General features: G+C 34.7%; 2 protein-coding genes across 2 annotated transcripts; both read right to left on the bottom strand.

The window, feature by feature from the left end:
* Positions 1–17361: 17361 nt before the first annotated feature.
* On the bottom strand, positions 17362–19302 carry LOC120082946 (polyubiquitin). The gene is made up of 2 exons (XM_039038383.1): positions 19146–19302; positions 17362–18697 (listed from the first exon to the last, which is right to left on the bottom strand). The coding sequence occupies exon 2, from the start codon at positions 18695–18697 to the stop codon at positions 17552–17554; it is 1146 nt and encodes a 381-aa protein (XP_038894311.1). The 5' UTR covers positions 19146–19302; the 3' UTR covers positions 17362–17551.
* A 21899-nt stretch (positions 19303–41201) lies between these two features.
* LOC120082487 (chaperone protein dnaJ 50) lies at positions 41202–46363 on the bottom strand. The gene is made up of 10 exons (XM_039037677.1): positions 45959–46363; positions 45775–45837; positions 45620–45686; positions 45439–45498; positions 44656–44706; positions 44457–44537; positions 44033–44145; positions 43154–43271; positions 42876–43002; positions 41202–41719 (listed from the first exon to the last, which is right to left on the bottom strand). Exons 1-10 carry the CDS (start codon positions 46075–46077, stop codon positions 41616–41618), a joined length of 903 nt encoding a protein of 300 aa, XP_038893605.1. The 5' UTR covers positions 46078–46363; the 3' UTR covers positions 41202–41615.
* Positions 46364–72089: the final 25726 nt, after the last annotated feature.

Below are 72089 nucleotides of genomic sequence, written 5' to 3'. Positions count from 1 at the left end.
TATGCTCGTTATCAAGTAACATGACCTAAATCCTAAGTGAGTTATGAACTTCTACTTATGAAGGTAATTCTTTGATTTGTATGGGTGAGAATGGCCAGATTGTCGACTAAACAAGCCTACTATTTTGGAGATTCGTCTAATAGGGGAGTTGGGAACACAACTATACAAGAAGGAATTCATTCATTTCCCAATGTTGGGGTAAGTAGATGAATTACTTCCTTAAATGCTGATTCTAGGGCTTAAAGAATGTGGCGCCACACCCTCTACTAGCCTGAGAAAGGTTTGATCATAGTTGAATAATGATTTATTGTTTATTAGATGGATCAATGGTACTTAAGGAGTTAGATGTAACTATAAAGGCAAAACGGTAATTTTAGCCTAGTTGTACTTACGAGCAATTTGTGAAGGGTCGTTATACTGTCGATTGGTTATATCAAATGGACATAGAAATATATCTGAAGTGCGAAGAGTGTAGTTGTCAGTCTTTAGTGGAGTGTCCAATAGTTAACGGATGATAAATAATTTAATTAAAGAATTTAATTAATTATTCACGTACTGTTGGAGTTTCAAGATACGGGTTCATGAGGTCCCCTCGGTAGCTCAACGAGATTTAACGAGAATCAGATTTTGGATTAATTTGAATTTTTCAAATTAATTGAGGGAATTAATTATATATGATATAATTAATTAATTTTTAATTATATATGATATAATTACTATAATGTATTTGATACATTATAATATTAATGAGAGGAAGTAAATATTTGAATATGATTCAAATATTAATTATATGAATTGGATTCATATTGTTAAATTTCATGTAAATGTGATTTATATTAAATGTCATTGTGAGAGAAAGGAAACTATAGGTTATATTGTATTTGATACAACATAGAAACTATAGGATATATATGTTATATTTGATATAACATATAGTTTAATATATATTATATAATAAGGTAGTTATCATATAAATATATATTAAATTATTTACTAAAATAAATTTTTTTTTTTTTTTTAAAAAAAAATCTTGTTGGGAAGGAGTTGTAACTCCCTCGCATCTTTTCTCCCCAGTACGTGTTAGTGGTTACTCTCCATCATCTCCTTCTTCTGTTTTTCACAATGAATGGATCAGAATATCACAGAAGAGTTCTCAACCAAAATAGCCAGAGCCCATTCTTCATGGGTTCTCATCTCTGAGAATACATTGGTAGCCATTGTGGTGGTGCCCTTTTGAAGGGGATTTTAATGTGAAGATTGGATTCTTCAAAGGTAAGGGTTCTAGACCCATTTCATTTTTTTTCACTATAAATTGTTAATAGCATACTGTATTATTTTCATTAAATGCATATTTTTGTTCCGTTCTCTATAAAATTTCTATTCTATGAAAATTTTGGAAATTGGAACAATTCACTTCCACTTATGGTCCCTTCAGAGGGTTCCTTCATTTGCATGCATTAATAACATAGTCATGCATCATTTATATTATAAGGGTTATAATATATAGTTTTGATGTATAGACGTATGTTTGTTATTTATAAATTTCATTACTTTATTATATAATGTTATGTATGTTTAGTAATAAAATGGGAATTGCACGAAGCATATCATTACTTTAGGTAATTTAATAATTGTTTTATTTTTTTCATAAGTATGATATCAAATGCAATGCATGGTTTTAATTTTTTTCATTTGATTTTATGATTGTTATAATTAAATGGAATTAGAAATTAAAATCAATAATAAGAAATTGCATGCAAACTTAGGTTAAAATCACTTTTTAAATAGTTTAAAATATGATTCACATAGACCTAAGTTTACAATATTTTTAATATGATTAGAAATTAGTTTAATATTTTTAATCAGTTTTATAGGATTAAGTTGGCTTTAATAAAAGATTAAAATTGTAGCAAATATATCTATAAGAGACCTTTGTTTGAGGCTAGTTTTGTCTAGACTGGGGTATTTAAGCTGACATAAACGAAACACCCCTACCTGGGAACTGACTTGGAAGGTGAATTAGATAGATTTGCTACAAGCATGCAATTATTTATTAGAGTTTGTTAAAGTGTTTAATGAATATTAATCAAAATTATTTAACTATCTAGAGTAATTGTTACTTTCGGACAAACTTAAACAATCACTTAGTAAAATAAATAGTCGTATTTTCTAAGTTAAATTAACCCTACGTAAAACACTCAGTGGAAAGAAAATGGGGTATATGATACTTCATTTTTCTTTTTCACATTTCTCCTTCATAGTTCACACATGATACCTATACTCAGCCTCGAGGCACCTTTGCTTATGTCCCCTTATGGATGGTATTTGTATAGGTCAATATCAACATGAATGGAGAGAGTGTTTATAGTAAGTAAGAGCGGGACGTGTGTTAACACATCCCACGGTCTCTCTCATTATTTTGTAGTAGATTTTCATGATCAGGCCTCGAGGCACCTTTGCTTGTGTCCCCCTACGGATGGCATTTACATGACTCTTTACTCAAACTCTAGAAATGGATAGGGTTGCTTTAGTTTTTACCCCAATTGGTTTTTTCCTACAATTGGCTCATTGGGGCAGAATTCTAAAAATCTAAAATGAGAGGTTACAGTTACAAGAAAATGTTAAGCTAATTAATAATTTATGGACCGAACAATGGTGACTGATATTTACAAGAACAAGGAGTTGTTCTGTATATTGGTTAAGATAGTCTCATTTCAGTGAAGGGGCACCTTATCACCATACGATGACTTTTACCCTACCTCACTGAAACATCATAGCAAAATAGATGTTACATAGGGTGCATTGAATTATTTTGCTAAATTTGATTGATTTTTCAAACTGGGAAATGCATGAATATAAATAAATTGAATATTTCAACAAATTTTCAAAAATGACTTCCGTAACATTAAATATGCTCGCCGCGGACAAATTAACAAGCGATAATTACATCACTTGGAAAAACACTAAAAATATAGTTTTAATCATCGATGATTTAAGATTTGTCCTGGTGGAGGAATGTCCTCCAGTCCCAGCTCCAAATGCCACTCGAAATGTTCGAGAGGTATATAAGCGTTGGGTATGGAAAAATGAAAAGGTCCGAGCGTATATCTTGGCAAGTCTTTTTTTATTTTTTGGCCAAGAAGCGTGAGCTCATGCTCACTGCCTACGAGATCATGGAGTCTCTATGGGAAATGTTCAAACAACCATCCACTCAGCTCATGCATGACACTCTTTAATTCATCTTCAATGCCTATATGCAAGAGGGGGCCTCTGTTCGAGAACAAATTCTGAACATGATGGTCCACTTTAATGTGGCTGAAATGGATGAGTCTCTCATTGATGAGACCAGTCGGGTTAGCTTCATCCTAGAAACTTTACCTGAGAGTTTTCTATAGTTCCGTAGCAATGCTATTATGAACAGGATTGACTAAAACCTGACCATCTTGCTCAACGAGCTATAGACTTTTTAATCCTTGATAAAAAATCAAGGAACATAAGGGGGAGGAAAATGTTGCCTCATCCTCTAAAAAGTTCTACAGAGGTTCGACCTTTGGAATTAAGTCTGTGTCTTCCTCTTCCGACACAAAAAGTAGAAGAAGAAGAAAGGTGGAAAACGAAAGGCTAACCCACTAATTGCTACCCAAAAGGGTAAGAAAGCCAAGGTTGCAAAAGGAATATGTTTCCATTGCAACCAAGATGGACATTGGAAAAAGAATCCCAAATACTTAGCAGAAAAGAAGAAGGCCAAGCAAGGTAGATATGAATTACTTGTATTGGAAACTTGTTTAATGGAGAATGATGATTTAACCTAGATAATAGATTCATGCACCACTAACCATGTTTGTTCTTCATTTTAGGGAATTGATTCCTAGCGCCAGCTGGCACCTGGTGAGATGACGATGCGTGTAAGAACTGGACATGTTGTCTCTACGAGGGCAGTGGGAGGACTTCGGTTTACTTTATAGAAAAATTATGTTTTGTTTGAAAATGTATATGTAGTTCCTGATTTAAAGAGGAACTTAATTTCTGTAAAATGTCTACTTGAACAAACTTATACTTTATCTTTTAATGTAAAAATAGTATTAATATGTGTTCTGCTAATCTAGAGGATAATCTATATATGCTAAGACTATAAGCAACTAAAGCTCTCCTAAATATTGAACTGATTAAAACTGCGATAACTCAAAATAAAAGATATAAGTTTTCTCCTAAAGAAAATGCCCATTTTTTGCACCTAAGATTAGGACACATAAATCTTAATAGGATTGAGAGAATGGTTAAGAATGAACTTCTAAGTGAGTTAGAAGAAAATTCTTTACCTGTATTTGAGTCATGCCTTGAAGGAAAAATGACTAAAAGATCTTTTACTGGAAAATGTCACAGGGCCAAAGAACCATTAGAGCTTGTATATCCAAACCTCTGTGGTCCGGTGAATGTTAAGGCAAGAGAAGGGTTTTAATATTTCATCACTTTTACTGATTTATTCCTTATGTGGGTATGTTTATTTAATGCAACATAAGTCTGAAGTCTTTGAAAAGTTCAAGGAGTACAAGGCTAAAGTTAAAAATGCATTAAATAAAAAAAATTAAAACATTTCGATCTGATCGAGGTGAAGAGTATATGGATCTAAAATTCGAAGACTATTTGATAGAACATGAAATTTTATTCCAACTCTCGGCTCTTGGTACACCTCAGCAAAATGATATATCATAAAGGAGAAATTGAACGTTATTGAACATGGTTTGGTCTATGATGAGTTATGCTTCCTTACCTGACTCGTTTTGGGGTTATGCAGTACAGACTGCAGCTTCAGTTTTAAACTATGTTCCATCCAAAAGTGTTACTGGAACACCTTTGGAGTTATGGAGTGGTCGTAAAGGTAGCTTATGCTATTTCTAAATCTGGGATTGCCCAACACAAGTGCTTGAGGCAAGTCCTAAGAAATTGACACCTCGTTCAAAATGGTGCCTTTTTCTACGATCCTAAAGATAATAAAGTGTTTTTGTCAACAAACGCTACCTTCTTAGAAGAGGACCATGTAAAGGAGCATAAGCCCCGCAGTAAGATAGTGTTAAATGAATTTTCCAATGAAAATGTTGAATCTGCAAAAAGAATTGTTGAAGAGCCCAATACCTCAACAAGAGTTGTTGAAATTGGTTCAACTAGTAAGTCACATCCACCTTGGATGTTGAGGGAGCCTCGACGTAGTGGGAGGGCTGTGAACCCACCTATTTGTTATATGGGTTTAACGAAAACTCTATCTATAATAGCTAAAGGTGATGTTGAATGTCCATTGTCTTACAAGAAGGCAATGGAGGATGTTGACAAAGATGAGCAGATCAAAGCTATGGATCTCAAAATGGAGTCTATGTACTTCATTTCTATTTGGGATCTTGTAATCAACCTGATAGTGTCAAACCTATAGGTTGTAAATGGATCTACAAGAGAAAATGGGGTGTTGACGGGAAGGTGAAAACCTTCAAGGTTAGACTTATGGGTAAGGGTTATACCCAAGTTGAGGGAGTCAATTATGAGGAGACTTTCTCACCGGTTTCCATGTTGATGAAATCTATTTGGATACTCTTGTCCATTTCCTTGTATTATGACTTGAGATTTGGAAAATAGACATCAAGACTGCTTTTCTGAACAGAAATCTAGAGAAGACCATATATATGGAGTAGCCTGTGGGATTCATAACCCAAGGTCAAAAACAAAAGATTTGTAGGCTTATTCGGTTCATTTATGGATTAAAACAAGCTTCTCGATCTTGGAATATAAGATTTGATATTGCAATCAAATCTTATGCCTTTGATCAGAATGTTGATGAACCTTGTGTTTACAAGAGAATAATCAACAGTTCAATAGCTTTTTTTGTATTGTATGTAGACGGCATCCTATTCTTTAGGAATGATGTAGGACTACTGACTAAAATAAAAATTGACTAAACCTAATTCCAAATGAAAGATTTGGAAGAGGTGCAGTTTGTTCTAGGCATTCAAATTTTTAGAGATCAAAAGAACAAATCGCTGGTCCTGTCCCAAGCATCGTACAATGACAAGATGCTTGTGAAAATTTCGATGCAAAACTCCAAGAGAGGCTTGCTCCCTTTCGGGCATGGAATTATTTTGACAAAGGAACAGTGTCCTAAGATACCTCAAAATTTTGAGAAAATGAGACGAATCGTCTATGCATCGGCTATTGGTAGCTTGATGTATGCGATATTATGTACTAGACCTAACATCTGTTATGCAGTGGGGATAGTCATAGATATCAGTCTAATTTGATCACTGGATCGTTGTTATGAACATCCTTAAGTATCTTCAAAAAACGAGGGACTAAATGCTCATGTATGGTTCTAAGGATTTGATCCTTACAGGATATACAGACTTTGATTTCCAAACTAATAACAATTCTAGGAAATCCATATCAAGATCAATGTTCACTCTTAACGGAGGGGTGTTAACTCTCAAAAAGAGCTAATATTTATAACTTAACTTAGTCTTATTATTGGATTTTATGTGTTTATTTTTCTTATATTGTAGATATCATGCATCGAGGAGGTAGAACCAAGAAATCAGAGTCAAAAGGGACTGATTTGAAGCAATTTGGAGATGATTTGAGTAGTCAGGCTTCAAAATAGTGAAAATTATGAAATTGCCACTGTCACAGGCTTGCAACGCTAGCCATATGCTCTAAGGCAGAATGTGCAGCATTGCGACACTGTGATCTTTCCTATAAACACTCCCCTTCATCTTTAGATCAAAATATGTCAAATTTTGGAGGTCGAAGTTAAACTTCATTCTTCTTCTATTCCTTTCAATTTTCAGTATCTTTAAGTTAGTTTTTATTTTATTTTGGATTGTAATCGATGGATTGGAGGTTCGTTCTTGATTTGTCTATGAATTGAGAGATAATCTCTATCTAATTTCTGTAAGGAAAAGTCTTATGTTAATTTCTTGAATGTTTTCTAATTAATTTAATTGTACTCTTGTGAATTCTTTGGATGGATTTGTTTTATTATTAATCTGACAAATTAATTTGTTGAAATTCTTGTTTGCAAAATCGTCATAGCCTATGCAATATTGATTGATTTAGTTGCATGTATTAGGATTGCACGTTTTGGGTCTAGACTTTTTCTGGCTAAACTCATGTATGCCTTAATATAATCTTTTCCAAATAAATCATGCTACAAGATATAGCTTTCCGGCTTGTAGTATGTCTCAACAATTGAACCCTTTCTTAATGCTTTTCAGTTTTAACTTGTATATCGCTGAGAATGAAAAGTTTTAAACTGAATTAGTGTTAATTTAGATTTTGATCAAAATTGGTTAATTGGGCTCTTAGATTTTCTAATAGGTTGAAGGGTTGACAGATTCAGTATAATTAATTAATGCCTAATGAAAAAAATTGCATAGGAACTCTCTCTTGATTTAGAAATTGGATAGACTCCTATCCTAAATTACATTTACCCTTTTATTTCAATTTCACGCATGTTATCCCTTCCACACAAAAACCCCCATTTATCACTCTATTTAGAAACTAAACTCAACGAAACCAATCATGCTTCTTTATGGATCGATTCGGACTTACCACTGTTGTTATGTTTTAGTAGTAATAAGAGCAGTTCGGTATTTAAAAATTTCTTTTGATCAGGTTTGAGGCTTATTAACGACGTAGGTCTCGAGCTCGAACAAGGGGAAATAGTTTGGAGGAGCACCAAGCAATGGTGCATTGTTGAGTCCACTATGGAGGCTGAGTATGTGGCAGCTTGTGAAGTTCTAAGAAAGTTGTGTGGCTTAGGAAATTCTTGACTGATCTAGAAGTGGTTCTAGACAAATCAAAGACTATCACCCTTTATTGCAATAATAGTGGAGTTGTGGCTAATTACCGAGAGCCTAGGAGTCATAAACGCGAGAAACACATACAGCGGAAGTATCATCTCATTCGAGAGATTGTACATCGAAGGGATGTGATCGTCACGGAGATAGCTTCGACACACAACGTTGCTTTTCCATTCACGAAGGCCCTCACGGCTAAGCTGTTTGAGGGTCACCTACAAAGTATGGGTTTACGAGACATGCCACATCTAGTTTAGGACAAGTGGGAGATTTTGTACTGGACATGTTTTATGCCCTAGTTTCTTGTTTTGTGTACTTTTGTATTAGTATGACTTTTATGATGTACACCCCACTAGCTTTAGGAAAAGTGGGAGATTGTAGGGGTTGATGTCCTAAATCTTGCGGATCTTATATTTTGTAATTGTATTGTATAAACCATTTATTTATTTAATAAAATTTGAGCTATTTTATTCGACATTTAGTAGATTAACCCACAAAACCAATAAACTAACATCCAAGATTATCTTCTATAACATAAACATGTATGTAGAGACATACAGGTGGACCATGTTTAAGTGATAACCTGGATGGTCTGTAGTATATGATTAAGGCTGGGTACCTTATCTGGTGACACTACGAATACAGCCCGCTATGTAGATGTTACAATTTTTCTAAAGTTCTACAAATGATCTGATCCTGATCATTCATGTAGAGACATGTGAGCGGAGGTCTTCTATACAAAAGGGTTTGTATAAGACTGGACCATGAAATGAATAGTCTCATTATATAAAACCGTTAATAATAAAGACTTACATTTCACCAAGATGACATAGACGAAATGACCTAAATCTTGAGTGAGTTGTGAACTCCTGCCTATGAAGGCAGTCATTTGATTTGTATGGGTGAGAGTGGCCAGATCGCCGACTCAATATGCCTACCATTTTGGGGATTCATCTTATTAGGGAGCTGGGAACACAGCTACACATGACGGAATTCATTCCTTCTCTAATGTCGAGGTAAGTAGATAAATTGTTTCCTTAAGGGCTGATTCTAGGGCTTAAACAAAATGGCACCACACCCTCTCTTGGCCCGAGAAAGGCTTGATCATAGTTGGACTATGACTTACTGTTCGTTAGAGGGATCAGTGGTACTTAAAGAGTTAGATGTAACTACAGGGGCAAAACGATAATTTTGGTCCACTTGTACTTACGAGTAATTTGTGTACGGTCATCGCACTGTTGACTGGTTATATCCAATGGACACAAAAATATATATGGAGTGCGAAGAGTGCAGCTGTCGGTCTTTAGTGGAATGACCGATAGTTAATGGATGTTGAGTAATTTAATTAAAGAAGTTTAATTAATCATTCAAGTACCATTGAAGCTTCAATCTATAGGTCCATAGGATCCCCTCTGCAGCTCAACTGAGATTATTGAGAATTAATTTCAGAGTAATTTGAATTGTTTAAATTAATTGAGGAATTAATTATATGTGATATAATTAATACAATGTATTTGTTATATTATAATATAAAGTTTATTTTGAGAGGAATTAAATATTTGAATATGATTCAGATACTAATTATATGGATTGGATTCATGTAATTAAATTTAGTATGAATGTGATTTATATTAAATACCACGATCGATAAAGAGAATTCAAACTATAGGTTATATTGAATTTGATACAATATGAAACTATAGGTTATGTGTTATATTTGGTATAACATATAGTTTAATATATACTATATGATAAGGTAGTTATCATATATATATATATATATATATATATATATATATATATATTAAATTATTTATTAAAATATAATTTTAATTAAGTGTGGAAAAATCTGGGAGTTGGTTTTTTTTTTTTTCGTATTCATCATCTTCTTCATGAGAAAACATAGATAGTCTGTATGATTTTTTTATCTCCCAACATAATTCTCCTAGAGAAAATTTTCTCTCTCAAAATTATCTTCCTCTTCTAAAGACCAACAAAGCCCACACCTCCTGTTGATTCTCTCCCCAAAGGAGAATACAAAGGATTACCTTTTGGTCGTGGCCATCTTGGATTTTTTTTTTTTTTTTTTTGTTCAAGGATAATTGGAGAGTTGTGATCAATTGGAAGGGATTTCGTGAAGATTTTGATTTCAGGGGTATTTAATTTCTAACCCTTCTTCCTCCTCTAAAAAGCATGTTGTACAATTCTGTTTGTAATGCATAATTTATTTTCTCTGTATTTTAATTCTGTGATTTTGAAAATTAGGAATGATCCTTGCTTCCATAGTTGACATCACGGGTCCTTCATCTATGATGCATGAATGATGTTGCATTGAGGATAAGGTTATTTCTATTTCTAGAAATACTTTTTATTTTACTTAACGAGTTCCACAACTACTTACCCTCTTAGGCAGTTAGTTATAGCCACTCAACTCTATGAATGATTATAGGCAAGCATTTACATAGTCATATACTAAGCAAACAGGATTAACCCTCAAAGCTTAAACATAGCTCATGGTATTAAGCTTCCCCTTTACCCTATGGAATTTACTTACCAATTGAAAAGGAAAAATAAATGGTAAAGATGGGTGAAATGATAAAAGTAGTCATGATAATATATAGAAGTAGAAGATTTCGATTACAGAATTAATGTCTTAATCACAAAATGCAATACAACAAGGAAAAGCGAAAAGTAAAAAGTGATGTGCAGTTATCAGCAATCTCTTGCTTCAATCTGATCGGGTGCTAAGGCTACTGGTGAGGCTAATGGCAGTGTGATATGGAGAAGGCTCTCTCATGTAGTTGCTCCGGCGAGTTTTTCCTGTGGTAAATCAGAGAGTCTTTTGGAAGTGGGAGAATGCTCCTAGATGCTCTCAAATGTGCTCTTGCTCGTGATCTAAATATTTTTTGCTAAGGATTCATCTCTCTCTCCGTCTAACTGAACTGAACTGAACTGAACTCTTCCATACAGGCATCAAGGATTTATTTATAGAGTCGTGTGCTGACAGCTTTGGGTCTTCCCCTCTGATTAGCCACCATCTTTGACTTGGTTGGTGAGAATTTCAGCACTACTATCATGGTCAACATTCTGAAGTTGTGGTAGAAGATCCGCTGGGATTGTGTTAGAGATCCCAAGGCATGTGGTCAAATGTTCCTTCTTTGGGTAAGAGCTCGACGCATGTGGACAGATCCTACAATCAAATACAAAATATAACACTTCGGTGCAGGTTAACTTATGATATACGGAAAACAAGGATTTCAAATGTACTTCAACGCAAATATAGTTTTAAGCATGAATTCTTAGTATTATCAATGCATATTCAGCCTACCTAACCTCATTATTCTAAGTAAAATGCTACAATAACTTGTATTTCTACAAGTTATCACGCGCATTATAAACATACTTGAGGGCCTTATGTCAAATCTGACAGGATGATTGTCCAAATATCTCTTGGAGGGACTCCATGATCTAATGTGCAGTGATCATGGCCTCATGTTTCTTGGTAAGAACACCTAATAGACTCAGGCTTTGTCATTGGCCTTCATCCAGTGGTCATAATATCCTTTACTGCTTGGGATGCATTACGAGCGAGGTTTCGAGGACATTCCTCCGTTAAGACAAACCATAGATCATCTATAACTAGAATTGTATTCAAGTTAGATTTCCACGTCACATAATTTTCTCTAGTTAGTTTTTCATTTTTAAACAAAGAAATTATTGTGGAAGACATGCTGAAACGAATAATAAACAATTGATTGTATTAGTTATATTTGTCTTATCACATTACACATATAAAAAAATGTATCCAATCAACTCAGCAAAAACAAACAATCAAAGAATCCTAATTAAATTATTTATTTAATTTTTGCAACGATACTTCAGAGGTTTAAAGCAACAGTTGTTGAAGGTTGATCAATTAACCCTCTTCTAAATTGAGACAATCTCAGCTAATTACTAATACCAGAATAACTCTTATTCCTATAGTTCTTAGCTATTTGGTCGGTCGTCGGATTGACCGTTGTTCATGAATCCGCACCTACACAAATAAAAAGTTGTATGCACCGAACTAACCCTTTATATTAATTAGTAGTACAAGTAGTAAGTCCAAGGTTGAACCACAGAGAGTCGAATATGGATTCCTCAAAGATTGGAACTTGTAGGAAGTAATCAAAGGGAGGGAGGGAGGGGGGGGAGTGTGAAAAATTCTGAAATAAATTGCTAGAGAATAAAAAGTGCGCAACATAAACGAATGTAAAAATTTATCAACTGAACAAATACTTAGCTTGGGCAAGTACAGTTAGTTCGTCCCTCATCAATTCTATCACAGACTAATCAAAAGATGCGTGAGAATATTCTAGTTAAAACTCAGCCTACTAAATTAGAATCCTAATCGGTAGTCCATAAAATAAAGTTAATTAACAGAAAAGCGAGAATCCTCAACCAATTAATCAATCAACATGTATTAAGATTCAAGGCAAAGTTAAGTCAATTAATTTATTTCCATCGTCTAACCAATTAATTGAGCAAGATTTATCTAAATTATAAAGTAAATGCTTGCTAATTGAAATCCCAAATTAACACAACAAACTAATTTAATTCATGCTTCTAGGTGACGACTACCTAACGATTACAAATTAGGGTCAATCAAAGCAATCAATTAAACATGTACAGTTAATTGGTCAAATTATCCCATACATGAAAATTGAAGAATATGCTCAAGATAAATTCTCATAAATTCATAATAAAAACTCACAGAATTACAATAGAGTCTCAAGAATTGAATTGGAACCAAATTAAACTAACATACCTTAGCTAAGTTCTTACCCTTTAGCATATTCAACATATCATAATACATTAAATAACTCATAAAATCATTTCCACATCATGCATTAAAACCATACATTATAACACTTATAACATATTAAAAATGCATGATCATGCTTAACTTATGGTAGAATTTATCTAAATAACATCCATAAAGCATTTAAATAGTAAATGAACCGGTAATTTGGCTCCTATGATAAAATAAAGCAATAAACTATAATAATTATGATAAATTTATCCTAAAATAAGCCTCTACTACTCCAGAACCGGGTCAAACCGACTCGAACTGACGCGAACTGCTTCGAATCGGACCACAAACCACGAATTAAGCCAACCCAGTGCCAAATCGGACCAAACCACCTTGAACCGACTGAATCAAACCAAACCACCTGAACCACCGCTGAACCATGCGCAATGCAACCCTAGCGTTGTATTGTCATAGCGTTGCAACACTGCGACTCCAGATTGCATTTCTGGGTAAAAACCTAGTGCCAAACCAGACCAAACCCCTACATTTGATATCAGAGCCATTTTTGGGCAATTCCAAAAAAATACATAAATCAATCAAAATTGCCTGCTGTAAAAAAAACTAAGTTAAGCATGCATAGAAATTAAAAAAACAAAGAGAAAAAAGAATTTACGTTTGTAGAATCAAACATGAATCAACTCTTCAATTGATTTCACTAACAACACCAAGAGGTTACACTCCTATTCTCTGAGATTTGAGAAATTTGGTTTGTGGGAACCAATTGAATTGGGATTGAAAAGGGAGGGAAAATTTGAGAGAGAAAAGACCAAAATCCTTCTATAATCAACTCTTTCATTGCTGATAAAAAAAGCAATGCTTTTGATCATTAGAGAGAAAGGAACATGGGTTCAAGCATATTTCAGATATTAAATCTAATTTAATTAATGATTTCATTTTAATCATATTAAATGAAACATCTCTCATATAACCTAAAATTTTAATTCAATTAATTCAATTTAATCAAATTAAATTAATTAATTTTTCAATTAGTTAATTATCAAATTAAATATCAATTATTTAATTTAGCCCATACTTGAATCATATTCAATTGTATTTCTCTCCTAACTTATAGTTTTAATGTGCATCAAATACACGCCAATTTTTAACCAATAGTTTTATTATGAATCCAATTCATATTTAATTAATATTTGAACTTCTTCAAATATTTAATTCTCTTATAAATTGATTTTGAATCATATCCAAATTAAATTTATATTATAAAGTTCAAATGACATAAACTTTATATTATAATGTATCGTCATGTCCCAAAATGGTAGGCTTATTGAGTCGATGAACTGGCCACACTCACCTATACAAATCAAAGGACAATCCCTCGTGAGTAGGAATTCATAATACACTCAGGATTAAGACTAAGTTGCCTAGGTCATCCTATTGAAATAGAAACCTAGTTAGTTAATGGTGTTACATCTAATGGTCACTATTTCGTAATCCGATTTTACACAAACTCATTGCATGGAATACCTCCACTCGAATGATACCTACACTAATGCGTTGGATCATTGTGTTTGTATCAAATACAAAGTGAGTCATATCTCTAGTGTCACCAGGATAAGGTGTCCAACCTTATCCCTATTCTATAGACCCTTTAGGCTATATGAATAATATACAATTCAAAACTCATCAGACAGCCTAGGAAGGATGTTAGTTTATTAGATTTAGGGTTATTAAAACAAAATAGAATACAACACAATCAATAACATTTATTAAAATAACATTGATAACTCTTTATTGATGACGGTCAATTATTTACATTTACTATCTACAAGTTTTGGGACAAAAAACCCAAAAGTTTGCTCGTTAATTCTTTGGATCTCTAGTCAACTAAGTTGGGTTACCTTTCGGGTTAACTTTTTAAAATTAAAGGCTTTAATCTCATTTCCTTCATGAATTTTCAACCAACTCTCTAGTTAGGCCTTTTACAAGCAGATCCGCAATATTATTTAATAACCTTACAAAGTCAATTGTTATAATTCACTAAAATATAGTTGCCGAATTGTTTTAGGTCTTTGTCATATATGTCGAGACTTATTATTATTCACTAAAGAGGCATATGTAGTATTCACACTTCAAGAATACCATATAAAAATTCTTGTAGCCTCACACTTTAGGAATAGCATACAAAAATTATGTAGCCAACTCAAATATATCTCAACCTCTTTTTAAATTGTTATCCAATAATCTCAAAAGTGGATTATCAATCGAGAATTGTCACTTTTCCCAAATACCCCATAGTGACATAAGATTTTAAGAAGGCTTCAACATTTCTAAGTAATTTTCTATGTTTTCATACATAAAGTGTCATACAAATATATAATTAACATTCAAACGGTGATTCATACTCACAAAACATCTTATCAAGATTTTGGAATCGATCATTTTTTGCTATAAATTTCATTGTTATGACATCTTTATCTTAAATATATTATTTTTCTCTAATGATTATTCTCATAAGCTTTCGTTAAATCCACCACTATAGTCATTATATATTGTGTTGTCTTGTTCGTTCAAAATGTACTTCTTGCATAAATATTTTGCAAGAGTTTCTATGCTTCATATGCATGTAACTTCGCTTTGTTGGTTTCTTTTTTGACATTACAATCACATTTTTTTCCCAAACAACTTGTCATATTTGAAGTTGTGAAAAAGAATGAAATTTCTCGTCATCATTTGAAATCATTACAACTAAATTTCTTACAATTTTCCTCCAATGATTTCCACTTAAATGTAGTACAACAACTTCATATCGTTGATGACTTGACCCGAAATGTGGTACAACAACTTCATATCGTTGATGACTTTACCTGCCGATCATCCAAATATTTGTGAAATAAAATAAATAACTTTACCAAACAACTTCTCACAAAATAAAATTAAATTAAATAAAATAATATAAAAAAAACTTGAGAACATTACGCTACCCCTAATGCATAATATACCAAAATAAGCCCATAATAACAGAAATTACAGTACTCGGTTTAAGTCACCGTTCTCATGCACATCAATGTACAAGTGCAGAACATATGCCAAACAGTGAACTCATGTCAAAATTATATAAATGCCAAAAAAAAAAATAGTAATAATGAAGATCTTGCCAAAATCCCAAGGTGTGAATCTCCCAACATTTTTATGGACCAAGTAAAATACATAGCAAAAATCCACTAAAAATCAGAAGCTCATGAAAACACTTCATGTAAATATCACTTGAATGAAATTAACAATTTTCACACTGCAAAACTTCATGCGGAAATCAATTGCAAATCCGAAATTTAATAAAACGAGAATATTAACAATTTTGATGCACGAAGTTTTACTTTTATTCCACCAAAATTCATTTCTTTACGACAGGACGAAAAAAAAAATCCAAATCCAAATCTAATGTTTATTATAATTGTTATTGAACCATTAATGACGTACAAAACAATATATATAACTAGTAAACAAACAAAAAAACCTGTTGTTAAAACAGTATGCAGAAAACAAAATAAAAAGAGATATAAGATCTACATATAAATTAATGAAATTTTAAAACAGAATACATGAATATGAAATCCTTGACGTGAACTTAACGTAAAACAGAATTCATAAAGTTGTACATCCTTGATTCAACGCAAAAAAACAAGAAAGAAAAATAACCAAAAACTAAAATCAAGAACAAGATAAAACTTTTCTTTTATACTAAATACTTTATGAAGTATCACTCCATAAGATATTAGAAATGGAACAATTTTCACAAATCATGCAAAACATACCAATAGAAACAAAAATCACCAGAGGACAAATTGCATGCTGCAAAACCTTCACTCATGCATCAATTAAAATCAGGAAAATTAATAAAGACAAGTATAATAACCAACTATTAGATTTTTTTATGCACGAAATTTGGACAAAACATAAAATTATTAATTGGAACATATGCAGTTAATGGAAACAAAATTGCACATACAAATTAGTAAAACCATAAGATCTTATTTACCTGATCGAATCTAAATCTAATAATGACTTTTCTTTAATACAATTTTATTCATTCTAGTGAGCAAGTTTCTTGAGTAATTTGTCTTCTAAGAAAGAATAGTACCTTTTTTTGTGGGAAAACACTCCATAAAGATTCAATTTGTGAAAATAAAACTTGAACAAATTAATAAAAGGAGAGAAAAGTGCTTCGAAAAATTTAGAGGCATATTTATCAAATACTCGTAGCAATAACACAACTATGAAAGATCATGGTCACGTAGTTCTCTACCATGTAACCTTTTATGGTAATCGCCAATTATCGTAAATCCTCCCAGAACTTGCATGTCTGAACAGGAACAGAAAAATACCTTCTGCCACACGACTCCTAAACTCAAACAAGTAAAATTCAACCTTAACATAGTCTATTTGTTACAGACTGTACAACCTCCTCTAACAATATTCCTACCCTCTCTTCTGAGATAGCCACTTCTCCTATATGGCTTCGACTGGTTAATTATTAAAGATTTGATTCGAAGAACTTACAAAAGAATCAGGCAACAATGGTTGTGCTCCTTAATAAAATTGGTATTCGATAGATGCATCTATCGAAATTCTGGTTCAAGCACCCCATTTGTGACATCAGGAGAACATAGATTTTTTTCTAATTATATTATCAGTGCTCAGAGTTCTAGTACCATATTCCTGGGAGAAAAGTAACTTCAATTTATTTATCTGAACCCACAAACTATATTATACATATCATATATAACAATGTTCTCCCCATTGCGAACTTGAGAGAACATTTACAAACAACATACTTGAAAAATATAAAGCAGAAAAAGATCCCAAATTCTTCCACAAGGCCACCAAACACATACAGAAGAAAGATTTAGAAACCACCACGGAGACGAAGGACAAGGTGAAGAGTTGATTCCTTCTGAATGTTGTAATCAGCTAGGGTCCTTCCATCCTCCAGCTGCTTTCCGGCAAAGATCAACCTTTGCTGGTCTGGGGGGATGCCTTCTTTGTCCTGAATTTTCGCCTTCACATTGTCGATGGTATCGGAGCTCTCAACCTCCAGGGTGATGGTTTTCCCAGTCAAAGTCTTAACGAAGATCTGCATACCACCACGGAGACGCAAGACAAGGTGCAGAGTAGATTCTTTCTGGATGTTGTAGTCCGCAAGAGTTCGGCCATCCTCCAATTGTTTCCCAGCAAATATGAGTCTCTGTTGGTCTGGGGGAATACCTTCCTTGTCCTGAATCTTGGCCTTCACGTTGTCAATTGTGTCTGAAGACTCAACCTCCAACGTGATGGTCTTTCCGGTGAGAGTTTTGACAAAAATTTGCATCCCACCGCGGAGACGGAGGACAAGATGAAGAGTGGATTCCTTCTGGATGTTGTAATCGGCAAGAGTTCGCCCATCTTCCAATTGCTTTCCAGCAAAGATCAACCTCTGCTGGTCTGGGGGGATTCCTTCCTTATCCTGGATTTTGGCCTTGACGTTATCGATGGTGTCGGAAGACTCCACTTCAAGGGTGATGGTCTTTCCGGTAAGGGTCTTGACGAAGATTTGCATGCCACCACGGAGCCGGAGCACGAGGTGGAGGGTTGATTCCTTCTGGATGTTGTAGTCGGCAAGGGTTCGACCGTCCTCAAGTTGCTTTCCAGCGAAGATGAGACGTTGCTGGTCTGGGGGAATTCCCTCTTTGTCCTGGATCTTGGCTTTTACGTTGTCGATGGTGTCAGAAGACTCCACCTCGAGGGTGATTGTCTTTCCGGTAAGGGTTTTGACGAAGATTTGCATGCCACCGCGAAGCCTTAAGACGAGGTGAAGAGTTGATTCCTTTTGGATGTTGTAGTCGGCAAGAGTTCGGCCATCCTCGAGTTGCTTGCCGGCGAAGATCAATCGTTGCTGATCCGGGGGAATTCCTTCCTTATCCTGGATCTTGGCCTTGACGTTGTCGATAGTGTCGGAAGACTCCACCTCAAGGGTGATGGTCTTGCCTGTGAGAGTTTTGACGAAGATTTGCATCTATACAAAACAAAACAAAATAAAACATAGAGATCAGATTCAATTCTATCTCAACAAACTTGATTAACAGATGAAACAAACCAGAATTACCTAATTCAAAACCTAATTAAACTAGATAGACAGATCAGAGTTACATAGTTGAAAACCTAAATTCTATTTCCATAAATCATAATCACGCAGATGAAAACCTAATTAAAGTTTCCATAACCATAAAATCAGAAACAATCCCAACGTTTCCAGGCAACCACATGAATCATAAATCTTCATTCGATCCAAGAGCAGATCCAACCACAAAACCTCATATACACTACAAAGATGCTCGATTCTATAATTCACACAACTAGGTAGACAAGAAGAATCTCAAACGAAAATCTCTCCTAAAACCCTAAACATTTCGTATCTCAAAACAGAAAAACGTGAACAAAGAAGAAGGAGGCAGAAAAAATACCTTAGAAGAATTCGATTTGGTTTGCTACGGTAGAGAAGAGAGATTCAATTGCGAAGAAAACTAGGGCAGGAGGGCTGAATTTATAGGAAATTGGAAGGGCAATTTCGTCACGTCGGTCGTTGAATTTATCCATTACTTTTCCGCCACGTATTCACGTATTATCTGGCATTTGCCGTTTCCTCAGATTCTTTCTTTGGAGCCAAATTCAGAATCGACATGCCGACGTCATTAATATTTAATAACACCAAAAACCAAAACTAATAACATTTCCGTTTACGCCGTTATAACAGAGTTAGATTCCGTTATAAAGAAAATTCTGGACGTTGCACGTCTTTGCGTTGATTTATTTATGTCTATATTTGTTTGGAAAGAACGTTGATTTATATTATTCTTCCGGTGGTTGCATTTACAGTTGTATAATATAATAATCAATAATATATTAAACAGACTTTTTCCAAAAACAAAATACTTTGGGTTACAAAACCCAATTTATAAATAATTTTATTTTTATTTTTTTACATAATTTTAAAATGTTTTGATTTAGACTCTAAATTTTTTATTTAATATCTATAATTTCAAACTTTTATATTTATGTTTAGTCAAATCTCACCAATTATACAGCTTTTATTTTTTGAAAGGATATAGCTAATATTATTTATATGAGTTATAAGTTTACATCTAAATTTTAAATTAGGGTAAAAAAAATAGAAGAAGATAAGTGGATTTTCTGAATGAATAAAAGACAGTTTAGGAACTACCCATAAGATTTAATCAAACTAAACATATCAAATTAGAAAATTTTGAATCATGGACATCAAATTGGAAATTTAACCCTCCTTAATTTTCATAAATTTTTTTTTAAAATCTTTGTAGAATTATACTAACCTAATTACTCCCCTTTGTAAATCAATCTCTGAATAAGCTAAAAGTCACTCCATCAGGGATTAGATATTAAAAAAAATAAAAATAAAAATAAAAAATAAAAGTCACGTGTATACTCAATCATATCAATGTCATACTCAATACTTGATTAGTTTATATTCGATTATTTTGAATTCAAAACTCATTTGAAGGTCACTCGATACCCAGCTTCATGGTCACTCGATACAACTGCAATCGACACGTGTATATCCAATCATATCAACGTCATACTCGATGCTCGATTACTTTATATTCGATTATTTTGAATTATTCATGTCACTCGATACATGGTGAATTTCAAATCAATTTCTTAAAATGTGAAGTAATTTTTTATTTGATAACATTGATTACATAAATGTTTGATTTACATGTACTATATATTCGGTATAACGTAGAGACGTTCTGATAAATACTCGAAACACAGTCACCCGATACTCAATACTCCTTAAGATATACTCGTTATACTACTCGACAATACTCGATAAACACTGACTTTAGAGAATTAGATTAGTGTTTCTCAACTATTCTCTTACAAGTGAAATGAAAGCTAGTTTAAATACAAAAGAACCTAAGATCCAATGAGCTTTTACATATACAATAAACTAAACTAAATAATATCTAAAAGATAACATAAGCTAAATCTATTAAATTTAATGTTAAATTCTATAATATATACTCTAACATACTACAACTCATTAGCTTGGATCAAGTATTTTATTTGATTTAGAGTTCAGAAAATCCTTAATCATATATTATTAATTATCAATCCAATCTTTATATGAAAAATTATTGGAGAACTACAATTAACATTTTTTCTAAATTAAAATTTTTAAGACTAAAAGTATGACAAGTCTCAATGAAGGCCATATGCCCCTATTATCAATTATGGGTCCAAGTTCAAATAAGCAAGAACTCTTTTTTTTTTTTTTTGTAAAATTGTTATTGGTGGCTAAAAATAGATAGCCAAATTGAAATATTCAAAAAGTTTTATANGGGGAGGAATTGTTATCGGTAGCTAAAAATAGATAGCCAAATTAAAATATTTAAAAAGTTCTATATATCTTGAATTATAGCAACTAAAATAGTAGATGATGAAAGTGAATTTTTTTTCCGAGTTATGGACAGATCAATTTTTCTATGTAAATTTTCACATTATTTTGACATTGTTTATGTGAATTTTTATACCATCTATGTGAGTTTTTACATTATTTGTAAATCTGACATTATTTTTATTAGGGTTTTCCATATGAACTTTGACACTATTTGTAAATCTATACCATCAATATAGTCACCAATTTTTTAGTATTGTCGAGTATCGTGTAACATGCACTGAGTATATAGTAATCAACTATCTATATAATCAATGTTTATCAAGTATTGTCGAGTATCGTGTAACGAGTATATCTTAACGAGTATCAAGTATCGAGTGATTGTATATCGAGTATTTATCAGAACGTCTCTACATTACACCGAGTATAAAGTACATGTAAATCAGCCATCTATATAGTCAATGTTTATCGAGTATTGTCGAGTATCGTGTAACATGCACCGAGTATATAGTACATGTAAATCAACCATCTATATAGTCAATATTATCGAGTATAAAATTACTTCACATTTCAAGAAATCGATTTGAAATTCACCATGTATCGAGTGACATGGATAATTTAAAATAATCGAGTATAAAATAATCGAGCATTGAATATGACGTTGATATGATCGAGTATACACGTGTCGATTGCATCCGTATCGAGTGACCATGAAGTTGGGTATCGAGTGACGTGCATCGAGGAACGTGTGACGAACCATCGAAGATTGAGTAAATTCGTATTGGCAGGCACGAGGGGATGCATCTCAGGGGCGAATCAGTAAAATCACATGCTTATGACGTACAAAAAACTCATGGAAGGAAATGGAGCAAAATAATCAAACACTAATCGGAGTAAGGAAAACGAGGGAGAGTAAGGAAAACGAGAGAGAGTAAGAAAACAGACAAAATAATCAAGCGCTTAAGTGAGATTTGGGCTCCAACTATTTTAGTTGGAGTTCCAAATGTAATAGCCCACCCGCACAACTATAAATAGGGGCCCAAATGCCCCAATCCCCCCCTCCTCCCCTTAGAGACTAAAAACAAACATTTTTAAAAATTTAGGGACCAAAATGGAATATTATTCAAAGTTCAAAGATCAAAATAAGATTTAAGTCAAACTAAAGAAATAAAAGAATGAAAGAGCGATAGGATGCATGTATCCCTTGGAAAAGAAAAAAACGCAAATGGAATGTGGTGCATTGTGCAGGAGATTTAATACTTCTTTTATCTTTGATGAGAGTATGATGCATAAAAATAGATGTCTCTTGGGATGAATCTAAATATTCCTCACTTTTAAAACCTATTTTAGGAAATAAAATGCATTTATAAATTTTTTTTTTTTTTTACATAAAATGTTTTAAAATGGGGAGACTAACCAAAAATCATTATTTAAATGAATTAATATTATCTATTAACAGGTGTTTGGTAATTTTAGGAGAATTGAGTTGGTGGGTAAAAATGTCCAGTTAGTATTTGGCCCATTGATAAAACAAAAATGGTAGATTTAATAACCCACCATTCTATTTCCTCTCAACACCAAATGCGTATGTTTTTTCTAATTCTCATTTAACTCCCTCATTACTCTCTTTTTTCGCTTCTCCGTCACTCACCCATCTCTTCACATTACTCTTATTCTTGTTGAATCATTGTTTACCCTTCTCTGTATATTTTTCTAGGATTATTTTCATGGACTTTTTTCTAAGTTTTACTACATGTGTGGTTATTTGTTGTAGATTTAACTATTTTTCTTCTTCCTCTTTCGTTTTTTTGTTGTATAAATTTTTTCATTAGATTTTTGGGTTCCGATCTCCTGGCCTTGCAGGGTTTTTGATATTTGATTTTTGGGTTTTGATTTCATGAGTATGTTAGACCTGTAGAGTTTTTTTTTTTTTTTTTTTTTATGAATTTTCATGGGATTTGTTGATTCGGTTCAACCCACTATTGTCCTCAAATTTGATTTGCAATTGAGTGTTCCAAATTGTGTGATTAAAATTAAATATTTTACATTATTCAAAAAGAGAAAACAAAATTTTTATCCAAATTTTAAGATTATTCGGTGTTCATGCTTGAGTGCTAAGTACTTATTTAGTTATAATTTATTTGGAATATGTTGGTGTTTAGAAATGGAGAAAACAATGTAATTGAGTGTTCGGGAAATTGAATTCAAAATTTTGTGTTTAGTATATGAATACTTTATAGTTTGTCATGTTTTTAAGAATGAAAAAAATTTGGAAGTTTTTCTTTTGGAGAAAAGCTAATATCTGTATAGTTGAAAATTAAAATCAATAATAGAAAAAAAAAAAAAACAGAATTTCAAGATAAAATCAATTTCATTTAGCAATTCAACTAACTCAACACCCCGAACACAGACAATAATTACCAATTTCACTCAACTATGCACTCCAGACGCAAACAATTTAAGCCATCAAACTATTTTTTTTTTTTTTTTTTAAAACTAAGTCTATATCATCCATATTTCTTACCATGATTTGCATATTTTTTAAGTAGAATGGTTGAATTGTTAATTAAATTTAAAAAAATAACTTTTTTAAAGATACTTTTTTAATTCTCAAAATTTGGCTTGAATATTTAAATCATAGATGAAAGGTAGATAATGAAAAAAAGAAAGTTAGATATAGAGTTAGTGTTCAAAAATTAAAAAAAAATTATAAATAAAATCGATCTCTTATTTTTCAGATGATTTAACTCTTCTACAAAATAATTACCCATTCAATTCTAGGCCAAAAATCCCCATTACGAGGAAGTCGGCAAGAAATGGGTTGGAGTCGGCGAAAATAAAAAGACAAGGAAGATTTTCCGTCCCCATGCATTGATGGTTCGGCTTCCCGGAAAGTCTTTAATTCGCAAGTAGCCGACTTTATGGAAGTTGTCTTATTTATGACGATTCGAATCCTATATCAAAATATCTAGAAATATGTTGTTGCTCTTATAATAGGACCTTCAATATTAATATTGTTGTTTTCAAAATTTATTAGAGAAATATTGTTATTTTGAAACTTATTAGAAAAATATTGTTGTTTTGGGAGTTCGAGGCTAGAAGTCGAGGATTGAGGATTCAACTAATGTAGAGGTCGAACGTTGAAAACTCGACAAAGAAAGAAAAACTTGGAAACAAGGATTGTCGAGGGTTGAAGTTTCGACATACATAAGTCGAAACTTCAACCCTCGACAAGAAACATAAGTGGGTGAAGCAGATTGTAAGAGAGAGCGAGATTGTAAGAGAAAGCGAGATTGTGAGTTTGAAAGCAAGATTGTAGGAGAGAGCAAGATTGCAAGCGAGATTGTAGGATGGGACAATCTCCAACGTCTATGGAATGTATGCGTCTCGCTCTCTCCTACAATCTCGCTCTCAATCTCGCCTCTCTCACAATCTCGCTCTCTCTTGCTCTCAATCTCGCTCTCTCTTACAATTCAAAATTCTGTTATTGTTCTTATTTTTTCATTAATGATTACTAGCTTTTTTTCTCATTGGTCATGTATATATATATATATGTCTATGGAAAGTAAATAAATTTATTGTATATTCAATTTTTTTATTATAAAGTTGTACATTATTCTTTTAATTAAGTTATACATTATTCTTCTAATTAAGTTGTACATTATTCTAATTAAGTTGTACATTATTCTTTTAATTGAGAAACAAATATTTTTTTAATTGAAAAATAAATATTTTTTTTTTCAAATCATGACTTTTAAACCCAGGACCTGTTGATCTCGATGTTTTGTACGACCAGTCCATTCATTGATCATCTGTTGTATGGCGAGATCGTACTACTGGAGAAATATCTTGCAGGCATTGAGAGGCAATTCTCCAGCGCACTATCCCGCTCCACCCTCGAATATTATCGCTACTGCGCACATCTAGATTCTATGGGGTTGCTAGATTAGGATTTATTCAGTTGGACTGGCATCTGATCACAGCCTTGGTCGAAAGATGGAAGCCCGAGACACATACATTCTATATGTCTGTTGGAGAGTGCTCTATCACTCTACAAGACATAGAAGTGTTGTTGGGGTTACCTGTTGACGGTGAGCCGGCCACCAGAGTGATGTACGATGACTGGTTAGAAATTTGTCAACTGTACCTCGGTGCAACCCCACATGCCGACAAGATTAAAGGATCGAGGTTAAGTTTAATATGGTTAGGAACAAAATTTCGTGAGCTCACAGATGATGCAGACGAGGAAACTGTCATAAGATATGTGCGAGCATATATACTACAAATGATGGGTGGAAGTCTGTTTTCAGATAAATCAAGTCATTTTGTTCACTTGATGTTCATGCCACTGTTAGCTAACCTCCATGATGCGGGCCGGTATTCGTGGGGTGGAGCATGCTTGGCATGGTTGTATAGACAACTATGTAAAGCAACAAGACCTGAGGTTCGAGAGATAGCTAGGTTTCTCATACTTTTACAACTATGGGCTTGGGAGCGATTTCCAACAATGGCTCCACAGCTACATCATGTTAATGACGCTCAGTTAGTTGGACGAGTCTACGGTTCTCGGTATGTTGTTTTAATTCAATTTATTTTTTATATCACCGATCTAGTTAATTTAAATTCTAAATTATCAGTTTAAAAATTTAGGTGGAGAGACAAATTTTGTGTGACTAGGACAGCCATACATGTAGTCAACCAGTATAGATGCATGTTTAATCTGCTTCAACCTGAACAGGTACATTACACTAAACCTAATTGATTATTTTATTCACATTTTTATTGTATTTTTCTTTAATATTCTCTAATATAATATTTTGTGTTTCAGGTTATTTGGGAGCCGTACAAAATTATTATGCATACTTTGCCAAAATTTGTTATGAATGGTCAAAACATATGGCGGACGATGAATCCTCTCATATGTTTTCATATTGGTGAATGACATCTTCCTGACAGGGTGATGAGACAATTCGGTTTCAACAGGATGTCTCATCGCCTTGTAATACTGAACCTGTACTGCATGATATTGACCTAAGGACTGAAGATTGATCCAAAAAAGTTGCACATTTGGTAGTGCGATGGCACTATCGTGCAAGGTTTATTGCAGTGGGGGTTTCTCTTGAACAGTTTGACACAGATGTCACTCTAGAATATATTCATTGGTATAATAATATCACAAGGTGCTACGTCACTCGTTCGGGAGCAGCTATGGGTCATATGGTAAATGAATGAATATTATCTAATTATTTTTAATTTAAATTTATTTTAAATATTGTCTAATTGTTTTATAATTCACAGAGATCGAACAACAGTAGACTCCGTGAGGTTGCGAATGATCCGAACCAGGTTCTTACTATATGTAGTGACAACCAAAGCTATATGGAGGAAATTCATTATATGTACGATATACCTATTGTTCCTCCACCAGCTCCTAGACGTAGAGGACATGTTCGGGAAGAGGATGAGTTTGATGAGGTTGCACATAATGTGGAAGAGTTGCCCCCTATGATACAGACGTAGAGTCAAACTGATTATGTTAGTTCGATGATGATGATGCCAGCATTTGGTTCAGGATTTATGATTCAAAGGCTGGTCCTTCGTCTTCATACGTGCATGGACATGGTCGGGGTCGTGGAGAGCATAATGAATATTTATATTATGAAGTGCCTGCAGAGGTACTAGAGCAACATCAAGAAGAATCCGAGCAACCTCAAGTTCGAAGTCGACAACGACAACCAGCTCGAAATCGATGACGTCCGCCTTGTGGGACACATTGATTTTTGTAATTATTTTTATATAAATGAGATATTTAATTTACATTTTTTTATTTTTATGAGTTAGTATTTTTTTTTTTAATTTATTCTTTTTAGAGTTTAAATAAAAGAATAAAATATTTTTAGAAATCGTTTTTATAAAATGAAAAATTAAAAAAAAAAAAAGAAAGGAAGAAAGAAGAAGGTGGAATGTGTAATAATTAAAAAAGAAAAAAAAGAGAAATTTGTATGGTATTCTCGCTCTCTATCAAAATCTCGCTATTTCGCTCTCGCTCTCGCAAACTCTCGCTCTCTCTCATAATCTCGCTCTCGAATTTGATTGGGAAGTTTAGTGGCAAAAAGAAGGAGATTCATTAGCTCGTTATTTAGTCAGACTTGCTAAGACGACAGAATCCGTAAAAATTATTTAACAAGCTTGGAAGGAATTCCAGGGGGACCTTATGAAAATTTAGAAATACGATCTTTTGATAGAGGAATGTCTTCGGAATGATAATTAAACAGACTCAATAATAATGTGAGGAAGGGCAAGGTCGAGGGTTCAAAGTTCGACGTACAAATGAAAGAAAGGTCGAGGGTTCAAAATTCGGCCTATCTAGATCGAATTTTCAACCATCGACTTATTTAAAAAAAAAAAAACAACAATATTTTTACAAATAGTTTGAAAACAATAATATTTTCCTAAATAGTTTCTAAAAGGACAATATTCTTTTAATTTTCCCCTTATAATATATATACATAGAGAGATATCATGAAAATTCTCTTTAGCAAACCGTTAAATGTGCGACAGAAAAATAGTAAAAGTAAACCCCTTTTTTTCTTTTGAGAAAAAAGTAAAAATTTTTAGGAAAAAAATATGAGAATTTTGTTTTCTCGAGATCATCTTAAATTCTTTTTTAAGATATTATATTGTCTTTGAAAGCTGTCCAAGAGTTCCAATTATATTCAAGTCATCAACATATACAGTTAAAATAGCAAATCATGTTTGTGATCTTTATAAAAACACATGGACGTATTGGATTATTTTAATATCCTTCTTTCAATAAATATCCATTCAGGTGATTGTATCACATCCATCTTGATTGTTTCAATCCATATAGTGATTTCTGTAATTTTATTGAATACCATTCATGGAAATTTGATGTATATGTTTCAGATACCTTAAATCCTTCTGGAATTTTCATATAAATATCGTTATCGAGAGATCCATATAAATATGTTGTGATTACATTCGGAAGATGCATATTCAGACTTTTATACATAGTCAAACCAATTAAATTTCTTTGTGTAATTGCATCCACCACTAGGAAATATGTCTCCTCATAATCAATGTCAGGTCTTGTGAAAAACCTTATGCAACTAGTCTTGCTTTATATCTTGTGACCTCATTATTTTTATTTTATTTTTCTTACAAATACCCATTTGTATCCACAAGTTTAAGACTTTTTGGTGTTCGGACTACTGGTCCAAGAACCTGACGTTTTGAAAGTGAGTTTAATTCTGCCTCGATTGCTTCTTTCCGCTGAAGCCAATTTTTTCTATGTCGACATTCTTCAACAGATTTTGCTTTATGATCCTCATTTTCAGATATAATATCAAGAGCAATGTTATACGCAAAAAATATTGTCAATAATTACATTCGTACGATTCCATCTTTTTCCTTACATGACATAGTTTATTGAAATCTCATTATTATCTTTAGATATTTCACCTTCCTCACTAGTCATGTCGAAGATTTCTTCATGGGTATTTACATCCTTAACCAAGTCTTTTCTTCAACAGATTTTTCTTTAGGATCCTCATTTTCAGATATAATATCAAGAGCAATGTTATACACAAAAAATGTTGTCAATAATTACATTCGTACGATTCTCTTTTTCCTTATGACATAATTTATTGAAATCTCATTATTATCTTTAGGTATTTCACCTTCCTCACTAGTCATGTCGAGGATTTCTTCATGGGTATTTACATCCTTAACCAAGTCTTTTCACTATTAATTATTTTTCATTTTGGAGGATTTTTATCTTTGGTACCAACTCGTCTACTACGCTTTTGGCGTGTTCCAAACTCATTAGTAACAACTTATTATTTTGGGATATCAATTTTTTATGTAACATTTGCAGCTGGTATATGTGACCTAGTTACTTCCTGTGCATCTATAAATGCATATGGTAATTGATTTGCTATATTTTATAAGTGAATTATTTTTTGAACTTCAAGTTCACATTGATCTGTACGGGGATCTAAATGAGACAATAACAATGCATTCATGTAATTTCTTTTTCTGACTTCTTAATTCCTCCCCCTAATGTTGGAAAATTTGTCTCATTAAAATGACAATAAAAAAATCGTGCAGTAAATACATCACCCGTCAGGGGTTGAAGATATTGAATAATTGATGGGGAATCATATCCAACATATATTCCTAACCTCCTTTGAGTACCCATCTTAGTGTGTTGTAGTGGTTCAATGAGAACATATACTATACATCCAAAAATTCTCAGATGGGAAATATTTGGCTCATAACCATAAGCTAATTATAATGGTGAGTACTTATGATAAGCTACCGGGGGACGCTGCATGCAAAATAGCATGTCCCCTGATGACATGCAGAAATCTTAGGCCTTTTATTTAGAATTATGAGGGCTGTAAAGTATAATATGCGGCAATTATGTTAGGAATTCATGAGAAAATGAGTTTGCGACATTCAGCATTAAGAATCTCGACTAACCCATTATTATGCATTATTATGCATTCAATTGTCTATTTTTGTAGCTAATGCAGGAAGTGGACGCAAACGCGAAAGTCGGGCTACCGCATAGAAGACCGCATGTGGAGAAACTCTCCATTGCAAACGCGAACGCATATGATCAACGCATAGGTGTTGCGGTAATCAGTCGCATGCGTCTATCGCATAGGAGTTGCGATTGTCAAGCGATTGCGGTCATCGTGTAGAAGTTATGGTATCAAGCGAATGTGGTCACTGCACGATTATGGCTACACGATAACGCATAATAGTGGGATCACCACAAGGTTGGTAGAATGAATGCATCAACGCATCTCTCGGGAAAATCAAAAGATGACGTTGACATTTCACCTATGATAACTGACAGAAATGCCAGTTATTATAAGCCTTTTATTTAGAATCATGAGGGCTAATAAGTAAAAAATGCGGTGATAATACTTAGAATTTGCGAAAAATTGAGTTTTGCGTCAATTAGCACCTAAATCCTCACTGATCCCAATATTATGCGTTACTCCATGCCAAAGTGTATTTTTGTAGCTATCGCAAGAATCAAACGCATGCGTTGGAAATAGGCAATCGAAGACAAATGCATGCGCTGAAACCAGGCGATCGCAAAGACAAACGCATGCGGTAAAGGTTGGATCATATGCGTCCATCGCATGGAAATTGTGGTGATCGTATGCGTCCATTGCATGGAAGTTGCGGTGATCAATTGGAAATTGCGGCCACGGAGTGACAACCATAATAGAGGGACGATCGCAAGATGGGTAAAATGCATTGATGCTTCAGCTGAATCAAGCTCGGACGCATACCTTGGGAGTATTAACAAGATAAGACGATGTGACATTGCCCATACCACGACAAAAGCATTAGTGAGCCATAACGCAATCATGATAGCTGTCGGCATTTAAACTCTATAAATAGCCTTTAGACCTTCATTTCAAGACATCCGAATTTCTGCCTCAAGGCAGAGGTTTGTGATCACAGATGAGAGCTTGAACAAGATTTTCAATGAGAATTCTTTACCTCCACAAACCAGACCGAGTGACGACCGAAGCTTTCGCCAGAGATAGAGCTCGAAAGAGACATTTCCACCATTCATCCATGGCACCACCGACAGCCTTGACGCAGAGTCCTTCATTTCTCTTCTAATCTTTGTATTGTATTACATTTTAGCTTAAGATATTAAGACATTTTGTGATCAATGCTGTAATGACCCAACCCCCTAGGACTTAAGTTAGGCCGTTACTAAACACATGTATGCGTGGAACTTAAAACGACACTCTGTTGTGGTGAAATAAATGCTAATTAAATAAGGTAAATTTAAGAGACTTATGCATTTAATTTCAAATATTAAAAACAACGGTAGGGTACCCATAAATCATAAATGATAATAAATAAATCTGGAAGTGATTCTAAATATTAAGTTTTAAACATCAACATTGAAAGCTAAGAAAAACATGAAAAGAAGTTTAAATCTCATGAGCGGAAGCATAAAGTTGGTCCCAGTGACTCGATCACAAATTTCACTTATCATTCGCCGGCGCATCCCTACTCGTACCTGAAACATAAACATGAGAAAATGTAAGTATAAAATACTCAATAAGTAACCCCACTATTGGGGTCAGGCTAGGCATCTATGTCCTCTAGATGCCTACCTCTAGTGGAACATATAAACTGCTCTAGTCCTCATGGGACACATATATACATGAAAAACTTATTTCTATCCTACTGTAGCTGAGTATATCCACTACCTCTAGTAAGTCCTGTAGGACCCACAACCTCTGGTGAATCCTGAAGGAAACACAATCTCTTACATACGCATGGTTATGCATACATCTCTTTTGTATACACATAAACCCACTTAATGTGTACCTCTTTCGTACACATGGTTACGTATATACCTCTTTCGTATACACATAACCCACTGAAGGTGTACCTCTTTCGTACACCTAGTTAAGTATACACCTTTTTCGTATACACCTAACCTATTAAGTATGTACTTCTTTCGTACATCTGGTTATGTATACACCTCTTTCGTATACACATAATCCACTGAGTATGTACCTTTTTCGTACACCCCAGATCCTCTCTATAAATGTAGGATGCGTACCTCTTTCGTACACATGGTTAGGCATACACCTCTTTTGTATACACATAACCCACTGAGTATGTACCTCTTTCGTACACCCCAGTACCCTCTAGGTATGTATCACTTTCATACACACCAGCCCTAGTACATCCCTTTCATGTACTAGCGCCCTTGGACGTGCATTACTTTCATGCAGTCACATAGTCTAGAAAGAAAAGGAGATTGCATCTAACTTCATATTACATATAACATTCACCTAATCATGAATCCTCTAAAATATCCTCATCGTCAACCTCATGTTAATTAATCTCAACATACGTATTTAATCTAGTTTAAAATGGATCAACTGTAGCACATCACTTTCATGCACAAAATCATGTAAACAATATAGAATTCGGGATTTCGTAATATATCATACAGTCTACACATTTTCATAATAAATTGCAGAACTATATAGATGAGCAAATGTCTAATGCTCATCTAGCTTTAAGGCACTCCAATAGGAGTGCTACTTAACTCATAATTTAAGGGTCATGCTCAATCATCATTTAATATAACTCATAAAATTCCAAATCAAGCTCATACGTAATCATATTCCGATATATTACATATGCTCATATATCCTTCATAAGTAGTCCATCCAACCTCAAAAAAATCAAACTTATTTAAAGAAAAACTGCTGCAGAATCCTCAATGTTAAATTTACAGTGTATCGCTTGGCACAAAAGCGATTCCAATAGTAAGATTACTTACCTTAATCGAAATTCCACAGATAAAATCAGACAACCAAATGATGACCGCGGTTTGAAGTAACGGCCCCAAAGAACTTGATCAACAACCACTCCCAAGATTTCGACTCCAAAATCTCCTGCTAACAGATTTTAAATCCCAATGGACAACGATTTGGAACCTTAAAGATACAAGGGTTAAGTCAAACTTAATTCAGTAATCAAAGCGTGCCCACAAACCAAAAATAAGGACCATAACTCTTACCAACACTCTTGCCGAACGATCTTGAATCCGCTGGACAGTCGCTGCTGTGATTTCCCAAGTTCAAATCTAAAATTAAATAATACGACTAATTTAATCCTTAATCCAACTTAGTGGGCATCCAAAATATTTCAAGAAACCCAACCACCAAAATAGATCTTACCCACAATTAAAAGTCAAGCTGCTGAAAGACGGCGCGACGTGCGGTGGTCAGGGGGCTGAATCGACGACGTAGACGGCTCTCCTGCTGAACGAGCGATGCGACGGGCGATGGAGTAACCGGCTGGGTGCGCGGTGGCGAGGGTCTGGGTAGTGAGGGAGTCTGCGGTGGCGTTCGGGTCTAGGCAGTGAGGGAAATTTTGAGGAAAAGGTTATGTGCATGAGGGAGAAGACAGTTCCTTTTTTTTATTTTATTTTTATTAATAATAATAATAATAATAATAATAATAACTAAGAAAGGAAATAATATAACTATAATTAAATCATTTCCTTATTCCACTTTATACTATTTAATTCTTTTCCTTTTCCAAAGAAAAATAATTCCTGCCATTAATTTTCAAATTGATTTCCAAATTGAATAATTTTCACGCCAACACTTAAATTCTTACACTTATACTTCAAATCCAAAATTTCAAAAATGCCTTCCAACTAAGGACAATTACTGAATTTCCAAATAATAAAGTTACTGAAAATTACATTATTATTAAATAAAAAATTTTCGGGTGTTACAATGCAAACCCTGACTCCTTCATTGCCATTTTCTTCATCATCTTCATCTCTATCATAGTTTATCTTCAGTGTTTATTTATCAAAGACAATCGCATGCTTAATCGTGTAGCCTAGAGATAGGACGCATGAAGTAACCCACCGAGAGGTGTGTGTGTGGCATTGTGCAGATATAGTGAGTTAATCCTCTTTGCTTGGTGACAAGGCTGTAGCAACGCTTGTCTATGGGATGTTGCATTGCTTGTCTATAAGTTAAATAGCCGCGTCTAACTGCCTGAGAAGGTAAGAGATGGAACGCACTAAAGTAAAGTTCGCATTGTTCCTAGAGATAGGCACAATCTTATGCTCGACGCAACCATGCACTATAAAAATATAGTCATGCGGCCGACCACCGAGAGGTGTGCGATGCCTTAGTGCAATGAGCTAGGATTACTCAGGCGATTTAAGATAATAAACATGACTATGCGTTAATGGTTGTTGTGTCTCTACCTATTCTCATCGCAAGTCTTCTATTGCTCAATCTGTTTAGTTAAGAGTAGGAATAGTATGTAAATCCATTAAACTTCTTTCAATTTTTTTTATTCATCGCCTTAAACGCATTGTTTCACAAGCATTATCGAGTGACAAATCCATGTGTTCGACCTTGGATTATCCGAGAAACTTGCGTTTGCGTTATACTTGGCGCGAGCGTAAGAAAACTTGTGATAGGAACGCGTGGTCATTGCATATTAGATTAATGCATCTTCATTCCGACGCATAACTTCAGACGCGTGGGTGCAAACGCATAAGCCATGTCTAATGCATGAATTCATGTGCAACCCATTCGTCCTTAATAAAAATAAACAATTATCCTACCAACAACCTACCACGTTGTTAGCAGCAGAGATTCAGAAAAAGACTAACGTGCCGTAAATGTCAGATTCAGAGTAGTTCATAAATACTGTCAGCGATCCAAGCTCTATAAATAGAAGTCGCTGAGTAGAAATTCAGTTTATCCAGGGTTTTTTGCCTTAGGGCGAATCCCTGTGATCCAGACTAATGCGTGAGAAAGAAGCTTGAGAGTTCTTCATCTCCTTCATCCATTCCGAGTGACGACCGGAGCCTTCGTCGGAGTTAGATCTCGAGAGAGTCAATTCCACCGCCCATTCATGGCACCACCGGCAGCCTTGACATACATCTGCTGGAAGCAAGACCTTGCTTCCAGCCGGTCATTTCATTTTCTCTTCTTTTCTTATATTGTATTGTATTACATTTTGGATTAAGAAATTAATACATTGTGTGTTCAATGCATTTCTGTGTTTCCTTCGATTCTATCTCCATCTTTCTTTACTTAGCATCATTAACTTTCATTGCATCACTTAGTGAGATTGCTAGAGTATCGCATACTTAGTCATGTGGAGTAGAGATATGAAGCATGTAGCAAATCACCGAGAGGTGTGCATTGTGCGAGTGTGTGAGAAAACCTTATTTACTTAGTGTGAAGCTATAGCAACGCCTGTCTATAGGCGGACGCAACGCTTGTCTATGAGTAAAGTCAGTAACAATTAACTGCTCGGGAAAGTAAGTGGTTGGACGCATCAAGCAATGTAAGCTATTGTTCACTAGAGATAGGAATAATCTTGCGTCAGCCAAGTTCATGCGGTTACCTTGTCTTATGAGCGCATCATTCATCATTTAGGCATACTTGGAAGAGTAGTGTAAAATCCAAATCTAAGATTCGAGAGAGCGGATTGGAACACATAAGCAAGAATGGGGAACTTAGGAATAAGCTCCGTTTGCTATCACACAACGTATGCACTCTACGGAGAGGATATTGCATGCGTCCAAGAAGTAGGATATGGTGGCGATATGCGGTCATCTCGACCCTTTTGCATACACATCGCATACGTCTTAGATTTAGGCTTTTAGTGTGTGTAGCATAATCGCATAGCTTGTGTTGGCTGAGGTTGCCCTTGTGGTCACTCTTAAGGGTTGCGATGAAGACATCTTCACCTTTTATCTATTTTCCCATCCATTTATTTCATGTCAACAGTTGTCATGTCTTTACCTTTCATTCATACTTCTCATTGCGTTGTCTGTTAGTTAGGAGTAGGAGTAGTGTTAGCATAGAAACCCCCTCCATCATTCTTTTATTCAACCGCCTCATGCACATTACCGCATACATCTAGCTACAAGTCCCTGAGTTCGACTTCGGATCACCCGAGAAACTTACGTTCGTGTTAATACTTGGCGTGAGCGTAAGAAAACTTGTGACAAGAACGCACGGTCGTCGCATACATTCGTTAATGCATAGTTTATTTCAACGCATGACCACCGACGCATGATAATCAACGCATACACTAAGAACATGCATCGCATATTGCATTCACTTAATTTTAGTTATCAAGTCCTTGACGATTTGGTAATCTAAATTTTTGTCATCATCCCCATACAGATGAAAGAAGCTTAGCTCTCATAAGTAATGGTCTTACAATTAATTGCAAACGTTTTATGAATAATTCTGCTAAACCATTTTGTATATGAACATGAGCTGTAGGATGTTCAACTCTTATTCCAATTGACATATAATAATTATCAAAAGCTTGAGATATAAATTCACCAGCATTATCAAGACGAATAGTCTTAATTGTACTAGTGATGGTCTAATTATCAATTTTTTAGAGTAAGCATCATATGATAACTCATTAGGTTGAAGAATCTTCTGGTTCTTCAATGGATGTCCATTTAAATTCTCAATAATTCTCATCATCATTATAGATCTTGGATGATCCAATCGGTCATGTCAAATTGTAAACATGTTTGGATTCATGAACTTCAGGTTCATTGTTTTTCACATGTTTCAATTACTCGTATATGAGTATAATATATTCCAGAAGATGAAACAAACAACTCTTCCAATATACGTTTTTCATTTGAGACAATGGATATGATATATAGATATTTCATATTATTCTTACTATCAATCTCAATACAATAACCATTGCAACGTATATCTTTAAAACTTAGAAGCTTTCTCTTTGATTGACTAGAGTACAATGCATTGTCAATTATAAATTTTGTTCCTCTCGGCAAAATAATATTTGCTTTTTCAAAACTTTCGATCAAGTTTGCAGAACTTGATATTGTATTTACTTTTGCTTTCAACATTTTCAATTTGGAAAAATATTTTTACTTGTAAGTATTGTGTATAGTTGCATTATCTACCAGACATAAATCTTCTTTGCGCATTTTTTAAATACGCAACATATGAAAATGATTCATGTTTCTTTATTAAAAGAAAATAATTACAATAAGAAAAACAACACTTAAAATATACAAAAGTTACTAAAAAAAACATGAAGATAGATAAAATAAAACAACAACATTAAGTTTAGATATTCTCAAAATCAAAAGAAACACTTGATGTTCCACAACTGTGCCAATCTTCTCTTTAGGAGATTCAAAGAAGTCCGTCACATTCAAATTTGTCATGTTGGATAGGTCAAATATGTCATTATCCTAGTATGCAAAATTTGCTTCCACATTTTTTTTCTTTTTTCTTCAGGGAGGCTTGATAGAGGTCAACTAAATGTTTTGACATACGATAGGTACGTGACCAATGCCCAGTCATTCCGCATCGAAAGCATTTATTTTCTACACTAATTGAATTTTTATCTTGTGGAGCTTTTCCTTTATGATCATCATTTTGTGTGGTTCTTTTGAAATTTAAATGATTAGAACGACCATCACGAAAATAATAATTATTTTTTCCTCTGCCATGGTCACAACCTCGATCGCAACCACGACCTCGACCACGATTATTATTGAAATTCACAATATTCACTTCAGGGAATGGTGTTGTTCTGATTGGTCGAGATTCATGATTTTTCATCAATAACTCATTATTTTGTTCGGCCACGAGAAGACATGAAATTAATTCAGAATACTATTTAAAAGCTTTCTCTCGATATTGCTACCGCAGGAGCATATTCAAGACATGAAATGCAGAAAATGTCTTCTCTAACATATCAGCATCAGTAATTTTCTCTCCAATAACAATTTCGAATTAATTTTAAATAATACAGAGTTGTAATCACTTACTGATTTGAAAATTTGTAGCCTCAAGTGCATTCACTCATAACGAGCTTCAGGAAGAATAACTGTTTTTTTATGATCATACCTCTCTTTCAATTTTTTCCACAAATTACGAGGATCTTTTATTGTAAGATATTTCATGTTCAATCTATCGCGGATGTGATTACGAAGGAAAATTATAACTTTTGCTTTGTTCTGATTGGATGTCGTATTTCCTTCTTTAATTGTTTCTCTCAAGTTCATAGCATCCAGGTGAATTTCGACATCAAGTACCCATGGCAAATAATTATTGTCGTTAATATCAAGGGTGATAAATTTTAATTTTGTGAGATTTGTCATGACAACACTATCATAAAATATTGTACTTATGTTAGAAATTTAATAGATATTGAATATACAAAATAATATTAAATTTATTAATTATAACAAAGAGGGAAAAAATCAACATACCTTTAGGACCAACCTTTAGCAAGAAAAACAACAGGAGCTTGTGCTCGTGTTGTGAATTTGAGGAGCACAACAGAAATACGGATGGTAATAAAATATAATATAATAATAGTATAAATAAATATTAAAATAAATAAAAGAGAATATATATAAAATAAAATAAAATAACAAAATGAGAAATGAGAAAATTCTTATATTTCTCAATTTTCTCCAATTTATATGGAATTTGCCCAATGCGTGTGTAATTTTAAGATCCACCAAATGAAGTGGCAAGTAGGATGTAGACTTACATACACCAAACATGAATAACTAACTATAAGACACATGGACAATATGAAATGTGACACGTGGTTTTGGGACACTAAGGAATGAGCATCTATTTATTATTATAATCTTCATAATAAAAGTAGATTTTATATAGGTCATTTTTTTAACTAAGATTTTATATAGGTTACTAAGGATAACGAGAATAACTTTTTTATAATTGGCGCAATGTATTGACTTTCTTTTTACACTTTTAATTTAATATTAGATGTACTAAAATGAAAATCTAAATTCTAGATTTAATAGAAACTTCTTTACATTTTTAATGGGTATGTATTTAAAAGCAGATGTCAAAAAATTGTTGTGTCGTAGAGGGATCGTTGCCTCGAAAGTAATTATGGTACGATCTCGGTGTCAATCGTTATGCCAATTGCTCCCAAAGTTAATATAACATCCAAATTCAGGCGTACACTCGTAGAAAGATTGATTGGAATCAAGGGAAAAAATAATGCTCATAATAGAATAGGGGAAGGAAGATTATGACAAAGTCTAGAAAATGATATCGAAAAGGTCCTATTTTTTCCAGATCGATGTCTTTGGGTTTTTGAAGAAGCTCATGAAAACAGCTAAGGTTCAAGATGAAACGAAGAAAAGAATCATTCTTAGGTTAAAAAAGTAAACGAATAAGTAATAAAAATTATTTCTTTTTGCACAAGTGCAGTTACCCGCCTATCAGTCGGACAGTGACGGCGATGCACGCATATGGTGAAAGGGTTATACTTCTATCACCACCATACTTTGGATTTACATCTAGCATGCCTTGGTACTATGGAGTTACCTTTAAGGCATTGCATAATTCTCTAACATGGGACAACATTCTCCCATTTTTTTAACTTTTGCAATAGACATAAATCCAATAGTCATTTTCAACATGTATTAGAGATGTTCAAATGATCCGACAACTCGCACAACCAAACTATCCAATGTAAACTATAAAGGGTTGGATGGTTGAATAAAAAAAATTCGATTGACCTAATCCAACCCGAATTGTATATATATATATATATTTTAGAATTGATGAATTTATCAATTCTTTATATTTTTCTTTTGAGAATGTTTGTTATTGTATAAAGTTTGTAATAAATATTTGGGATGAAAAAATGTAGTTTTGTGAGATTTTAGTTATTATATATGTTGTAGATAAATTTAAGTATTTTAAATTAAAAAAAAATAATAACTCGATAGCCCAACCCAACCCATCCCAAATTTTGAGGGTTGGGTTGGAGACCATGTTTGGGTCATTGAACTGACCAACCCGAATTTTTTGGTTGGTCCAAAAAAAGCTACAACCATCACCCATAATATATATTGATATTAGTAAACAAAGTGATGCACGTAAAATTTTTGTAATTTTGTTTTATAGTATATAAAAATAAAAATAATATAATAGTTCAAATTTAATTCTATAAAATAAAGCATGTTAGTTTGAATCTATATATAACATTAGGGTAATTACTTTAAATGGGAAAATTGCAAGAAATATTTTCAAACATTACAAAGTATTGAAAGACACTGATAGACACTAATAGATATAGATATTCTCCGTCTATTAATGTCAGTGATAAACGATAATATAAGTCAGATCCAGCTTGATAATCACTTGATTTTTTTATTTTTAATTTTTAAAAATTAAGCCTATAAATACCCGTTCGATCTCTAAATTTCATGTTTTGTTATCTACTTTTTTTTTACCCATGTTTTAAAAAACAAAGTCAAATTTTGAGAACTAAAAATGTAGTTTTTAAAATCTCATTTTTATTTTTAGAATATGACTATAAATTCAACTCTTGTACTTAAAAAAATATGCAAACCATTATAAGAAAATATTAAAAAATACGTTTAATTTTAAAAATAAAAAATAAAAATCGAAATAGTTACCAAAACGAGGTCGAAAAGATAAAGTAATTTAAGAAACTTAAATGATAAACGAAAAGTCTAAAAAAGCCCTATTTAAATTAACTAAGAAATAAGAATGGTCAAAGGGGAAAGAAGTTTCTCCACAATCGCCAATATACATAAAAGTCTTTTTAACACGTGTATTTTAACGAATTATCCGTCATTTAATTTCATTGTACATATCAAGATTATTTTGGAAAACAAAAAAGTTGATTTTCTCCCCCCACAAAAAAAGGAATATAATACATTGTTCATTTATACTTGCAATAAATTCATACCACTTAGTAATGCTAGAAGAAAAGCAATCTAAAGAAGACAACTTTTGTGTTAGAGAACAAATAAATAGAGGAAAAATCAAAGCAACCTAATCTCAATCATAGAAATATATTTTGATCGGCTTCAAACGAGAGTATACCCGTATATATCATAAAAAAAACTATATATTTAATTTAAGGAACATGAGATTGGTAAATAAAAAGTTTGAAAGAATAAATTAAAGAAAAATTATTTTAAATGGAAAAACTATTAAAAATATTTTCAAATATAGCAAAATGTTACCATCTATCGTAATAGATACGGATAAACTATCAGTGATAGATGATAATAGTCCAGTGATATTTTGATATATTTATAAATATTTTTGTCATTTTTTTATAGTTGAAAATAATCATAAATTAAATATAGAAAATAAAAAGGGAGTAAAATTCCTCTTTTTTATTTATAACTTAACTTGGTTAGTTAATAGGGAAAATATAGAAAATAAAAAGGGCAAAATGGAAAGAGAATTTAAAAATTATTTTTGAAATCTTTTTATTGAGAAGAATTTCCCTTAAAGAGAGATTTTCAATGATAAATGAAAAACCTAAAAGAACCAGAAATTAGAAGGGCAAAATAGGGAGAGAATTTTATCCCGAGATGATCATTATTCTCGAATCTAGTGAACAATGCTGGGATTCACTTTCTATTCTCAATTCTCATCCTAACATATTGTTTTCAGTGGAAAAAGCCAATGAAAAGTAAATGAAGATGATTACTTTATTTCTGTAGTTGAATTATCAGCAGGATATTTAACTCATAACTTAATAAAATGCATACAGTATTTTTTAATGCACCGAGTACTAACTTGAGAACAAGAGATTCTTGAATGATATCCAGAAGAGAGATAAAATGTATCTGAACAGAAATTACCTCGTGGCAGGGGTCAAAATTGTGCATCTTTCAAGACAGTCACAATGAGGCTCAACTGGTATAAATGGTTTCAACTTTGAGGCAGTAAGTGATTGTATAGTATGGTTGTTGTAACTTGTAAATTGTAACTGACTCGCTGATATCTATAACTCGTTTTCTAAAAATGGTAACATGGTGGTTGAATTTTACTGGAAATTGTTGCAGGTCAAAAGCACAAGGCTGTGGGGCAAATCTTAGCACAGCCTATCTCCGGCGTTTCGATTCTTTTCGAATTTCTGACATGTAGTTCTCCAAGTTGGGTTTCTTCCATAAACATCTCCGAATAAGGTCTTCTTTTGTTGATTCATCTGATTTACAGAATTCAAGCAATCATAAATTAGGCATTGTAGGTAAAAAGAAAAGCATAGGTTTACGATGGAAACCTTTGAACAAATATGGGCATTCTGTCATTACTAATGTGGAACTGAGAATATAGTGGTAATTAGTTAGGGTATTTGCTACGCTTGTTGGTTATAAACAGAGAGAATCCGGAAGGATGAAGGTAAGCATCATTGTGGTGAGTTGAATTAGGACTTGGGAGATATTTCAAGAGGGAGGATCAAAGATCCAAGTATCTCGAAATACTTGGCTTATCTAGTAAGTTTTCATTCTTTACCTTTCAATTTAATTTGATCGTATTTTGGTTCCTGTCATTTTGGTGTCAGCACGGTGTTCTAGGAAAGAGGAGGTAAAATGGAGGGTTGGATTGAATCGATGGAAGAGAAAATGGTGGAGACAGAGAAGAAACAAGCATAACAAACTCCCTATCTAATTACTAATATGCCCTTAAGAGCATTCCTTTCAAGAACTTCATCGATGTTTTTTAATAGCGAAGACCACGTTGATAACTATTTAGATCCCATTTGATAATCATTTGGTTTTTTGTTTTTGTTTTTTAAAATTAAGCCTATATCATTTACATTTTTACAATGATTTGAATTTTTATTAAGTACAATGGTTGAATCCTTAGCCAAATTCCAAAAATAAAAAACAACTTTTTTTAGTTCTCAAAATTTGGCTTGGTTTTTTAAACCGTTGGTGAAAAGTAGATAGGTTTAATTTTAAAAAACAAAAACAAAAACAAAAACAAGAAACAAAATGGTTATTAAACGGGGCCTTAGTTTTTTAAAATTATGCTTGTTTCCACTCAATTTTTTATAATGATTTTCATTTTTCCTAAGTGAAAGAGTTAAATTCTTAGCCAAATTCCAAAAATAAAAATATGATTTTAAGAACTAGTTTTTAAAACTTGGAAAACATTGGTAGAAAGTGAACAACATGACAAAGAAATTTGGAAGTGGAAGTGATATTTACAGACTTAATTTTTAAAAATAAAAAACTAAATGGTTATGAAACGAGACCGAAAAGATAGAGAAGGGGTCAAGGAACAAATAATGGGACAAATACAGAGCTGCACTAAATTACTCTGCAAGAAAAATAGCATTGCAACAATCAATTGCTCACCGATGTGTTTCCATGCATCAACAGGAACCCTGAGTGATCTTTGCGTCAGGTAAGAGGCATCCTCCCAAGAGTAAGGTACTTGTTTTACCTTGTATCTCCAAAACCAACAACTAGTCCACAATAATAACTGGATCAAGGAAAAACAATTATAAATCATAAATCCTTGAGGTATATGAGTTAAATGAATAAAGCTCCACTCAGTAATATAATGAAAACATCGAAACTGAAAATCCAAATGACCATACAAATTTCCAAGACTTCCTGGCACAAATTCTAACCTTGCCAATAGTGTAAGGTAGAAGAATAAAACGAACGCCAAGCAGTTCCCATACAGATGGCTTCTCAGCTCCTTTTATTTGCAATTCCAGTTCTTTGCTAAGATCTTCATCCACTTTTCTGACACAAGCACACAAAAACAAAAGCAAGAAAATAAATAAGATATGTAAGATTGTGAATCCAATATGAGAAAATGGAAAAACACAGAAGAGAATAAACAGGTCCAAAAAGTTTATGTACAAGAGCAGTGTTGGATAATTTGAACTGCCGAAAAATCCCCTAAATTTAAATAAAATCAGCAATGAAAATACTAGGGAAAAACCCTTTATAACCCCTCAATTTGCTTGAATGAGCGAACTTTACTCTCAAAATTTTAATTTAATCAAAAGATTTAATCTTGAACTTGAAAAGGTGTTATGATTAGAATTAGCACCTCTCCAGAGCGAAGATGGAAAGTTCTAGAAATTACAACCACTAAATCATCCAAAAGGGCCAAATCACAGAAAATAAAACAGCCAAAGTCCCATAACAAATACTCACCCAAGCCACAAAATCATGTAGCACTAAAAACTTTAACCCAATGAAAACAAATCTCCAACACAACCACAAAAACCCATCTACATGGATAACCTCCCTCAGTCACAAGGATGCTTGCACGTAGCTAGCTACAAATCTCCAAAAATAGAAAGAAAAAAAACAATGAAAGGTACTAATTTCATCTTCTTTTTAATTTCAAGGTTCAAGTCAATTAAAGTTACAGCTTAAATATCAAATTTGATTCTTTCAGCCTGACACAAGGTAAGAAAACAAACTTTTCCAGAGATAATGACATTTATTTTATTTCGTTTCCCTAATTATTCTGGTAATTGACAGCTCCATACTTATCCAACTGCTTGTGACCTTTCTTCTTGCTTGTTGCTCCTCCACTTCGTTCAAGTTCAAGAGCTCGTAATCTATTTTTGTAAGCAGGGGTTTTCTTGACCATGTCAATAGCCTATAGCATGAAGTAAATGATTCAGTATATGAAATCTAACATTTATTTGCAGATTTGGATAACAAATATGAATCTTAACTATATGAAGTTCCCGAGATCAGGTTGAAACAACATTTGGACATCCATGTCCTTGTCATATACTCAAAAACAGAACAGGAAGGACAAAATCAAAATATCAAAGAGGTTTCACATTTCAGACAGAACCTAAAATTCATGTGACCTGTAAAAGTTAATCAGGCCACCCATCAAACATTTCACCCGAAAACCATCATATTTTTTTCAAGGTTGAATAACTTAGAGGTACTAGTAACCTGATGATATCTTGTCCACTGATTCAGATATTGAAATGCAGACATAATCAGGAGAAGGCCAACCAGCACAGCACGAGCATCCTAAAATGAGAGCAGAAATCCAACGTAACTACTAAAACCAGCACAAAGTGATAAATAAACTTAACCTAGATATAAACAACATATTCTGCAGGCATGAGACAAATATGAAAGTGCTTACCGTCTTATGACCATAATATGCATGATAGTACCGAGCTGTGTTGTAAAATACCTAAAAAATGAAGAGATCACAGTTTAGTACATTAAAAAGCAGCCAGTGTCCATCAGCTAATTGGAAAATTAATGACAGAATCACAGTTTGTTTTTTGCTCGAGTTTCTTCGTTTCTTAGAAAGCAAGATGGTACAGACACACATGTTATGCCCAATCTTAATTGCAATAGTAGCCTAAAGACATGCATATTCAAAACAGAGGTCTCATCCATCCTAGGGAAAAGCTTCAGGCAGTAACAATCTGAAAATGTTGACAGTATTTTGGTCTCTTTCTGTGATGATTTTCATAAAAAGTGAGTTGTCTCTTGGAATCTGGGTTAAAAGGTAATATCTATTGTTCACGTTTAAAAGCAATCAAGGAATCTAAATATAATCCTATTCTATAATTATCTTGTTTGTATTTCAGCACTATCTTTATATTGTTCAAATACCAAGCGTCTGACTTGTCACTTATGTTTGGACAGCCTCTACGCAACCAAATTTTAAGTGGGAAATGGAATGCAATCACTCTAAACCTGTTAAAAAGGCACCACATATCAGCTTGACAAAGAAAATTAGAAGACATCTAACAAACGAGTGTATTGCCACTTCTAGTAGAAGTGTAAACCAGAGAAAGAACCCACAAAACCAGCTACAATGGTAATGGATGGCTGAACTAGCACATAAGAAATGATTGATAGTGAAAGCAATATTATTATGCATGAGCCGTGGACTTCAAATACTCAAAACTACCTCTTCCGGATGAGCGATTGCGTAATCATATTGCTCCCTCGTGGATTCATCTTTCAAAATCTGCAATTCATAGATAAGCTCACATGTTTTGGAAACGAAGATAACTAAAATTAAACAACAATAAGTAACAATAAAAGCATGGCGAAGATAATAGCCATCGAGAATCTTAACGTATCCGTACCTCATAAGCATTGGCAATCTTAACAAATTGCTTCTTTGATTCCGGATCCGGGTTCTTATCTGGATGGCTTCATGTAACGCCAAAAAACAGAAATTCAAATGGAATGACAACGAATTTCAACAAGGAATGGAATAGAAGAAAATAAAGAGACGAACAATTTCAATGACAGTTTGTAGTAAGCTTTCTTGATCTCCGATTGTGTTGCACTCTGCGGTACTCTGAAAGGAGCAGTGGAAAGTTAATTAGAAAGATCAAAACTAGCTATGGTCGCGTTAAAATGAAACCCGAAATTATGACAATATTGACAACAATATTAAGAAAAATGAAGCCCCAACATACCCGAGGAGATCGTAGCAATCGTCTTCGTCGCAGTAGATGGCCATCGAGGGTGAGATCAACAGCATCATCACGGTGATTGATACGATTGCGCGCCACCGTGTGGTTGCCGGTGGCGCCATCGTCTTTAGGCGTGTAGGATGCAAATTGCGATTGCAATTGTGCTCGGAGGAGTTTGACTAGGGATTTGGCGCAAATGAAGTTATAAACTTTTTGTTTGAAATTACAGAATGACCTTACTGTTACAGTGGTAGGGTAGCCAAGAAATGTGAAGTGCTCTGAGGTAGATGATGATGATGATGATCCAAGCGTTAGATTTCAGATCGAGGGGCTGAAACTCTAGAGCAAATTAGCACCAACCGGAGGTCCGTTATATTGGAACCCATCCTCTTAGCCCGTCTGATTTGCATAATCTTGGGAAATCCGCAGAAATAAACTTCTTTAGGTTTCACTTTTTAAGACAAGTGTTTTTTTTTTTTTTTTTTAATGAGTTAAAATAGTTTTTGGAAAATGGTAAAAAATAACGTGTTTAGGTTTTCACTTTACAAAATTAACATGCTTTTTGAAATTTCATGAAAATAAAATTTCTTGATCCATCTCGGACAAACTTGACAACCAAGAATTGGTTAAAAAATCAATGACGTTAAAAAATCAATGACTTATTGATTGTTTTGAGCCTTCCCGATACACTTGACCTGATTTTTTTTATATAATATTCCTAAATCTTATATTATTTTCAATATTTTCTCTCAAATCATTATGTTTAGTAAATATTATATAAAATTATTACGTAATCTTTTTTAAATCTTTAACATAATTTATGTTTTCACAATTATATGAATTTCCAAAATTCTAAATGGACTTTCCAATTATCAAAATAGATTTTTAAATCGATTCAATATTTTTAAATAAGATTTGGGATATATATAGAATCTGCGTTGCCCGAGATTTAATTGAAAAAGCCCAAATATATGAATTTCGGTGCTAATTATGCCTAGGATTTCACCGAGAAAGCTTAAATATATAGAATCTCAGTGTATTTTGTCCAGCACCGAGATGTACATAATCTCGGTGTATAATCTGGCGAGATGTACCAAGAAAGCACCAAACAATCGATAAGTTGGAAAATGTTGATTTTTTAACTAAAATCCCGTGGTCGATCTCGCCCGATATGGACCAAGAACAACTTTTTATGAAATTTAAAAAAAAGATGCTAGTTTTATAATGTAAAAACTTAAACATGCTATTTCTAACAATTTCCCATAGTTTTTCTCAATGTTTTCGAGCTAAGATTGACCATTGAGATTTGCATGAAAAATTAACCTTTCATCCTGTATACAAAACTACAATTCTTACCTCTTTTCAAATTTTGTTTTAGGCTTTCTCCATACAATTTTACTCGGGATGAACATCAAGATTAGGCTTTCTCAATAAAATTTTGCTCGGGATGAATTAGGATCCATTTAAACTTTTTAAATATTATGTAATTTTTTCAATCTTATATCAACTCTTATCTTTTTTCAAATTTTCTCCTATAATCTCTTGAGTAATCTTGCAAATCTTATACCCAATTCCTATTTCAACGAATTTTTCATACTCTTCCATTAAGAAAAGCCTTATTGTGTATGGTTGGGGAAAAGAGAGAGATTTGAGATTCCTCCATCCCTTGCCAGGGAGCCGAGTTTTTCATTTTTCATTTTCATTTTCATTTTCTTGATAAAAAAAAATCATATCTCTTGATTTTTATTTATTTTGTTCAATATGAGGTGCTGGCGCTCAAATCTCATCCGTGTTTGGTGTTGTTGCGAGCCTTTTGCGGGCCTAACCTTTAGCCTACTTTCCCTAGTCTAGTCTTACTTTATGAATTAACCTACACAAGAGATCCTCGCACTAGTGTGGTAACGTGCCTACTACACTCTGATGCCTAAGTAAGTATAGGGAGTGTATAGTTGCGCTAAGCACACAAGAAGCATGGCCAGGGCTATCCTTTGGAGATTACTTACTCTTTCTATGGGGTCGTCGAGTAAAGCTATCTGTAGGTCCTTCCTCAGCTAGGCATCTCCTTTGGAGATTACTTACTCTTGCTTGTAGGGTCACCAAATAGGGTTATTTGTAGGTTTTTCCTCTGACCCTCGTATATGGTTACGTGTAATGCCAATGATGTCAAGGTTGTTTCTAACACCTGAGCTTGTAGAGTGTCAGATCAAGAATAGCTCGGTTATTTTCTGATCGGTATATATATTCACTGACTTAGTTGAGCGACCTAAACCCTGAGGCACTGACTTTTCCCATTTGAGATGCATGTTCACCTATACCTTCTACCAGTATCCTAGAGGCTTGGGCCCATCCATGGTCTTTGAGTCTTGTCTTAGGCTACTCTCAAAATGTGGATTGAGAAAATGCAACGCTAAAAAGTTGATAGTACAAATTTTATATCAATTAATCTATACTCATTTTGCCTCTAATTTCAAGGTCAATAATACAAAATTTTTCTCTTGAATTTTGGGATGGACAGGACATGATGATTAAATTAGGACCATAAATTCCATTTAATTTATACTAGGTTAAATTTATCTCTAAACTTTTAAATTTTTATTAAATAAGTCTATAAACTTAAAAAAAATGTTTAAGAAGTCCTTTAAAATTTTAATTTTTGTTGTCTAATAGGTTTTTAAATTTAAACTTCTAATAAATCTCTAAGTTTTCGGTTTTGTGTCAAATTAACTTCATTTATTTAAGATTTAATTACATTCAATTTTGCCTATCTATTGAACATATAATTACAATTTTAATATTACATTAGATACAAAATTCAATATTTTTCCTAACAATTTGGCCAATTTGAAAAAATATATTGAATATGTGTGTTATAGGTGATTTTAGACCCAAGGGCAAAATCGTAAAAGATCAGAGTTTAGATCAGCTAACAGGTCGAGACATACAAACATAAGGCCAAAAGGGGCAAGATAGCAAACACGAGAACGAGCCAAAACCCAAATTACAAGGCTTAGCCGAGGCTGAGGCCGACCCAAAGAGACGACCCAATGGTGGGTCATGCATGGAGATATGTCCAGAAAAGAAGACTAGGGCTTAGAGAACAACTCGAAAACCTAAGAGGAAAAGCCTCAAGGGGAAACACTCAATTAATAAATAGAAGGTCAGAGTGCCCAGATGAAGTATGTTTATTCAGATACTAAAATCTCCTTCTTGTTTCATTGTCCTCCTTGTTGACTTAAGCCTCAGAGCCTGTGTAGTAGCACCACACCGGTGTTCAGATTTTCTCTATTTTTCATAATAGGTTCTTCCCTAAATTACAAATTCATCATTATTGTTACTTGGAGATTAGGGATCCTAACCCAGATCAAAATTTGGCATCAATAGTTGGCGTCGTCTGTGGGGAAGAGTTAACTAAAAATAATTTGTAAGTAGAAAGGTTCGGTGAAAAAGATGAGCAGAGGTACCAAGGTATAAACTGCATGGCAAAGAATCGGACTAAGGCCGACATCCATGATGATTCCGAGAGAAAAACACCTTCTCGGCCTCAACTAGAAAGGAAACAGGCAAAAAAGAAACTTGAATCCTTAGAGCAAAATATTAAAGGGATATACATGAACATCAGGTTATTGATGAGGCCCTTGATCAGTAGAGCTGAGGAAAAAAAGATGGGCTTGTTCGAATCTGGCCGAGGGAAAAGCTCCTTTGATCGAGAACATGGGATAATCACATTCCTATAGCTCGAATTTAAGGGAGAGGCAATCCTGTGGTAGGAACGAATAACAAAGGCATAAAGGGGCGGGAGAAGATGATCCCTAAACCTTCCAGAACAGAAACTCAAATAAGAATGAATTGGCCAAGACAACAAGTCGTGGGTTGAATTTAGGAGTACGTAGAGAAAGAGGAGAGAGGGATGAAGCTCAGAGTCGAGCTTGAGGGTGTAGCTGAGGTAGACCCTCAGGTACAACAAAAGAGGGAAGCTGGGTGAAGGGCCTTCCAAAGATAAGACTTAAGAAACTATTTGGAAATAAAGAGAAGTATGAGAGAAAGAGAGGATCAAATAATTGAAAGTCAAGAGAGCCATGGAAGGTAAATCTCTTGAAGATACAAGATAAGATAGGGAACATACAAAAAGTCAAGCTCGACGAGGGACTTGATTTGGAAGCACTAGTTAAGCAAGTGGGCGCTCCACTCATTGATGAGATTATGGATGTTGAACTCCCACCAAAATTCAAGGTACCTAAAATAAAAATATATGATGGGAAGAGAGATTTGGTGGGACACTTTGATACATACCTAAAGGAAATTGGACATGAGGATTTCTATGAGCAGCAGAATGATCGTTCCATATTTCATTCGTATACGAACATTAACAATTACAATCGAGAAACGAAAACATACAGGTTATGCATAAACTGAAATTACAGCATGCTTAACAAAGATCAAGGGATAAAATTAACATACCTTTGAAGACTCATCTTCAAACACCCTCAATCATGAACGCTCGAATAATCAGCAAGACTGCAAATTCGAACACTCGAACACTACGACCGCAACACAGCATGATCACAATACCCACGAACTCAACAATCTTCAAGATCACAAACACAACAAACTCAATGAGCGGCCTCCAAAGACCTCGACTATGTCGAGTTGAGTACGACACTACCACAATGATTACCTTGGTATTCTTGGTATGAGAATCTAGAAGTGTGGGCTCTATGTGGACTTGGTTAGAGGACGAGACTGGAGGAACAATTATGTAAACGATTGAGCAAGTGGGAGATGATAAGGTCTATTGTATAGACAATGTCCAACTGTTTAGAAGAAGGTCCGCGATCGTTTAGCTATCGGCCAGCTGAGTGAACTATCGTGTAGGTCACTCCACGATCTTCTAGTCTCTCTTCAGCTATCGTTTAGTGGATCTTATTCACTTGACAGCCACCGTGAGTAATTTCCAAGAATAGAAATCTCAATTCAACAACCACTAAATTTAGGAAAATATTTTTCCTTTTATATCATGGTCACCATGAAACTACCAATAACCTCCTACTCAATTGGTTATTAGAAAAAAAGAGATAATTATCCAATAATTAATATTATTATAAATATATATGATAACCAACTTACCATAGTATATTTATAACCTATAGTTTTAATATTTCATCTCATGAAACATATAAACCATAGCTCTTTTTCTATTNTATATATGATAACCAACTTACCATAGTATATTTATAACCTATAGTTTTAATATTTCATCTCATGAAACATATAAACCATAGCTCTTTTTCTATTTCATGGTACTTAATGTAATCTCATTTACATTAATCCTTCACTTGGTGTTTCTCATACATCACACCGATCATATCATGGCTAAAGATTTCAGCTATTAGTCTTTAGTGGAATGCCTGACAGTTAACGGATGGTGGATCTTGTGGCTAAAGAGTTTAGTCAGCTATTCACAGACCGTTAGAGCTTCGAGCCACAGGTCCATTAGGTCCCCTGGGTAGCTTGGATAAAGTCGAGAATCAGTATTTGGGTTAATTTGAAATGTTCTAGGAAGTTCGAGTATATATGATATAATTGGACTAGTTAATTATATATGATATAATTGGCTAAATGTATGAGATACATTATTTTAGAGGAAATTAGATATAAATATGATTTATATCAAGTAGAGGAGAAATTACTATAGTAGATATGTGATATCAAACTATAGGTTAAAAATATAATATGATTATATTTATTAATATTTTAATTGGTTAATTATATGATAATTAACCCAAAATGACGTTCGGACGTGCGTTAGTGAGGTAGCGTCGGTTATTGTAACCGATGAATAAAAATGAAATTGGTTTCATTTTGAATGAGTTGTCCGGAAAAAGATTGAAGAGCGTGTTGGTCTAAAATCGTAATTGATCGCTTAATTTCGAGAGCCTATACGATAGTCGCTCTATGCCTAAACGATCGTCTACCTAGCGTCTAAATGATCGCACGCTAGTTCTTAAACAATCAGATAGCTTTCCTAAACGATCGTATAGTGTGCCAAGTTTGCTAAACGATCGTATACTATTTCCTAAATGATTATTCAGTAAAATCTACACTATCGTGTAGTTTCTCCTAAACGATAAGCATCTTGCTATACGATAACATCTTTTTCCCTCCCACTTGCTTATCGCTTACACGATCTGTTCTTCCTCCTTCCTCTACCAAATTCACCAAATACCACGCTTTGGGTTCTCACTCCGATAATACCTGGGGTTCTTTTTTGGTGGTGTCGTTCCGTTGCATTTGTGAGTTTGCGGTTGTTCGTGTTGCTGCAGTTGAGGCATCTACTGGCCGTTGATTGATCGGGTAGAGGATTCCGCTACATTGAGTTCTGAAGTTTGAAGACCATCTTCAACTGGTATGGCAACTCTCTCCCTTGTAAATTCTTGTTCAAAGCATGCCAATAATTACTGTTTGTTTGCATAATTGTGCGTTTGAACGTATTTGATGTATTTTAGTCATTGTGAAATTGGAGCGATCCAAACGCACTCATGAAAATCTTCGGTAAGAGATCTTTTAGCTTATGGCTCTGTGGTTCTTTGAAGTTTACCATAACACCACTATTATCACAATAAAGTGTGATAGGCAAATTCATATTCGGAATGACTTTCAAATCTATCAAGAACTTCCTAAGCGAAACGACTTTCTTAGTAGCTTCACAAGTAGCTACATATTCAACCTCCATGGTGGAGTCAACAATACAACCTTACTTGACTCTTCTCTAAACCATAGCTCCTTCGTTCATAGTGAACACTGATCTAGATGTGGATTTCCTAGAATCCCTATTAGTTTGAAAATTAGAGTCAGTATGTCCTGTAAGGATCAAATCCTTAGCCTCAAAAGCTATTGGGGTTGATGCCCTAAATCTCTAGGGTCCTGTAGTTTGTAGACACTTGTATGAACAAACATTTTGTGATTTATAATATTTGATTTTTTATTCACTCCAGTCTATGAAATATTTTATATTTTAGTTGCATTAACCACAAACAAATAAACTAAGATCCATGGTTATCGTTGTAACTTAAACACGTATGTAGAGACATACAAGTGGATCGTGTTTTAAGTGCTAACCTAAATGGTCTGTAGTATATGGATGAGGAGGGATACCTTATCCTTGTGACACTACGAGTATGACCCGCTTTGTAGGTGTTACAAATGTTGTAAAGTGCTACAGATGATCTGATCCTGATCATTCGTGTATTAGACAAGCGAGCGGGGATATTTTATACAAAGAAGTTTGTATAAGACCGGACCACGAAATGTTTAGTCTTGTTATATAATGCCCTTCATAATTGAGACTTTCATTTCACTAGGATGACCATAGGTAACATGACCTTAATCCTGAGTGAGTTGTAAACTCCTGCCTATGAAGGTTGTCCTTTGATTTACATGGGTGAGAGTGGTCAGATCATCGATTCAACAAGCCTACCATTTTGGAGATTTATCTGATTAGGGAGCTGGAAACTCAGTTACACAAGATGGAATTCACTTCTTCCCCGAAGCAGGGGTAAGTAGATAAATTGCTCCCTTAAGGGCTAATTCCAGGGCTTGAACAATGTGGCGCCACACACTCTCTTGGCCCAAGAGGGTTTAGTTATAGTAGGGCTATGATCTATTGTTCATTAGAAGAATCAATGGTACTTAAGGAGTTAGATATAACTATAGGGGAAAAATGGTAATTTAGCCCAGGTGTACTACGAGGATTTGTAAAGGGTCATTGTACTGTTGATTGGTTATATCCAATAGACACATAAATATATCTGTAGTGTGAAGAGTGCAGCTGTCAGTCTTTAGTGGAGTGCTCGGTAGTTTAACGTATAGTGGATAATGTGATTAAAGAGTTTAGTCAGTTATTCACGTACCGTTGGAGCTTCAAGCTACAGGTCCATAAGGTCCCCTTGGTAGCTCAATGGATTCAAGTTGAGAATCAGTTTTTGGGTTAGTTTGAAATGTTTAAATTAACCAAAGAGAATTTGATTAATTAAATTAATTAAATTATATATGATATGATTGATATGATGTATTTGATACATTATTATTTGATTGAAGAAATTAATATAAATATGATTTATATTAAATGCCATAAAAGGATAAAAAGAACTATGGTTTATGTATTGTATATGATGCAATATTAAAACTATAGGTTATAAATATAATATGATTGAAGGAACTCTTATCAAGAGTACCTATGAGTGGAAGCAAGATCGTTCTAAATTCATTGTGAAAAAAATACAAGCATTCACAAACATACATACAAGTTATGCATCACAGAATAAATTACGACATGCTTTCAACAAATTAAATACAAAAGGACAAGAGACTCACCTTTGAAGAACTTTTCTTCTCTTTATCTCCTGCTCTCGTCAAGAACAACCCCTCTCGCTGTTGCTGCAATGCCAAGCCAATCATCTACCAAATCTCATTGTCGCTCAGCAAATAAACAGTCTTCTCCACGAACAGGCAACAACTTAGTCACCACCACTCAGTGACCTTGGTATTCTCGGAGTGAGAATCCAAGAGGTGTGGGCTCTGTTGGATTTGGTAGGGGGAAGGAGGAAACACGATCGTATTCAATGACCAAGTAAGTGAGAGAGTTTAGAGTCTATCGTATAGACTGGTGCTTGATCGTTTAGAAAAGGTACATGATCGTTTAGGTAGTCGGGTATGATCGTTTAGATGATCGTTTAGGTAATCTTGCTCTCGCACGCGATCGCTTAGTAAAAGCTACATGATCGTTTAGGTAGATGCGTGTGTACATGATCGTTTAGGAAACACTGAAGCTGTTGTGTAGGCTTTGGTTAGCTAAACAGTAAACAGTGTACAACTTGTGAAGCGATTATCCGATTCTATAGCAAAATGAAAACTATATTCATTTTATCCTTCAGTTATGAAAACTGAATGCAACCTCCCACTTTCACGCACGGTTATGGAGAAAACCACCAACAATTATCTTATAATTGTTTAATTATCAATAAATATAATAACTAATTAATCATACTATATTTATAACCTATAGTTTTAACATCACATCATATGCAACATTTAAACTATAGTCTTTTTATCCTCTATTAGATATAAATCATATTTATATCCTTTTCCTCCAATTAATGTATCTCATACATCATGTCAACTATATTATATATTATTGACCAATTTAATCATATCATATATAATCAAACTTCCTCTTATCAATTTGAACACTTCAAACTGACCCAAAAACTGATTCTCAACTTGAACCCATTGAGCTACCTAGGGGACCTTATGAACCTGTAATTTGAAGCTTCAACGGTACGTGAATAGCTGATTAAACTCTTTAATCACAAGATCCATTATCTGTTAACTGCCGAGCACTACACTAAAGATTGATAATTGCACTATTCTCAATACAGATATATTTATGTGTCCATCGGATATAACCAGTCAATAGTACGATAACCCTTCACAGATGCTCGTAAGTAAGTTTGGGCCAATTTATCGTTTTGCCCCTGTAGTTACATCTAACTCCTTTAGTACCACCGATCTCTTTAATAAACAATACAACATAGTCCCACTATGTGTGGAAACCTCTCGGCCCATGAGAAGGTGTGTGGCGCCACATCGTTCAAGCCTTGGAATCAACCCTTAAAGAAGCTCTATCTACTTACCCCTGCTTCAGGGAAAAAGTAAATTTCATCTTGTGTAGCTGAGTTCCCAGCTACCCAATCAGACGAATCCCCAAAGTGGTAGGTTTGAGTCAGTAATTTGGCCACTCGTACCCATGTAAATCAAAGGACCGTTCTCAAAGACAAGAGTTTCTAACTCACTCAGGATTAAGGTCATTTTACCTATGGTCATCCTAGTGAAGTGAAGTCTCTGTCATGAACGGTATTATATAACGAGATTATAACACTTCATGGTTCAGTCTTATACAAACTCCTTTGTATAGGACACCCCCGCTTGCATGTCTTGATCAGGCCATCTGTAGCACGTCACAATACTTGTAACTATCTACAAAGTGGGCCACATCCGTAGTGTCATTAGGATAAGGTTTCCCTCCTATATCCATATACTACAGACCATTTTGGTTATCACTTAAGGCATGATCCACCTGTATGTCTCCACATACATGCTTAAGTTACAATGATAACCAGAGATCTTAGTTTATTGGTTTTTGATAAAGCAATTAAAACATCCCATGTTTCATAGACGACAATGAAGAAAATATCATATATTATTACATCACAAGCATTTGTTTAATACAGTTTTTACAAACTACAGGACCCAACGAGAGTTAAGAGCATCAACCCCAACAATGATAAGTTAGTTATTGTATTTATTTATAATTTATTAATTATATGATAATTGATATTTCTTTTTCTCAATAACCAATCTTAGTGGATGGTTATACATTGTTTTATGGCAACTGTGGGATAAAATGAAAAATAGTTTTTAAAATCATTCAATGAAAAATGCACTATCAGATTTTCTATGGAGAGACTAAACGATATGATCGAGTTTACTATACGATAGTACTCTTACCAAAACGATCAAGGATCGAGTCTATACGATAGACTTCTTCTACTACATGATTATATCATCGCTTACTCGATCGTCTACTCTAATTCTTCCACTAGAAGAAATTCGGGCTTTAATGTCGGTTGACAATCGACATTAAAGATAGTGTTATTAAAGCCCTTTAATGTCGGTTGCCTTTAATGTCGGTTTTTTAAACCGACATTAAAGAGCTTCTATAATACAGTTTTCAATGTCGGTTGCAACTAACATGTCTTCAGTGAAATTTCCAACCGACATTAAAGCCTGTGATTTTTTTTTTTAATTCTTAATCGATATTGAAGCCCAAATCTGTCCCTTTTTTTAAAATTCCATTGCCAAATCCATTTTTTTGGTCAAAAAGTATAACATGACACATTATCATTGAACGCTGTGGCTATGACATATTATTCATGTATGGATTGCAAATCTATTACATTTAATCCACAAATTCTGCTATAAAATTATAATTTAAAAGGCCGTACAATAATTCAGGCCTTGAAAACACAAATTACAAGTAATACAAACATTATGATTTTACAAACATTATGAGATTACTGTCTCTCTCCACTTGATAAGTATGGATCCCTTCATAATTCTTCTTAAACCAACCCCTTAGCTTCAGTAGTGTCTGGTTATATGCATCTTTGTCTGACCACTGTTGTTCAAAGGATCACAAACAAAAAAGATTTAAGACAAATGATTGAAAGTGAAAATGTGATAAGAAGTCATATTCAACTAACCATGTTTATTGGGAATTTGCATAAATGGTACATTCATGGAAAAATTCTTGTAGTGAATGTGTTGGATCTAAAGTTCCCCAAGAAAAAGCATAAAGAGGTTGCAATACCAAATATTTACTCATTTGTTGCATCTACAAAACAAGAAAACTCAATAATTGAATAAATGAGAGAATCTTCTTTTTCAAGTTCTTGAAGAAGAGAAGCTTGGTTACCTAGATATGAGATACGAAGACGATGGACAATTTTCGGCAGCATAACAATGTACCACAACAAAACCAAAAATTTAAATTGAACCTGTTCAAAGAAACACACTCCCAAAAATATTTCACAACCACTTGTTCTCAACAGAACTATCAGAATTCCCAAAAAATGAATATTCAAGAACACATACATCAATAAGCAAATTTAGCTCACAATGTACTTCAAACCTCAAAAGTTTTGTCACAAAGACTAACCATAGTGCATGGATGAATAATCCACAAACTACTTATGTGCGACCTACAATACTCGAGCACCTTGAATCAAATCTAAAATACAAATAATATACCCATGAGTCATAAATTGGTTTACCATTCTAATCCATATTGTCAAAGAGAATAAGCACACTATAACTTCTCAAACAGGAATTTTTCATATAATTAGAGTCATTTGAAAATACTTAGAAATTGTGCTTAAAACTACAAGCATTCAAAATGCCACTTATCAAAACAATTTTCCATTGAATCTCCTTGCTGTTGCAAGAAATCCATCTCCTCCCACCCCTTCCAAACACTTAAAAAACACACAAACAAAAAGTGTTTAAAGACAAGGATTGAAAGTAAAAATGTTATCAGAATTCATTTATTCAACTAACCGTGTTTATTGGTGTATTATGTGCATAAATTATTGGACATTCATAGGCATAAATTTCTTTGTTTATGATGCCTTATCAAATTGATCAAATAATTTAAATCGTAATATTTATGTGCTTATGATCTTCATATTTTGAAATACTGTTAACCAATCGTAAATAGATAATACCGGTTCTGTTACAAAGCTAGAGATATCGTAATCTCATTTAATCGGATGTAAAGAACAACAGTAGAGCAAATTCATCAATAAATTCATACTTGTAATGAATTTTTAGCTATTGCTAAACCTAGCGTTTTCACATTATTCTAGAATTTTCTGGACATTAAAAATTTACTGAATTTAAAATATTCACTCTTTAGTATATTTCCAGGAATATTACACATAGATAACCATATAATAAGTTCAAATCTACATATGAGAATGATGGTTACGAAGTTCTAACCTTCGATGCCTCCAAAAGCCAAAGTCACAAAGTATGAATGCCAGAAAGTATAAGCCAGAGTCACAAAGTCACAAAGATGGAGTTTTTTATCCACATTGTAACCTTCAATTTTTCCCAAAAGTTGAAGATAAAGAAGAAAACAAATGCAATCACTTTATAAACCCAAGAAAGTATAAGCTTATCCCTCTAAGAGAAGATTAATAGCAATCAAATTTATTTGGACAAATGCATAAACATAATTAACAAAAAAAAAAAAAAAACTTATAAACACCTAAACTTATAAAAAGAAATAAGCTTGGTTAGTTAAGGTACTATCATCTCAATTTTGGTCAAATTCTCATAAATATTGAGAACTCCAACTTTTAACCCTATTTTCTCTTTCACCATCTGTATTTTTTTTCCTTTGAAACTTGGTTTAGTTTTAATTAGTAAAGAACAAAACAAGTAGTAATCCAACACTGTGTAAAATAATTTTAAAAAAAATCTTAATCCCTCACTTGTTCTTTAATCCGCAAGTGCTTTTTCCTCCGAAACCATTTTCTTCGACGCCTGAATTGGTGCTTTTACAAGATTTCCCTTCTCACCGTTCAACACTAAAGATTGAGACAATATTGACCCACCACGCATAAATCCATGATTAAACTTCGTATAATACTGACCCACCACGCACAAATCCATGATTGTAGTTGGCGCCTGATGACATGTAGAAATGTATGTGATGACTAAAATTTGAATTATGTCTTTATCTATTAATTATTATGCATTATGATGATAGATATTATACTAAAATTTGTATTATGCATTATGTAAGTGTTATCTATCTATTGCGCTAATGAATGAATGAATGATGCTCTGTATGTACTCAAGTGCTTTGCGATAAAGACATTTTATGCGATACTACGTTCTAAGTGTATGCGTTGATAGTGATATGCTCGTAGTATGCAATGAAGTAGTGCGTGTCACAAGTTTCCTTGTGCTGAAACCAAGTATAATTCCAACGCATTCTCAGAATGATCTGAGGTCAAACACGAGGATTGTTGTCGTTAAACGCGATACTAATGTGGTATATGCGATTGGTTCTTATAAAGAATAAAGAATTTGGGTTTGTACAAAAATATAAATTACGTTGAAAGTAAAATGCATTGATAAACTAAATTCCTAAACTGTTATGATACATGATACAACATATAGGGGTCGAGGATTGGCTGTGAAGTTGTACAAAAGAATCTATGAATGCGATGGCAAGTCTTATGAATGAAGCAGAAAGAGAAAGAGTAAAGAGTAAAAACATCGCAAGTTCGTCAATCGCGTTAAGGACGCAATTAAGGTTCCGCTTTCCCTTGGTGTACACCTTTCAGTGATCGGCCGTGTTCCCATACGTCTATGCTGAAACAAAGATGAACGTGATGAATGTAAGGTTGTTTCCATCTCTGGAAATACTTCTCTATTTAGTTAACGCATTCTTCCAACGTTCTCTCGATAGGCGGAATAACATCTTCACTTATGCTCTCACAGGTGAAGATGCCATCGAGCATGCTTTAGCTAAACTTAATTGATTCCTTTACATATATTGACTCACTCGCTTAATTCTCGCTATTTACTCTGGGGATTAAGAACACATCATGGAGAAAATGGATGATAAATGTATAGAAAGAGACAGAAAGATGATAATGATGATGGTGATAACATTTAATTCTAAAATGAAGCGTTTGATACATGTTTATGAATGAGGGATTAAAGAAGATGAATTAGAGAATAGAAACAAATATGGAAAGAGTGTCAACGTCTTGACACAGATCCCGATCGGAGACTTGTGCTTGCCGGTGTATGAATGTGGTGGAGAGGAAAGTTTCCCTTTCAAGCTTGCTTTCCCGATAGAATTGACCTTTTGCATAGAGCTTCAGCTTCGGAATCAGAAGAATTCTTTGCTCAGAGACTCACCTTTCAGCCTTGTCTCGTAGTTCTCCCAGATTTACTCTGTAAAGTCTCTTCAGACCAGCCTCTCTCCCAGTATCAGTATCAGTATATGTATCAGCGAATTTGAGGAAGCTATTTATAGGCAAGACCTTAGCTCTTTGAAATTGTGGTCCCCACTGTCTAATTATGGTAATTCCTACAATGGCGTAATGGAAAATTTCTTTCTGTTCCACGGTCAATCCGTCAGAATTGCAAAACAAAAGTTGTACACTTGTCAGAATTGCCTGCGAATGCATTGTTTTTCACATCTTCGATTTATCACCGCATGCAGTGTTGTTTTTTTATTATCGCATGCGATTGAAATACGTTGATCGCTAAAGCTCTTGATCGATTGTCACATACACCGTCATTGCATTGATCATCTCTTCATTCTTGATTGATGGGCGCATGCGATGTAAATGCATTGTACATTTTGTCTTCGAGCCATTAACGCATGTGATGACCTATTTCCTGTAAAACATAGACTAAAACATTCTATTTTGCCATCGCAATGGTGTTAGTGGGTGCATTTACGACATTTCATAATTTTCATATTTCTTAGCCAATTCTTATACTATCGACACAACTTTCCTCTCTTTTTGCCGCAATATCTAAATAAAACAGCATAAATAACTTGTATTTCTACAAGTTATCAGTATGCCATCTTAGTCCTTTCACTTAGAATTATGAAGGCTGTTAGGCAGAAATTTTGTCGATCATGATAGGAATTCATGAGAAAAAGAGTTTGCGTCGATTAGCATGATGAATCTCAACTAACTCGTTACTTTGCATTAGTTATGCATTCAATGTTCTATTTTTGTAGCCAATGCAGAAAATGAATGCAAACGCGGAAACCGAACCACTGCATAGACGATCGCATGCGGAGAAACACTCCATCTCAAAGGTAAACACATCGATCAATGCATGGATGTTGCAGTAATCACCCGTATGCGTCCATCGCATAGGAGTTGCGCTCGTCAAGCGATTGCGGTCATCATGTAGAGTTGTGGTGTTAAGAAAATGCGGCCGTTGATTGATTGCAGCTATGCGACAACGCATTCTAATAGAATCAACGCAAGGTAGGTGGAATGAACGCATCAACATATCTACCTTGAGAAAATCCAAAGCTGATATGACATTTCAACCTACCAGCCGCCGTTTGGTGGCAGAGGTTCAGAAAAGATTGACTTGCGCTTAAATATGTCATGACTTAGAGCAGTCATATTAATGCTGTCGCGGTCCAATACCTATACATAGTAAGTTCGATGAGTCATATTTCCAAGTCATTCCGGCGGGAGGATCCTTGTGACTCGGGGACTTTTTCGCTCGATGTACCTTCTTTCACATAATATGTTGTGAGAAGGCGCTTGAGTGTTCTTATCCACCTCCTTCATCTCATTCCGATGACAGTATCGGCAGCCTTCGTACCAGGAGGTAGATCTGACGAGAGTCAGCTCCTCCACCTATTCATGGCACCACCAGAAGCCTTGACGGCATATTCCACTGGAAGCAAAGTTTTGTTTCCAAGCCGGTCATTTCTTTTTCCTTTCTTTTCCTTAAAAGTGTATTTGTGTCAACATTTTGAAATTAAGAAAATTAATATATTATGTGTTTTTAATGCCATTTACTCTATTCCTTTCGACTTCTTTCCATCTACTTGCTTAGCATCTTTACTTTCATTGCAACACTTAGTGGGTTCGTGAGTGCTGCATTGCATACTTACTCATATGGGGATTAGGAATATGATGCAAACCCATCCGACAGGTGTGCGTTGCGCGAGTATGTGAGTAACTTATCCTTGACTTAAGTGTGACAGCTGTTGCAACGCCTGTTATATTGCTAACGCATTACTTGTCTATGAGTGCAGTAGCAACAATTCAACTACTGAGAGGGTAAGTGTGTTGTCATTAAGCATAGGTATGCATTGTTCACTAGGGATAGTAACAATGCTTAGGTCATACGAAAGTTTAATGCAGATTGTCTTGTATTATGTATGCTTCATTCGTCCATTATTGGGATCTTGGAAGGCAGTCTAAGGACAGAATCTAGGCTGGGAAGGTCAAGTCGAATCTACGCTCATACGAGCCAGATAAGAACTCATAAACAAGAGATTATATTGCACTTAGTGAATGAACACTGTTTGTTATTAACGCGATCGCATTAGCATTCTAAGATATGGACTCGATTTGTTGATGTGTGTGTTACACTTGTTTTATGCTCATTTTGCACTCAATCGTCATAGTGAACAAGGAGTAGAGACTTAGGAATAAGCTCTAATGGACAATTGCATTAAACAATCATGATGCTATTTTCATTTCCTAAAATTAGGAGCACCGCTTCCACTTGGAAATATTATTTGCCCGGTGTATGGATGTACATGAGTCGCATTAGTCTAACGGCTGACTAAATGAATGCCCTTGCGTATCAACTCTTAAGTTTTGCAATGAAAACATCTCCGCATTTTATCTATTTTCCCATTCATTTATTTCATGTCAAGGTTTGTCACATCTCTACCTTTCATGCATACTCTCATTGCGTTGTCTGTTAGATAGGAGTAGGAGTAGGATTAACTTAGCAATATCCCCTCCATTCTTTTATTATACCGCCGCATGCACATCACTGCAAACATATAGTTACAAGTCCCTATGTTCGACCTTGGATTACCCGAGAAACTTGCATTGGAATTAAACTTGGTTCCAGTGCAAGAAAACTTGTGGCAGGACGCATGGTCATCGCATACATTCGTTAACGCATTTTTCATTCCAATGCATGACCATCGACACATGACTATTAATACATATCTTAGGAACATGCATCACATAACGCGTCCACGTGATTTTGGTTTTCGAGTAAAATTGACTTCTAATCTACCGCGCACTAAGTTTTTGGTGCCGTTGCCGGGGACTTGGCAACTAAATGTTTGTTAAATTTTGTGTCTCTGCGAGCAAAATTTTTATCTTGGGTGTATTGCAGCTTGTGTGACCAGGTTGCAAACAATATTGAAGTATAGGCAATGCGCTGAAAGCCAATGTTAACACCAAGGTAGGAGGCAAATTAGTCGCAAAAGAGTTGAAGGTAGTTCTAAGCACATGACGGCCGCATGCGCTCAACAATTGCCGGAAGTTCCAATGGTTAGGGAAACTTGGCCCAAGCAATTGAGAACCATCTCCTGCACGGAAGATTCCTTGTGGTGACAACATTCTTACTTTTCCAGGGACGTCTTCTACTCTATCTTTAAATTGCTTTCTTAGTATAGGTTATTTATTTTATTTTGTTATTTTGGATATATGGTTGCTTCCTTGGTTGTGGTACGTTTGCTCTTGTAGGTGTAACAATAAGTCTCCTCGGTTCATAGTTCAACAGAAGAATTCCTTTCACCTTTCGACGCAAAGCTCAATCACGTGGATTCCAACGCATGAGCGCATGCATTGTTTTGCCTAAAGTCTTTTCTTGTTATCTTGTATGCCTTATCCTTTTGAAATTCTCTTTTTCCCGATTGCGTTGTTTTGTGATGCTTCTATAATGGTACGTATAGTTCACCGCATTTTCTAACTAATCAACGCAAGGCATTCTTTACTTTCATTGGCTTCTTCAAATTTTGAAAGTCTTAAGTTTTATTTTGCGCACACTTGTGTTCAAACATTTATTATCGCATTCTTGTATATTTGTTTTTAGCTTTGCGGTGAGAATGCTGCCAACCTCTAAGTTTGGGGGTGGCAGCGGTCTCGGAGAATTGCGTTCATTGTATTGCGATCATTTGAAAAAAAAAAGAAATAAAAAGAAATAAAAAAAGTTGAAGCGAGATTTTGAGAATAATAACTCCGCTGTCAACGCAATAGGGAAACCCATGTTGATAAGAGTTTAGCTGTGAAAGGCACTTGCTCGAAGTTGGACGTTCGCATGATACACGTAGGGGCCAAAACGAAGGCAAGTTGCCAGGATCAGTGCATAAGCGCAACTCCTCTGTCCGGCGCAAGCCAAAACAAATGAGACAAGTCGCCATAATTAGAGTTCCTTCAATTGGTATCAGAGCCAAGTTGTTCTGATTTCCAAGTTCCATTACTGTATAAAATGTCATTTACAGTCTTGTTAGGTTCTAAGTATTCTGCAATGCGTTTAAGTGTTAAGTGTGTTTGTGGATGTTGTTGGTGAATGTTTATGGGATAATTGCCTCTGTTTAAAGCTTTAATTTACTTTTACAAAAGTTAATTTGTAAGGGCCTTTGGATTTTTGGGCACTATTAACTTGCAATCGAGTCTGTATTCAAGTTGTTGTTTTGTGAGTCATTCGTGATGAAGCTTCAGATGCAAGGAGTTGCTGTTTGCTTCGAGGGAGAAGACGAATCGTTGCTCACATCTTGTGGCTTAAGTTAAATGATCATTTAGATTTGACTATGCGATCGTGAAGAAATGTTCTACTCGATCGTGTAGTATTTGCTAAATGATCGCATAGCTAATGCTACGTGATCGAGTAAAGAGTTTACTCGATCGTGTTGCATTGGCTACTCGATCGCGTAGACGCTCGATGTAAACGATTGCAGAGTATGTGCTCATGCTTCTTGGCCAAGATGTATGCTCGAGCTAGGAACTCAGCTACACAATATGGAGAGAGATTCATAGCCCAAGGTCATGGAGTCATCTTGGCCAAGAAGGCGATCTTGGATGACCATAGGTAACATGACCTTAATCCTGAGTGAGTTGGGAATTCTTGCCTATGAAGACGATCATTTGATTTGCATGGGTGCGAATGGCCAGATTGCCGACTCAAACCTATCACTTTTGGGATTCGTTTGATTGGAGAGCTAGGAACTCAGCTACACAATATGGAATTCATTCCTTCCCCGAAGTAGGGGTAAGTATATAGATTGCTCCCTTAAGGGCTGATTCCGAAGCTTGAACGATGTGGCACCACACACTTTCTCATGGCTCGAGAGGTGTTCACTCATAGTAGGATTATGATGTATTGTTCATTAGAGAAATCAGTGGTACTTAAGGAGTTAGATGTAACTATAGAGGCAAAATGATAAATTGGCCCAAATGTACTTACGAACGATCTATAAAGGGTTATCGTACTGTTGACTAGTTATATCTGATGGACACATAAATATATCTGTAGTGAAAAGAGTGCAGTAGAGTGCCTGACAGTTAATAGATAGTGGATCACGTGATTAAAGGGTTTAGTCAGCTATTCATGTACCGTTGAAGCTTCAAGCTACAGGTTCATAAGGTCCCCTTGGTAGCTCAATGGATTCAAGTTGAGAATCAGTTTTTGGGTCAGTTTAAAGTGTTCGAATTGACAAGAGGGAGTTTGATTATATATGATATGATTAAATTGGTTCAATTATATACGATATAGTTGATATGATGTATGAGATACATTAATTTGAGGAATTTAATATAAATATGATTTATATTAAGTAAAGGAGAAAAGGACTATGGTTTAAATGTTACATATGATGTGATATTAAAAGTATAGGTTATAAATATAATATGATAAGTTAGTTGTTATATTTATTTAACTAAAACAATTATATGTTAATTGTGGGTGGTTTCTCCTTTAACCATGTGTGAAAGTGAAAGGTTATGTAGTTTTCATAATTGAAGGATAAAATAAAAAATGTTTTCATTTGTAAGGAATCGCTTCATTGAGTGGATTACTAATCATTTAGCTCACGAGAGAATACACGATAGCCTTCTAAGCGAGATTCTAAACGATTGTGTAAAGCGGCTTTGACTAAACGATCGTGTAAACGATCCAGTGTGATTTACTAAACGATGGCATGCCAAGAGAGATTCACTAAACGATTGTGTAAACGTTCAAGCCTATTTTTCTAGACGATCGCGTACCTAGCGAGATTTACTAAATGATCAAGCATACAAAGTCTATGCGATAGACAATTCATTCTCCCACTGCTTGGTCGTTTGGTTCGATCATTGCCTTCCTCCAACCAACTACCAAATCCAACAGAGCCCACACCTCCTAGATTCTCACTCCGAGAATACCAAGGTTATCGAGTGGTGGTGTCTAAGAGATTGCTTGTTCATGAAGAAGATTTTTCGTGGTCTAAGTGATAGCGAGAGATTAGTTAAACGATTGTAGCGGCAGCGAGAGGTTGCTATTCCAGTCTTCACGAGAGCAAGAGATCAGTAGAAGAAGAGTTTTTCAAAGGTATGTCTCTCGTTCCTTATGTATTTAATTAATAAAGCATGCTGTAATTTGTTAGAAGATGTATAACTAGGTTGTATGCTTGTGAATGCCTTTAATTTTTTCACAATGGGCTTGGAAAGATCTTGCTTCTGCTCATGGGTTCTCTTTTATAAGAGTTCCTTCATGTTCATGAACATGCTCTGAACATGATGGTCCACTTCAACGTGGCGGAGATGACTAGGTCGAGCAAAGATGAGGCCATCCAAGTTAGCATAATTCTGGAGTCGTTACTAGAAAGCTTCCTTCATTTTGTAAGCAACAATGTTCTGAACAGGATGGATTACAACCTTACAATTCTACTGAATGAGTTGCAGACTTTTCAATCATTGTTGAAAAGCAAGGAGAAGAAGGTTGGTGAAGCAAATGTTGCTTCATCATCTAAAAAGTTTCATATAGGTTCGACCTTAGGAAATAAGTCTGCACCTTTCTTCTGGCACCAACAAATGGAAAAAGAAGAAGATTTGTAAGGGGAAAGCACCTGCTAACCTACAACCTGCCGCTCCGCAGGGTAGGCAACTAGTGTAGGTTGAAAAGGGAAAATATTTCCATTGGAACCAAGACAGGCACTGGAAGTGGAACAACCCTCGTTATTTGGCTGAGAAGAAGAAGGCCAAACAAGATGAATACGATTTACTGGTTTTAGAGATTTGTTTAGCGGAGAATGATGATTCTGTCTGGATTATTGACTCTAGGGCCACTAACCATGTATATTCTTCATTTCAGGGAATTAGTTTCTGCTGGCAGCTTGGTGTTGGTGAGATGACAATGAGAGTTGGAACCGGGCACGTCGTCTCAACTGTGGCAGTGGGTGGTCTCCAGTTGACTTTACAGAATAGGTTTATCATTTTGAATGATGTGAATGTAGTTCCCGAGTTAAAGAGGAACTTAATTTCTGTAAAGTCTTTGCTCGAATGTAATTATACACTAAATTTTTCTGTTAATAAAGTGTTTATTATGAAAAATCGTGTTGAAATTTATTCAGCTCAACTAGAAAATAATTTGTATGTGCTAAGGCCGTAGCAACAAATTTCCTTCATAACATAAAGAAGTTTAAAACTGTCATAACTCAAAGCAAACGACTTAAAGTTTCTCCTAAAGAAAATGCTCAACTTTGGCACCTACGTTTGGGTCACATTAATCTTTCTAGGATTGAGATGTTGGTGAAGAATGGGCTTCTAAACAAGTTAGAAGAAAATTTTTTACTTGTGTTCGAGTCATGCCTTGAAAGCAAGATGACTAAAAGACCTTTTATTGGAAAAGGTTATCGAGCCAAAAAGCCTCTAGAGTTAGTACATTCAGACCTTTGTGGTTCAATGAATGTGCGAGCTAGGGAAGGTTATGAGTATTTCATCACTTTTACTAATGATTACTCCAGGTATGGGTATGTTTATTTGATGCAACAAAAGTTTGAATCCTTTGAAAAGTTCAAACAGTTCAAGGCTGAAGTTGAAAACGTATTAAGTAAAACGATTAAAACAATTCGATCTGATCGAGGTGGAGAGTTTTTGGATTTTGAGTTCTAGAACTATATGATAGAACATGGAATCATTTTCCAACTCTCAGCACCTGATATACCTCAGTAGATTGGTGTATCAGAGAGGAGAAATCAAACCCTGTTGGATATGGTTCGGTCGATGATGAGTTACGCTTCTTTACCAGACTCGTTTTTAGGGTTTTGTAGTAGAGACTGCAACTTACATCCTGAACTACGTTCCCTCCAAGAGTGTTGCCAAAACACCTTTCGAGTTATGGAATGGGCGTAAAGCTAGTTACGTCATTTCCACATCTTGGGTTGCCCAGCACATGTGCTTGAGGCTAATCCTAAGAAACTAGAATCACATTTGAGGCTGTGCCTATTTGTAGGCTACCCCAAAGAGACACAAGAGGGTTACTTTTATGATCCTAAGGAAAGAAAGTGTTTGTATCGACAAATGCTACTTTTCGTGAGAAGGATCATATAAGGGAGCACAATCCTAGAAGTAAAATAGTGTTGAATGAGCTTTCCAAAGAAATTACTGAAACTTCAACAAGAGTTCTTGAAGAACCTGCTACGTCAACAAGAGTTGTTGATGTAAGTTCATCTAGAAAGTCAAATCCACCTCAAGAGTTGAGGGAACCTCGACGTAGTGGGAGGGTTGCGAACCCACTTATTCGTTATATGGGTTTAACTAAAATCCTAGCTATGGTAGCTGAGGGTGAGGTTAAGGGTCCGTTGTTTTACAAGAAGGCAATGGAGGATGTTGACAGAGATGAATGGGTCAAAGCCATGGATCTCGAGATGGAGTCTATGTACTTCAAATCAGTTTGAGATCTTGTAGATCTACCTGTTGGGGTTAAACCTATAGGTTGTAAATGGATCTACAAGAGGAAACAAGATGTTGATGGGAAGGTACAAACCTTCAAGGCTAGACCTGTGGCAAAGGGTTATACCCAAGTTGAGGGAGTCGACTATGAAGAGACTTTCTTTCCTCTTGCCATGTTGAAGTCTATCCACATCCTCCTATCCATTTCCTTATATGATTATGAGATATGACAAATTGATGTCAAGACTGATTTTCTGAATGGCAATCTTGAGGAGACCATTTATATGGTGCAGCCGAGGGATTCATAGCCCAAGGTCAAGAACAAAAGGTTTGCAAGCTGAATTGGACCATTTATGATCTGAAACATGTATCTCGATCTTGGAACATAAGGTTTGATATTGCGATCATATCTTATGACTTTGATCAAAATGTTGATGAGCCTTCTGTCTACAAGAAAATCATCAACAGTTCAGTAGTTTTCCTAGTATTATATGTCGACGATATCCTACTCATTGGGAATGACGTAGGCTTACTGACTTCAGTTAAAAACTGGCTAACGACCCAATTCCAAATGAAAGATTTGGGAGAGGCTCAGTTTGTTCTTGGGATTTAGATCTTTAAGGATTGAAAGAACAAAATGCTAACACTGTGTCAGGTATTGTACATTGACAAGATGTTGATTAAGTACTCGATGCAAAACTCTAAGAGGGGCCTATTGCCTTTTCGGCACGAAGTTACATTGTCTAAGAATCAGTGTCCTAAGACACCTCAAAAGGTTGAGGAAATGAGACGGGTCCCCTATACATCTGTCGTAGGCAGTTTGATGAATGTGATGTTATGTAATAGACCTAACATCTGCTATGCTATGAGGATTGTTAGTAGATATAAGTCTAATCTAGGACCTGATCACTGGACAACCGTCAAGAACATCTTCAAGTGTCTTCGGAGAACGAGGGACTACATGCTTGTGTATGATTCTAAGGATTTGATCCTTACATGATACATAGACTCTGACTTTCAAACTGATAAGAATTCTAGGAAATCCAATTTTGGATCAGTGTTCGCTCTTAACGGAGGGGCTGTAGTATGGTGAAGCACCAAGCAGGGGTGCATCGTGGACTCCATCATAGAGACCAAGTATGTAGCGGCTTGTGAAGCTGCTAAAGAGGTCGTTTGGCTTAGGAAGTTCCTGACTGATCTGAAAGTTGTTCCAAACATGTGTAAGCCCATCACCCTTTATTGTGATAATAGTGNCTTAGGAAGTTCCTGACTGATCTGAAAGTTGTTCCAAACATGTGTAAGCCCATCACCCTTTATTGTGATAATAGTGGTGCTGTAGCGAATTCCCATGAGCCTCGGAGACATAAGCGCGACAAGCACATAGACAGAAAATACCATCTCATTCGATAGATTGTGCACCGAGGGGACGTGATTGTCACGAAGATTGCTTCGGAGCACAACGTTGCTAATCCAATTACGAAGGCCCTCACGGCTACAGTATTTGAGAGTCACCTGTAGAGTATGGGTCTATAGGATAGACACGACTAGACTAGGGCAAGTGAGAGATCTTGTACTGAGTGTTTGCACCCTAGTTTATTGTTTTGTGTACTTGAAATTTGATTATCTTATACACCCCACTAGCTTTAGAACAAGTGGGAGATTGTTGGGGTTGATTCCCTAAATCTCGTATGGTTCTGTAGTTTGTAAACACTTGTATGAACAAACATTTTGTTTTTTATAATATTTGATTTTTTTTCATTTCAGTCTATGAAATATTTGATATTTTAGTTGCATTAACCACAAACCAATAAACTAAGATCCATGGTTATCGTTGTAACTTACACATGTATGTGGAGACATACAAGTAGATCGTGTTTTAAGTGATAACTTAAATGGTCTGTAGTATATAGATAAGGAGGGATATCTTATCCTGGTGACACTATGAGTTTGGCCCACTTTGTAGGTGTTACAAATGTTGTAAAGTGTGACAAATGATTTGATCCTCATCTTCATGTATTAGACAAGTAAGCTAGGATATTCTATACAAAGAAGTTTGTATAAGATCGGACCACAAAATGTTTAGTCTCGTTATATAACGCCATTCATAATTGAGACTTTCATTTCACTATGATGACCATAGGTGACATAACCTTAATCCTGAGTGAGTTGTGAACTCCTGCCTATGAGGGGTGGTTCTTTGATTTGCATGGGTGAGAGCGGCAAGGTCATCGACTCAACAAGCCTACCATTTTAGGGATTCATCTGATTGGGGAGTTGGGAACCCAGCTACACAAGATAGAATTCACTCTTTCCCCGAAGTAGGGGTAAGTAGGTAAATTGCTTCCTTAAGGGCTAATTTCGGGGCTTCAATAATGTGGTGCCACACACTCTCTTGGCCCGAGAGGGGTTTAGTCATAGTAGGACTATGTTCTATTGTTCATTAGAGGAATCAGTGGCACTTAAGGAGTTAGATGTAACTATAGGGGCAAAACGGTAATTTGGCCCAGCTGTACTTATGAGCGATTTGTGAAAGGTCATTGTACTGTTGATTGGTTATATCCAATGGACACATAAATATATCTATAGTGCGAAGAGTGCAGTTGTCGGTCTTTAGTAGAGTGCTCGACAGTTAACGGATGGTGGATAATGTGATTAAAGAGTTTAGCCAGTTATTCACGTACCGTTGAAGCTTCAAGCTACAGGTCCATAAGGTCCCTTGCGGTAGGCTCAATGGATTCAAGGTGAGAATCAGTTTTTGGGTTAGCTTTGAAAATGTTAAATTAACAAAAGGAAATTTGATTATATATGATATAATTTAATTAGTTTAAATTAGTATATAATGATAATTTCGATATGATGTATTTGATACATTATTATTTGATTGGAGGAATTAATATGAATATGATTTATATTAAATGTCATAAAAAAAGGAAAAGAACTATGGTTTATGTATTGTATATGATGCAATATTAAAATTATAGGTTATAAATATAATATGATAAGTTAGTTATTGTATTTATTTATAATTTATTAATTATATGATAATTATGAAGGAA

The sequence above is a fragment of the Benincasa hispida genome, chromosome 8 (assembly GCF_009727055.1).
Source record: "Benincasa hispida cultivar B227 chromosome 8, ASM972705v1, whole genome shotgun sequence".
Taxonomy (NCBI): domain Eukaryota; kingdom Viridiplantae; phylum Streptophyta; class Magnoliopsida; order Cucurbitales; family Cucurbitaceae; genus Benincasa; species Benincasa hispida.
This window is presented reverse-complemented; position numbering and strand designations above follow the sequence as displayed.

What these genes read in the sequence shown, in the direction of transcription:
- LOC120082487 (XM_039037677.1), bottom strand. Translation starts at nt 46,077, where the DNA reads ATGGCGCCACCGGCAACCACACGGTGGCGCGCAATCGTATCAATCACC. An exon ending in TACAAACTGTCATTGAAATT is followed by an intron (nt 45,687 to 45,774) that starts GTTCGTCTCTTT and finishes CGTTACATGAAG; the next exon opens with CCATCCAGATAAGAACCCGG. An exon ending in GGTCACAAGCAGTTGGATAA is followed by an intron (nt 43,272 to 44,032) that starts GTATGGAGCTGT and finishes TGCTTGTGTCAG; the next exon opens with AAAAGTGGATGAAGATCTTA.
- LOC120082946 (XM_039038383.1), bottom strand. Translation starts at nt 18,697, where the DNA reads ATGCAAATCTTCGTCAAAACTCTCACAGGCAAGACCATCACCCTTGAG.